Below are 72089 nucleotides of genomic sequence, written 5' to 3' on the forward strand. Positions count from 1 at the left end.
ACCAACCTCTCTCGGGTTTCAAATCAACCAGGAGAAGAGCATGTTAACTCCGACACAGTCTATAGACTTCATCGGTATAACACTATACCAATCTCTTTCACAGCTCGCCCGAGCCAAGAGAGAATAGAGGCAATAATACATTCCGCGGCATCATTCAAGAGGGATCGTTCGATTCCTTTTCATGCATGCCTCCGGATGGCGGGGCTTATGGCCTCAGTGGTTCACATAACCCGCCTAGCCAGGCTGAATATGAGACCTTTTCAACGTTGGATGACGCATACCTATGCACCATCGCCACCAGAGGGTAACAGTGACGTCACAATGCGTGCTGGCCCTGAAATGGTGGGCAGACAGACGGGCTCTCTCAGAGGGCGTCTCTATGGGCAGACCTCTGACCAGGAAAGTCGTCACCACAGACGCCAGCATGACTGGCTCGGTAGCCACACTGGAGGGCACTACAACCAGAGGGATGTGGACAGAACAACTACGGTCCTGCCACATCAATTATCTGGAGCTGATGGCGGTATTCCTCGCTCTGAGGGATTTCGAACCGCGCATCCGAGGTTGTCACGTCCTGGTCAGGACGGACAACACAACAACTATGTGCTACATCAACAAGCAAGGGGGACTCAGGTCCCCTCGCTTACACCAGCTGGCTCTGAGACTCACGATGTGGTGCGACGCTCGTCTACTATCCATCACAGCGTGTCACGTCCCGGGTGTTCTAAACACAGGGGCGGACCTGCTGTCCAGAGGACCCCTCCGCTACGCAGACTGGTCGTTACATCCCCAGGTAGCGAACCAGATCTGGGACAGGTTCGGGACACCCAAGGTGGACCTTTTTGCCTCAGAGCAGGACACGAAGTGCCCTCTCTTCTTCGCCATGGGAGGACCATTGACATTGGGGCTAGACGCTCTAGCACACCAATGGCCCAGGTCCCTCCTATACGCCCCACTGAGTCTCATTCTTCCCACTCTGGACAGAGTGAGGACTCGGGGTCTGACGGTACTACTAGTAGCACCAGCCTGGGGCGTCTGGAGGACGGAGATAGCCCCCCTCCTCTACAGCCAACCATGGCAGCTCCCTCTACGGGCGGATCTTCTCACGCAGGCGGGACGAGAAATCTTCCACCCCTTCCCCAAGGACCTAGACCTATGGGTCTGGCCCGTGAGAGGCTAATGCTGACTGAGGCCGGTCTCCCTCCGAATGTTGTCGCAACAATTCAGAAGGTCAGAGCCCAATCAACAATGACCCGCTTTCTCAGTTTGCGTACCGGTGGACCTCTACAGGCTTTCCACCCCCCTCCATTCGCTACTGAAGAGGACAGGAGGCTGAACTGCCTTTGCCCAGTGAGAGTGCTCCGCACATACATGGACAGAACAGGCCCCTCAAGGATAGGTCATCAACTGTTCATAATCCTGGGGTGACAGAACCATGGGAAAACCTGTCACAAAGGTTACTATCTCAAACTGGATAGTGCAGGCCATTCGCCTGGCCTACACCACTCAGGGAGTGGAGCCCCCGCTAACGCTAAAGGCTCATTCCACAAGAGGCATGGCAGCATCCTGGGCACTCCACAAGGGTGTCTCAATCCAGGATGTCTGCACAGCGACAAGCTGGTCCTCCCCCTCGACCTTCGCCACATACTATAACCTAGATGTGGCAGTGCCCTCTTTAGCGCACGCGGTCTTGGGAGCTGCCGCACCATAAATGGACTCCGATCAAGTCCATCCCACAAGAGCTCTAGTGGAAATGAGGCAACGCCCCTCCTCCCTCTATAAAACCCAGGCTGCCTGGGGCAGTCGCCGCCCTACCCCAGTTAGCCGCTCCGGGAAGACACTGACAGTCTAAGACTGTCACCTTTCCACCCTGTGGGACCGGGCTACAAACCTAAGGTTTATCCCCAGCCCTTATTTATCCTCAAGTCCTAGGACTCACTGGCTAGTTCAGGATACGGGAGTTCATAAGGTCCCATAGAGCGAAATATTTCGCGAACACAACTTAAAAGAACATGAAGGTTACTTTAGTAACCATGGTTATTTAAGTAAGTGAGCGAAATATTTCGCTGAACACCCTTTTGTTTTGCTCTTGGCAGAAGGAAAAGTGTTCGAGTGAGGCGGTGACGCAGACACAGGCCTTATAAACCCTGAGGCTTTGGGCGTCTGACGTCACCACTCTTAAACCCACAGGACATTAATGATGCCCTGTGCTGAGTTCATAAATGAAATTCTGTACCTCGGTTTCGGAACGAACACCTCCCGCCACTGGCAGGGAGGAGTCTGAGAAGGTCTTAAATAACACTTAAAGACGCCACAACCTTATGTGTCTTTAAGTGTGACGCCAGTCAGGGTTTGCCCTGACTGGCTCTCACATGAGAGCCAGTCCTGTGACAGGTTACAGGTGCTCATGTAAAAGGCACACTGGAATTGCACAGCTCTTTGCAGTTGTAAATGTAACAGATAATTTGAATGTTGTTATCATTCACTTCATGCTCCATTTCTCAATGTATCTGACTGCTAAAAGAGTTGAAGATGATGTAAATATGTTGCTAGAATTACCTATTTATTTGATATTGGCACAAATAAACATCTAGTGATATTCTCAATGACCTTATTGCATTCCTTGACCCAAATAATGTATATTTTGACACCAAGATTGACCTTCTAAGTGGCTTAGAAGCTGAGATAGTGGCACTTATAGATATTCCATGGCGGCCATCTTTGAACGCCAAGATGGCCGCCTTCTGACATCTTGATGACGTGGCTCCCCTTCCAAAATGAAACGTATGGTTATGGAGAACATGTGGAAAAAATTTGGCGCTTTTGTCAGCCGTGTCCACATTTTTTTGCTAAGCTACCGTACTAAATAGCTAATTTAAAAATATATAGGCCTGCCCTACACCTCCCTCCCCTGAGCCATTTATCGAGTTTCTGATCCGGTCTGGAGCGGAAAATATCTTCACGTCATCAGGTGGCCGGAACACTTGATCGGGAACTTCCAATGGAACTTCCCCTGCCGTGCACCTCCAAAGTTATTCCCCTAGTTAGTTTGCATTTTGTTTACAGTTCGGTATAATCGGTTGTTTGTTTTTGGCACAATCATCGTCTTGGTATACCAATCTTTTATTCTAACTCGTAGCGCGACGTGAAAACTAATCGATTCGCATTACGATGAATGTGGGGAACAAAAACAACGCGACGCCAACCGGAACCGGAACACAACACCGGAACACAATGACGTACGGCCTCCCCAGAATGCATTGCGGTAAACAGACATGGCCGCTCCTGGTGGTGAAGACCTCCACAGCAGTCACCAGCAGCCAGCAGCAGCAGCAGCACTGAACTGAACCCACCAGTCAGTGCATCCGACCCTCCTCGCTCTCCTGTCGGCCGCCACACATCCAGCGACCACCGGTCCTGTCACCACACCATCCTCCACGTCGTCCACCATTAGGTAAGAAAGAAGAGAACTTGTGCTTCATTTATTTCTAAGATGACGACTCTTCATGACGTGTTGTGTTTTTTTTAGCCATCCCAGGCTAGCATTCCCATCGCTAACCCGTCTAAACAAGACATGGCCGAGAAATAGCAGATCTACAAGCTCTCAATGCATCGCGGACACGACGCCCTGTGAGCTTGTGGATCTGCAATTTGCGTCGCGCGACACTGTCCCACGCCTGAAGTATAACTCGGTCTTTAGCCCAAGCTAATTTAGCCACTCCTCTCATTCCAAGTACAAGTGACAGTCAACATTTTTTTTTACCACATTCTTGCAAGAACTTATTTTATATATCTTTTTAAAATAATACTCTATTATTTCACATCTGTTGAACATTTGTTTGTATTGGTAGCTTTGTGTTTTACGATTGTCACGTGTTTTATTTGTTGTTTTGCTTCATGTTAAGGGGCGTTGGGAAAGGGTTTGCTGCTGCATTGCTAGTCTCCACAAGACTGCTCTGCTCTGGCTGCCTGTCTGGCTTGGGCTGTGTTGCTGCTTGCTTTGGTTGCTAATGTTAGCCATCTGGCTAGCTACCTAGCCTAGCTGACCTGGCTTCAAGTTAGTGCATTTTGGTGACAAACTCTTAACTCTATGGTGCAGGTGTCAAAACACTCATCACTCTTGGTGATTGCTTTTGTTCCCCTCTCGACTTTCATGGTACATCAGTGCATTGCACATTGGAATATAGTGCAGTCCATGTAATAAGTATTTGAATAAACTTATCCAGTTTGACACAGGTCTATGGTTGTTGCACACACAGATGTGCTGTGGTGTAAACAAACACTACACTTTTGACTTGTATATTCTGGCTATGTATGTGTGGTGTTTTAACTTTGAACCGATTTGTATGAAGCCTTCAATAAGGCCTATGTAGATATTATATTATAATGAATGATAGTAAAAGTGAAATGTTGCTCTATCCTTTTGTTATGATTGAAAATTGAAATTTGTATTCACCTTATGTAGACTGGCTACATTTAAAACAAAAGCACAAGTCAATACAAAAACTGCTACGAGGATAAAACCATGCAGACCACTAAGACTTGTTTACGTCAGGGTCCTCCCATTTTCAATTCATCAGATGATATATTGTTCAACTAGACAAACTGTCTAATTGCATTTTTTAGTTTCCCTTTTCAACAGCGTCTTGTAAAAGCAGTTATTTATATATATATATATATAGCTGCATCATTTAAGACCTTAAATAAATGTCAATAACCTCAACAGTACTGTTCATTCATTGCTTAAAAAATGAAAGGTGCATGTGATGTGACGTGCATTTGATAACCAGTGACCACACAGGTTTAGTACTGGTTGACTCCAGCACCTTCCAAGGCAGAATTAGCAAGTTCACAAGGGTTCTCTGATAGTTTTCAAATATGCCCGTGTGTATTTTAAGGGTGTATATGTAGCTGTTTTATGCTATGCAGCAATGCTGTATATGAACCTGAATCAACCTGTGTTTTCTGTGAATATGCCCTTTCTAATATGCTAATCTGCTAATTATTAAGATAACGAATGCATAATTTATGTTAATTTCATTTAACGATAACATGTACACATGATGTGTGCGGCATGTCTTTTTCATACATAATGTAACTTGTTGTTATAAGTTTGAGGTCATGGGATGACATAATTTTATGCAGTTCATTCTCTACAATAATTCATGTGGGGATAAAAAAATTGGTAGAAAATGGCAATTAAGGGGAAAAAAACGTTGTCAAATTTGGAGACAGCCAGTCCGAGCCACACGAAAACTTGGCATTTGACAAATTGTTTAAGATTTGAACAAGCATTCAAATTAAATTGTCATGTTGTCATTGTTAATATGCACACTGATTAACTATGCAAATTCAAAGGTTGCTAATGTGCTGCTGTGCTTGATGATATGATTTCCTTCTCAGAATACATAAAGAATAATGATGAAAAGGCTAAATGATTTCACTGGTGTTGTTGCTGTCCCCCAGCTCCCAATCTGTGGAAGGGATTACTGAGCTGCGGGAGTGAGTGGTTAACCAAGGATAGTGCTTATTGGATTGGATTAATGTGCAGCGGCGAGGAGCTCCATAAGTAGTGAGCCGAGGTCCAAATCCTCCACGAGCGGACCCAGGGAAAGTCTAGCCCTAGACAGGCAGCCTAAACACTTATGGACTCTTGTAGAAGAACTACAAAAACAATAAAACTGATACTGACTCATCTCCCCTGTGTTTGTGTGTGTGTGTGTGTGTGTGTGTGTGTCTGTCGTCCAGATTTCTCTCACCAGCTTGTGTGGCAGCCAGCAATCACCCAAACTGATGAGGATCGGCTGATTGAGTTGAGACTGAGTTCCCTTTTTCACGTTTGTTTGACAAGGTATGGGCTTACAATATACTGGGCTACTATTCCCTGCCAGGCTTAATGCCACTCAGACTACAGTGTATTCTGTAGTAGTCATGTACGAATTAAGAGCAATTTGTATATATTTACACAAGTTTGCAATCTGGCAAAAAGTGATTACATTTAAATAGAAAGCTATGTGAATTTGTTACGGGATACGGCCGGCATAATTCAATTAGTCATCTTAGCCTCTACGAAAAGACTCAACCAAAATATTGCTTTTATGAGATATAGCTCATATTCATAAGTCATAGAACTGTATTTAAAAAAAAAAGTTATTTTGTCAGCATAATTCCTCAATAAAACAACTTGTTTGGGAGACCCTTTGTCTCTTGTATCATGTGCAGTATATGTGTAGTTCCATCACAACCTATAGCCCGGGAAGCATTCCTTTTCTGATTTATGATCCGGTCGGGAGTGGATGATATCTCACGTCGTGTCATCATGACACGCTGTGAGATGACTACAGTACAAACCAGTGACTACAACATGACACTGTCCTGTTGTAGTAGTCACTGGTTTGTAGTGTTCATGTTCATTTGCTTTTGGTTCCTTGGGATGCGAATGATTTCCAGGTCAAGCTGGAAGACGAAGGAGGCAGAAATTTGAGTATTGGGATTTAGCTATAGACCAGTGGTAATCAACCTTTGGAAACCGCCCAAAAAGACTAGCGACTCCCTTCCTTTATGATTCGCCAATCTAAAATCCTACATGCATTGAACAAATGTGTGTGTGTTTTACACACTGAACAAACACGTGTGTGCACAAATACAGACTGAGACTGCTATACTAAATAAAATGCCTAATTGGCTATATTAGTTTTTGATAATGGGAGAAATAATGCACTCGAGTCGAACTGTGCATCAGCTTTTGTGTGTCAGAAGTTGAACCTCAAACACATTGGTGCAGATCAATTAATTTTTCCCCCTGCTTTGTAAATGGCTGTGCCTCAACTTTTTGCCCACTTTGAGTTTCTCAAAGCCGACAATACTTATGTTGTAGAGAGTGTAGGTGTGTGATATCTTTATGGATCTTAGTTTATAGCTTATCTTACTAACAACAAAATGCTTCCACTGTCACCACACCGTTCCATCCACTGTACACAGGCTGTTGAGAGCCATGTTCCTTACATAGATTATTATGTCATATAAAAGTTTCATGGAGAAAGTTAAATTTATGTGGCAAATGGTGGAGTAAATCTCCCCTGTGGGGAGAACAGAGCCAGTGTTAACAGTCTGTTTCAGTGTGGCCAGTGCCACACACAGACGTGTATTGTACACGCACGCTCACTCACTCTTTCTTCCGCTGCAAAATGTTAGGCCTACCTACTAATTAAATATTCTGTATTGTGACTGTGATTTTACTGAATTATTAACCAAGAAAAACCCTTAGGTTGAGAACCACTGCTATAGACAGTCACCATGCTACAGTACTTGACATGCTCACAAGCAGCCAGTTGGTCAATGCGAAGGCGATGCTATGCTCACCTTTTCTGTAGTTCAGCTTCACTACCGAGCACCGCAGTGTGATTTGTAGGGCACATACTGTACTAGTGATTGTCTTTGTTGGTCAACCATGGAGTTCTATGAGATATAGGCCTATCTGGGGTTGGGCAGATGGGTCAAAATTATAAGTAGGACTTTGAGAAATACATTGTAGGTGACATTGTGAAAAACGGAAATATTGTGCCGTTCTTATCCTTTAACCACTTAAGCCCCATGTATGTACTTTGTTGTACAACAAATGTATATATAAAAATACAAATAAATTATATATATATAAATAATTGGCCATCCACAGTGATGTATGTTATTTACTTTCTTATCTTCACAAATGTTAATATCATCCTTGTAACATTTGGCCAAATGGTCAAGGATCTAAGAATCGACAAAGTCCATGAATGTAGATGTTTCGTATTTATTTACCTCCAAAATTAATGAACAGCCCAGAGAGGATTGTCAGTCAAGGTCTCAGGCGAAAATACACTTTAAAAAACCAAAAGCAAGAAATAAACACGTAAAAACGTAAAAACAAGAGCAATTGAGGTTCTCCCTCATTTTCAATGCTGACGAGATTACATACATTATATAAAACAATTGAAAGACATACAGGTTATAAACACAAACAAATCGTCATGTAAGGCAAAGACATATTACAGGGCTGGGCAACTTTGACGATGGAGAGGGCCATTATATTTCCATACTCACTCCAGAGGGGCCACATTGCATGCATGTCGTAGCAAAAATAGCCGATCTACAAGTTCAAAACGCATCGCGATGCGTTTTGTACTTGTAGATCGGCTATTTTTGCTATTCGGCATTTTGTTTTTACTAAATACAAATATATTGGACATAAAAAAAGACAATAACATTATTTATAATACTACTCAGCAAGCTACTAATTTAGACTAAGTAATTAAAGAGGCTCATGTTTGCATGTTTGGAATTCTAACAGCTGAAATCAATAACATATTAGTATTCCGAAATTTATCTGAGGGCCACATTAAGTGAAGGTGGGGGCCGCATGTGGCCCCCGGGCCGCCAGTTGCCCATGTATGACATATTATATAGACAATGAGACAAACATAAACAGTTACATATTGAGGTAGGGAGGTTCAGAAGCAGGTTGTTAAATTGACCATAGGATATTGGAGTATTAATTTCCAATGTTTGCTGTAAAGTGTTCCATGTGGTTGGGGCATCGAAGCAAAAAGCTGACTTGCCTAGTTCGGATTGTATGGATGGGACCTCTAGTTTAAGCCATTCACTTGAACGAGTAAGATTAACTATACAATTACACATTTCGTTAATAGACTGAATGTTTTTCAAGGCATCAAATAAATCACAAAACAATTACAATAGAATTAGGCAACAGATATAAGCGTATAGGCCACAACACTGGCTGCTACACATACACACCTCCAGTCCAAGACGGCTTGATGACAGTCAATTAATGGAAGCAGCTGTGCAGTGTGTTTGTCATGTTCAGCTTTACACTGTGGAGTCCTTTAGTGCAGGGGTTCCCAAACTTTTTTGGACCAGGTACCCCTTTTGGGGTAGCTATTTTTCCAGGTACCCCCTCATCCTCGCAACACAGATAACAATATATTTACAACCACAAGCAGTGTTTCCTGCAGGAAAAAGCTTTGGCATGGTGCTGGGCGCAGGCCGCACTGGGGCCTTCTTGCGTCGAACATTTTGATTAATTAATTAATTTGATTCAATAATTAATGAATAAGATTAATACATTAAAATTTGATTTGTATTATTGCTCTTGTATTGCTATTGGAGACACTGGGGGGACACTGGGCAGGCACTGGGGAGGCACTGGGGAGGCACTGGGGAGGCACTGGGGAGACACTGGGGAGGCACTCGGGAGGCACTCAGGGAGGCACTGGGGAGGCACTCGGGGGGGACACTGGGGAGGCACTCAGGGGGACACTGGGGAGGCACTGAGTGGACACTGGGGAGGCACTGGGAAGGCACTGAGGGGACACTGGGGAGGCACTGGGGAGGCACTGGGGAGACACTGGGGAGCATGGGGAGGCACTCAGGGGGACGCTGGGTAGGCACTGGGGAGGCACTCGGCTGGTCACTGGGGAGGCACTCAGGGGGACACTGGGGAGGCACTGGGAAGGCACTGGGGAGACACTGGGGAGACACTGGGGAGGCACTGGGGAGACCCTGGGGAGACACTGGGGAGCATGGGGAGGCACTCAGGGGGACACTGGGGAGACACTGGGGAGCATGGGGAGGCACTCAGGGGGACACTGGGGAGGCACTGGGGAGGCACTGAGGGGACACTGGGGAGACACTGGGGAGGCACTGGGGAGACACTGGGGAGGCACTGGGGAGGCACTGGGGAGACACTGGGGAGACACTGGGGAGGCACTCAGGGGGACACTGGGGAGGCACTGGGGGGACACTGGGGAGGCACTCAGGGGGACACTGGGGAGGCACTGGGGAAGCACTGAGGGGACACTGCAGGAGGCACTGGGGAGGCACTGGGGAGAAACTGCAGCCACTGGGGAGACATTGGGGAGGTACTGGGCAGACACTGCAGGGAAGACACTGGGGTGGCACTTGGGGAGGCACTGGACATTTCATATCACACACACACCATGATTCACAAGCCCCCTCAAAAAAAAAAAAAACGCTGCTTTAGTGTATATAGGGCACGGGTTGCCCCGTGACAAATAATTTCTCATTTCTAAGGAGATGTTTTCCTATGTATTATAAAATAATATTCACATCCAGCAATCGGTCAATATCAGACATTCACTAATATAGGTGAGTGTGCAACATGTATAAAATAATTGTTATAAAAGCTGTCACACTGGAGATTAGTTTTGGTTATGATATTACATGACTGTGGATACATCTTATCTGTGGGAGTTTTAGAATGTGTCATTTAGCTCTTCATTCAATCAAATGTATACCTGTTGGCCTGCTTTTAGATGTTTTATTTGAATTATATGCTATTAAATATCTGCATTAGTAGCCATATCTCAAAGGGTAAATGACAGAAAGAATGGCTACACGGAAAATGTAAAAGAGAAAACAATGATAGAAATGGAACAGGCAGTGTAAAGATGCTCAAATTAAGGCTGACGTGTTCAAATTAAGGCTGACAGGTTCAAATTAAGGCTGACATGTTCATGTTGTGTGATTAAAGTTAAAAGCCTTTCTGCTGTAGTTTGAACTAGTTGGCAATATGGATGGATCCATTTCGGACCAAGATGTGTTTAAAAGTGCTGCAGTAACCAAGATGAGAGCAAAAAAAAGGCATATTGCATATGTCACCAGAATAAAGTAGTTTGTTTTATTCATGATGACACTTATTCTGGAAAAGAGAACATGAAACAGAAATAGACCTAGCTTGTATTAAGTTCAGGGTCAAAGTCAATGCCAAGGTTCCCACACAATTGCACTCCTGCATGTCCTTTTGAACACTTCAGAGTTAAAGCAAAGTCATGCACACCTGATCAACTCCGGGACGGATGTGTAGGTAGGGATCAGATTGATAAAATGAAACCACCTGCACACTGTCCTGTCTTCACTTGCACAATAAGGACAACTTGTGGACCTTCCTCGGGCATGAGTTACCAGAATAGGTGGGGGTGACCCAAGTCACAGAAGATTTATTGTATTTTCTGTTTCCTTTTCTTTCTTTTCTTTGCAATTCAGAGTTTGTTTAAGGCCAGGCCAGTGTAAAGGCCTGACAACTCAAAGATTTGAGTTAGAAACGTGTGCTGTGAAAGAATATATATTCAAAGTTTTGCGACACATTTAAAAAAAATAGCAGAGCTTGTAGATCTGCTATTTTAAAATAGCTACAGTAGAATATAATGCTTAAAACACCAAAAGGGGTTCCCGTCCAGACTAGGTTAATAAAAGTTGTCCTTATTGTGCAAGTATAGGCGATGTGCGGGAATTCAATTTACATACACTTTCAGTTAAAATAATACTCAGGATGTTACTGTCAACTGTACATTTTACCAGTGGTCTCTTCAATTTGGACTCACACAGGATGTCAGACGATGGAAAATCACATCACATTTATAGTCCCTGAAGTAGAAAGATATCCTCGTTGGCCGTTTCTGACACTGCATCAAGTGACTTTCTTGTTTTGTTAGACACATTGCTCTACGTTTTTAAGGAAATTCTAGGTGATAAGAAAAGTGAATGAATGTATGACAGATTGTAAGTTACTAAAGGATTAAAGAACAGTACAAGGTTAAGATCAAGTGTGCTGAGCATTTCTCTGATTGTGTTATGGATTTGGTAGTTGTTTTGAGCAAAACGATATGCCTTAATTTATCTCACTGGAAATTTCCCATGTTTCTTGATATCCATGTTTTGTCTTTGACAAGACAATTTAGGGGTGAGAGTTGGGATTCTTACATATTCTTAATATAGTGCTGTTTTTTTTCTCTTAAGATTAGTTATTGTCAATTTCAATACACAAACAAACTGAAAGTGGACCCTGCAATGTTAAGACGGCGGTTAATTTCTATTTATGATCTTCCTTGTGGGAGTAGATCTGGTTAAATCATATTACTTTATTGTTCCAACCCATTTCATTCAACCCTAACATGAGGGAAACAATACATGTCGGTGTGTTTTTTGTTTGGATTATAATGGCAATGACTGACTAATATTTTCATAAATATTGTTCTTGGCATATGCAGCCAGGAATATAAAAAAAAAAGTCTCTAGACACCACATAATGTATTTATTAGACTAAATAAGAAACACCGCCCACTGTCTAAAATCTCGCCTAGATGCCTTCCAAAGCCTCAAGACAATGCCAAACATGAATTTTCAGTTTGAATTGTAAAATTATGATCCAAATCTGCCACTGTAATAGGATTTTATAATGTGCATATTCGTGGCTACTTTCACATGTTGGGTAATGACCTATATTTAGCGTCATTATAGTTCACCGGAATGTAAATTGAAAGGTAAGCAAAGTGCCGAACGCTTGCCTTCCCCCTCTCAACGTTTTATCTCTATCTGTGATTGTTCACAATGTACAGAATGCAACCGGGTGGGGTGGGTGTGTGTCGTGGTGGGGGGGTAGAAAGACCCCAACACAGACACAAACACTCCCTGCTTGTGTCAACAGCTCGGCACCATAAGCAGTGTTGCCAGGTCAGCTTGTTATAAGCTACTTTAGGCTTTTTCTATAAAGTAACATGCAAATATTGTCTTTTGGGCTTGTTTTGTAATGTTGTTTAAACCAGTGGTTCTCAAACTTTTTCATGTCAAAGACCCCCAAATTAATATGCATTTTCTGCAGACTGCCACATCTGAAAGGATGTTGTGCCAGGCATAATATTAGTGTTAAAGATTGTGAAATGTCGTTATTTTAATTATTTTTGGAAATAGCAGATCTACAACACGTTATGAGCTTGTGGATAGGATATTTTCAAATAGCTACATGTATTAGGGCTCAAGTGGTAAAACTCGTTGCTTCTTTTCAGCATAGACCTGGTCGCTTGTTTCTCCCACGAAATCTGGCAACACTTGACCATAAGCTGCCTTGTAATCTACAGTGACAGAGCAGAGCCCCTTTTGCCCGGACACACGCTGAGTGTTTTTGTTGTTGGGGTGGTCGTGGATGGATACAGGAAGAGTGGGCACATAATCATTGTGGGCACATCGGTGTTAAATTGGCTATTTTGTCCTAAATGTACAAAAAACTTTGCATGATTTGAACATGCACAGTACACCTACATCATTATAATAAATCGTAAATGGTGCATTTATATAGCGCCTTTATCCAAGGTGCTTTACATAGATTGTGCATTACATTCACCCATTCACACAAATTCATACACCCATTGCGGCGGAAGCCATGCAAGGTACCAACCAGCACATTGGGAGCAATCTGGGGTTATGTCTTGCCCAAGGACACTTCGACATGTAGACGGGAGGAGTCGGGATTCGAACTGCCGACCCATGGATCATAGGACGACTTGCTCTACCTCCTGAGCCACAGTCGCCCCTCAGACCTAGCTGCAGTTTGCAAAACTAGATCTTTTATAATGGGTTGAATCTATTAGAGTATTCATCCAAATAGAAAAGTCAAGATCTGCTTGTATTAAATGACGTTAAACTCACCAACATTGCATCTGTAAGGCCAGCTTGAATTATCCTCTTTCAATCTGCAAAGTGTTTAATAAAAATCCACCGTAGACATGTTATGACTATGAGCTACTTTCTTTTTTTTTTTTTTTTAAGATATTTTTTTGCGGCTTACGCCTTTATTGATTTTTTAAGGGATAGAAAGTAGGCTGACAGGAAACGGGAGAGAGATGGGGGGATGACATGCGGTAAAGGCCGTGTCGGGTCCGGGAGTCGAACCCGCGGCACACCGCGACTGGATCACCAGTCCGGTGCCCAGACCGTTACGCTACGGCCTGGGCCTATGAGCTACTTTCTGCTAAGAAATTCTGTGTGTGCTGCAGTTTGGAAGCGTTCGTCGGAAGTCAAGCCACTGAACGGCCCTGCATACCAACTGTTTTGAATTTGCACATAATGCAGGAAGCGGCACGATGCGTTAATGAAAACGAGTGCTCCCAAACTCCAACACTTAAAAAGCATAACCTGCACAGAATTTCTTGACAGGAAGTAGCTCATAATAACATGTCTACGGTGGATTTTTATGAAACGAACGCTTTGCAGATTGAAAGAGGATAATTCAAGCTGGCCTTACAGCTTCAATGTTGGTGAGTTTAACGTTGTTTAATGCAAGAAGATCAGACTTTTCTATTTGGATGAATTGGCTGTCAATGGAGGGTGTTGCAACTCTAGATTCAACCCATTATAAAGTGATGCAAATTGTGGCTATATAAGACCTAAATTTACCCTTCAACTTCTTGTTTATGCCTTGTCATGACTGGCCAGCTGCAGGATTTGTATTCTTTGTAGACATTTTAGGCATTAAATGTCAAATGTTAAAAATGTTGATACTTTACATGACTTAAGACAATTTCCCAAAAATGTTCTTTTTTGGAAAATAAATAGACAATTTAACATTGAGTTGCCCACAATGTTTTGGTGCCCACTCTACCGGTACCTTTTCAAGCCGGGGACTGCCCCTAAGTCTGACATCCCATTAGTCTGACCTACGTGGCCGGTAAAGACTGAGGTTAGGGTTGGCAACCTACGTGGCCGGTTAAGACAGGTTAGGGTTGGCGACCTATGTGGCCGGTTAAGGTTAGGGTTTGTGATTGGTGTTTGTTAGTAATCGGTTGAACTAACGGGAGGTCGTAACAATGACGTCACAACATGATACATTACCATATAGCCTACTGTTACACACAGATTGAGATGCTGCCTTACTAGCCTCGCGTCACCAGGCTTTCCACCTCATCTGGAGCTTCCTTTCCCTCAAACCGGAAGAATAACAATAAAAGCTCTCGTAGCCTGTGGCTTTTGAGAAAAATCGGTTTGAGGAAAAAGTGAAGTTCCAGATAGATGGTTCCTGCCTGATGACTACAAACATTGACTGCAACATGACGTAGCGATATCATCCACTCCCGACCGGATCATGAACCCGAAAAGGAATGCTGCCCAGGCTACTGCCTTGCAAACTACACTGGTGGTTCTCAAAGTGGGGTCCGGGGACCCCCAGGGTTCCCCAAGGGCGTTCCAGGGTGTCCCCAGCTAAACTAGTTAATATCATCAGTCGGACTTGAACCACTTTAACCCAATATACATTGGCTATTTGAAAAGAGCAGCTGCTAGTATTTTCAAGATATCTTTAACGTATATGAACGATTTGGAATATTACAGTATGGGGGTCTGTTGCAGAAAATCTTGTCAGATGAGATGGGGCCAATTATACTGTATTTGAATTTGGGTGTCCTTTACTTGACATGAAAAAGCTTGAGAACCACTGTTTTACAGTGACTGACACAGTTTAGAGGACGGTCCCCAGTGGAAACATGCGTGTGTCCTGGGCCGGGGGTCAATCAATGGATGAAGGAATCCATGTCCCAAGGCGGTGCCGTGTGTGTAGTGTACCGGTATGTGTGACGAGGGGGCTTGTAGATCGGCGACATTTTTTACGTGTCGGCGGCTAGCTTGCTTCTATCATGCTTCACAAGTGTGGTGGGGGGGGGGGGGGGGGGAGAGCCCCGCGCCTGCTGACAGACTCCTGTTGTGTTACATTGTAGCGGAAAGAATGTCGGAAAGGGCCGATGATGACGTCAGGGGGGAGCCCGCGCCGCCGCAGCAGCGCAGCAGCAGCAGAGTGTCGTCGGCCTTGGCCACCAGCAGGCAGCAGCAGCAGCTCAAGCAGCAGCAGCTCCAGCTACAGCTACAGCACATCCAGCGGGGAGGAGGAGGCGGCGGCGGCGGCGAAGGAGGAGGAGCAGCAGGCAGCAGCTCCACAGCAATGGCGACTGTTGCGGAGCGGAGTAGTAGGTCCCTGCCTAGTCCAGAAATAATGCTGGGACAGCCTTGGAGCAACTGGGTCGACGCCGCCAAACTCCACGGCAACGACGGTGAGTTGCAAACCCCCCGACCGCTTGTTTACCGCACGCGCGCAAAGCGAGCCGATCCGATCCGCCGTCCCGAATTACATTACCCGGCGAGACGGCGTGACATTTATAATATGAACGCGGATGGTTTGTTCTGTTGGCACTGGGGCTTTTTGTGTGTGTTTTGGTTTAATAACCCCCGATTTCATTGCATGCCGTTTTTGAGGGGAGGATATGAAGAAACGCTACTGGTAGCAACAGCACGAGCAGGCAAGGCAAAGCAAGTGCAACTATTTATTTGAAGTGTTGACTTGACTGACGGATTGCCTCGTTTTTTTTATTGTAGGTGCTGATTCGGAGGAAAGTTTCAAAGACTTGGGGAAAAATCGAGAAGCCATGCGTCTGTACAGAGAAGGTGAGTGTTTTATTTTTATCTGGCCCATCAAGGTGTATTTGAATGTGATGGTTCTCACATAATTAGGCTACATATATAACGCACACATACGGATTCATAATTGAGACGCCAATCAGTGAATTGACTCCAGCAAGAAGCCACATCACTTAAATGGTTGTTGGTACTGTTATTTTCTTTTGTACCAAAACAAGTTTATTGGCAACAACTTAAACTCTCCCCAGTCCAGACTAGGCCTAAATTTAACAATGACCTACTGTTGTTATTATATTTGGGGTGTTGTTGCTGTATGTGTGGTTGGCCAGCGATAGATACATTATTCCAGTTTTCACAACATTGCTAATATTGGGCTATTCAAGAGCACTGCTGCCACTATATTGCATCTGTCCTACTCCTAACCTTAAATAAAATGCAGTAGCAATTCTGATTCTAACTAGGTGAAAAGGAGCACTCGGTTAGGAATATGACTTTGGAGAAATGGTTGTATGTCTTAACAATGACATGTACTTATGTTCTTACATCTGGGGCTCACGCACACGATTTCCTCAACGCTCATTTTGCTTAGATTTACACTGGGTGCATATTTCAAGAAATGTATAGCATATATAGTATAACAGAAGAACTAGAAAATAGATACACCAATTTGAGTAGGTAATTTTTTTTATGCATGGTAGTTATTAGTATTCAATGAAATTGTATGAAAGTATATTACCTGTTGACTAACCAAAATGCCTCTGTTGCACTTCTTTGTTTTGTTTTCCGCTGAGCTGATTTACAAACAAACATGTTGCATCGATAGGGAGACAAGCGTGCATTAATTAAACTCCAAATTGTAACATTAATGAGGATTTTCACCATTTTCACTGTGGCAGGATATTTTCTTGATATAACCTCAAATTAATAGTATATTATACTATTGCAATTGTTACGGGACTTAGCATCTCAATGTGATTGGTTATCAGCTTGTGTCACAGAGCATTCTAGGCCGAAGCCTGAACCTGAGAACAAGCGTGTCTGCCATTCTTGATATTATGCATTCTATACTTCCAAACAACAATGCCCCAGACGCGTCTCCCTCTTAGCTCCCAAACTGTGGGACAAACCAACTCCCGTTGCAGTTAGAAGAAGTTATAGATTCACTCCCAATTTTCGGCCATAATTTGAACACTCAAGACTCACCCATTCAGACACCACTGTAGCCCGTAGCACTTGACCTAGTCTTGATGACCATGCAGACATATGCAAAGGTTAAAATGTTATTTAGACGGATGCTAGGTTCATTATTGTCCTGTTTATTTAACTAGAGATGATATAGCTTGTTGGTTTTGTATATTGTGTACTGTAGACTGATGCTAGGGTCTTGGTTTGCCTGTGATCCTAGTTTACTGAGGCACTACAGTGTAGAAAGTGTAGTGACTACATATATATATGTATATATTTGATGTATGTGTTTTGCTTTGGTTGTAAGTCACTGTATAAAGAGCATCTGCTAAATGCCCACATTGTATATGTGAAATTTTCATTTTGCTAATTTTCATTTTGCAAATATTTTCTTTATTCCTGCCTTATTAGGCAATGGAATGGAAAACACTGCTAGTGATGTAACAAAACAAGAGGGTCCGGTGTCGCGTAACATACATCATAATATGCTGAAACCAACCTACAGCAACATCACACACGGCACTCTGACTTTAAGCCACAGAAGGGGCTGAGAGAGATTAATGCTGAAGTTCTCTTTATATACACTATATATATTATATATTATATATATATTATATATTATATATACTATATATTATTATATACACTCTAGCCTTGTTTTCCATCCCTGAAAGAGGCAGGTTAAACCTTCATTTACTCCATTGCACGAGAGTGTCACTTACTGACGGAACTGATTGTCGAGCTAACATCACGTCACATACTAGACAGTATCGGCAATATCTTGCCCCAAATTTCTAAGCTTGGTGTAAGACTGAACTGTGGTTCACATCAGTTGACTAGTAATAAGTACATGAATGATAATTGTTCAGTTACTACACTGAGATGTAACCTCATGTTTGGATAAAGTATATAAAATAAACAAATATGTATGTTAGTATTCGTTACCGGGAAGAATTTAGAAAGGGTTATTGAAAATTATTGGATAATTTTCTTTTCATCAAACTTGCATTAAATTATTTGGTTCATTTGAACCCTTCTTGGAAAAGTAGGGTTGGCAAAATGTCACGTAGAACTGGCAAAATAGCACATACTGTAGATCAGCCATGAAAGGACCAACACCTGTGATGTCATCTATGTGCGACGCACAATGTGCGTCCAGCCTTTAGTTTTTTTCTTTAAGGGAAAATGTTGCACTGTAGTCTGCCTGTCAGGGCATGCATGTAACGGTGCATTTGCATTGGCTAACAATGGGGCTTGTGTGTGTGTGTGTGTGTGTGTACACACAGTGAGGCTATTGCGCAATTTTCATACAGTAGCAAATAATTGGTGTCTCAACGGTTTCTCATAACCACAAGAATGTAAACTCGTCGTATTCACACGTGTTTATTGGCAAACAATAGATGTACAGTTGTGGTTCAATACAGAATGTCAGAAGGATTACAGTGAAATGCCATTTTCTTGTTGAAGCAATGATGATTTTGGAAAATGGACAGAATGTTTGTTTCCGGGTCAAGGGAGGCTTCAGCATACGGCAGAGAGACTGATGGTTCACTTTAGATTCAAGGCTGTAATGTAATGTCTATTGCAGTCCCAGGCAGCGACTCACAACTCCCCTTCCAGTTACCTGACTGGCTGCTTTTCCATAGTACTGTCATCCGTGTCGCTGAGTTCATTCTCTCCCCGTTTGCTCCTTGTGGCCTCAGCATGTTCTCCCTCGCAACATTATTCATCACTCTGTCTGGCTGTTTAAGAATTGGTATGGAGCGCGGGTATTACGAGTGGATGACTACATGTCTTTGCTGTGACTCACCACCAGATATCTCCCCTGGTTATAGCAACCATTCCAGCACACACACACACACACACACACACGCCACATACTCGCACAGCTCATCGCGTGAACGTGGCCAGTGGCTAATTAATTCCCTCCTCGAGAGCAGGCTCACTTTAACATTTTACAGTGGCAGGCGTCAAAGTCACGTTAGCTGGGCAAGCGTGGTGCCAATGTCAGCCGCAGGTCAGATTCTGCTGGCCTGTGTGTGTGTGTGTGTGTGTGAGTGTGTGTGTGTGTGTGTGTGTGTGTGTGTGTGTGTGTGCGCGCACGTGTAGCCAGCCTGTGTGCTGCTGAGAAGCAGCCAGAGCTGCTACTGCTGCACCTAGATCATTCATCAATGCCACGGATGAGGACGCAGAAATTAACTGGACTCTCGTTCTGTCTCATACTGGCTTTCTGCTCTCTCCTTGTGCACAGGTCCTCCACTCTGCGCTCCCTTTGTCTGGGCCCGGGCCTGTATCTTTGCTCCGTTTCACCCATTCATTCTTTGGGGGTTTTCCTTCATGTTCTCAAGCTTTCTTGCTCTGCCTTTTTGCTTATGTACCCCCCCCCCCCCCCCCTCCCCCAACACATTTCTCATTCTCTATCTCTCCCGTGTGCCTCGACATCCTCTCTCTTCTCTTTTCATCTCTTCTCCGCACAAGACGAAAACGGAGAGAGTGAGAATAACCCCCCCCCCCGCGTCACAATGGCATTCTACCACTTTTCAAGTCGGGCCATTTCAGCGGTACAGTGGGTGCCAGTGCACTGAATGCAGAGTGCCTTTTTTCTGTTTTTTTTTTTTTTTTCTTTTCCAGAGAGCCCTGTTAGAAGAACAGCCCACAGTGAACAACAGTAGCAGCTAGGAGTGAGGTTTCGTTTTGACCCTATCCTGCTGATTTCTTTTGCCAGGAAACCATGTCAGCTCATTGGGATCCCAGTACGTTTCAGAGAGGGAACTGGGAAGAAGCATTGAGTTAATAGAGGACACACTTCCAAAGAAGGAAAAAAATTACGTTTGCAGCATCTCAGCATAATTAAGGTTTACTTGTTGTGGTTAGGATGTGGGCTGGCCCCAAAGCCATTTATAAGGTTTGATTATTTGGTGGACCTTTCAGATTAACCTTAAAACGTAGTTTAAAAAAAATAGGGCAGGTGACGTCGTGCCATTATGATGGCGGCGTACGGTTGCGGCAGCCACTCTGTGAATTAAGCGTATCCGTATCCGTTAAGGTCCCAGAGTAGCCTGGGGGTAGACTAGGTAGACTAAACTTACATTCATGTGACGCGGGTGTCTCTGCGGACTACTGGGTCTGTCACGGAGAATTCCACGTTCTTTGATGATGGAAATAGTACAGATAGTACTGTACAGAGAAATGTTTCGATTGTCATAATCGTCATTTGTTAACGTTCACCCATTTGTCGTTTTTTTTTTAATGCAGCTGCCCTGTTGTTGCCAACACTAATACGAATTAGATTGTATGTATTTCAGAGTTGAGTGTGGGGGGAGGGGCACATGGGGGTTCAGGCACTCCTCGACACATTGCCAGTGCTGGGAATCGAACCTGGGAAGCTCCTGCTTCCTAGGCGGGCTCTCGCTCTACCCATTCAGCAATGGCCGCCTCAACACTGCTAGTGATGCTAAGTGTAACTTGCGGTCTGTGCTAAATCCCCCTTTATAGTATGACGTTCAGTCGATCCACGTTATTCCACCTCTATACTCTTTTGATTGAATCTGCCAACCACTCCAGGATATATATATATATATATATATATATATATATATATATAACCTGAACTTGTTTGATCATCGCACAGTATTTGTGGAAAGCCTTTCTATTTTTTAGCTTCTATTTTCTGTTCTCAGATCTGGCCTAGAGCCTGCCTACTGTGTGGTAATTTGCACAACATACATATGCACGCACACAGACTGTTTCACTATCCTCTCTAACCTGACGGCTGGAAAAGTGCAGAATGAGTAGCCATGCACGCCACGAGACAGAACATTTTATAAAATGACTTACTTGTGGGATATGGAGGTGAAGGGGATCATGTTTAGTAAAAAATGAAAACAGACGAGTACAAAGCAAAATCCTGAGTGTTAACTCTTCAAGTGGTAAAAATGGGATGCACTTTATACTTCAGTCTTGCTGTGTAGTGCCAAAAGTTGGACAGAACTTTGGGAAGCAGATTCTAGCCTCTGCTTAAATGGTATAAGCCCAAACCACGGAAAGCGGGCATTGTTTCCCCCGTTCACCGAACCTCCACACCACGTCTCTTTACGGAACGGGCAGAGACTGGGGCTAGTGTAGGTGAATCAAGCTGTGTGCATCCACATTCAACCCATCATATTTGTCTCCACCAGGCCGAAGGCATGTGGGGAGAGTATGTTTTGCACTCCGTCCGTCCGTGTGTCCGTCCGTCCGTCCGTGAGCAGCTAATCTCGGCCACCGTTAACCCCATTGATGCCAAATTTTGCACACACACTCCCTGGATGCCAACGATGAACCTCTGCCCCAAACTTTCCACAACGGCCTGTTATAGCGCCACCAGGAGGCCGCTTTGTGCAAAACAAGTTTTTGCACAGTACACCTACAGATTTTGTCCAAACATCACGCAAATTGGTACACAGTCTCTAGAGCCATTCAACGAAACCGGTCTTTCACATTTCTCACACTCCATCCTGATTGGTTAAGATTGGCTTCCAAAATTCACAGGAGTGCTCAGTTTCAAACAAAATGCTGCAAATCATGAGCACATCGCGTGATTTCCGTGAAATTGTGCACCCACATTCCCACTAGGCCGAGGACGAAATGCCACATGAACAATTTCAACTCAGACTCAAGGTGGCGCTATAACTGGCCGAAAAGTGTTTTTACCTCTAACTGCACGGATCTGTGGATAACTTTGTATGCCAACTCCCTAGAGGCCAAGGAAAAACCTTTGCCTGGAATTTTTCACATCTGCTCTTTATAGCGCCACCAGGAGGCCGACATATGTAAAACACATTTTCTATTATTACTCCTTCAGATTTTATCCAAATTTCACGCAAATCGGTATACACTATCTCCATAGTCATGTGATCAACACGGAGCGGCACCATTTCCCATCTTCCATCCTGATTGGCTAAGATTGGCTTCCAAAGCTCACACGATTCGTCCATTTCGAAAAAAGGCCACAAATCACAAACACAGTGTGCAATTTCCGTTAAATTATACACGCACATTTTCACTAGGCTGAGGACGACATGCCACAATTTTTTCCTCAAAATCAGCCTCACGGTGGCGCTATAACAGGCCAATTCCTGTTTTTAGCTATAACTGCATCGATCTGTATACAACTTATGTATGCACACATGGAAAAACATTGTACCTGCATCCCTCCAACACGAACCTCCGGCCCAAATCTTCCTCAACAGCCTGTTATAGCGCCACCATGAGGCCACAACCTGACCTGCCCTGGTGGAGACCTGTGCCGATTGGCACTTTGTCTAGTTTATTGTCCATTAACCAAAGTCATTTGCCTTTCACAATGTATTTTATTAACCACTTTAAACCTGTCATCTCTATTTTGGGCTTGCCATTATGCAAAAATGTTATGAAATGGCAGATCTACTGTTTCATATATACAGATCGGCCATTTTCGCACATCACCATTGTACTGCCATGTATAAAATGGGTCTTAACCCATTCTGACCGGGCACCCATTTTGGTGTTGGCATCATGTTATGCTTTAGCTATTGAAAAATAGCAGATCTACAAGCTCATATCGCGCCACCGAGTGGCGCGATACGAGCTTGTAGGTCTGCTATTTTTTGAAAAATCGAAGAACGACTGACATTTTTAGAATCTGATCTCAGGTCAGAATGGGTTAATCAGACCAGTGTGTGTCCAGTGGAAAACTCGTATGAATCTGATCTCGGGTCAGAATGGGTTAAGTGGGGTTTTTTTGTTTACTCTTTAGTCTGATACACTTGACACATGTCAAGTAGCAGTGGGGCTCCAGTCGTCACTCCTTCCACGCAAGACTGTAAAAGATCCCCCAGAAAGAGAACCCACTAGTTGTGCCCTTTTTGTAAGGGCCTCCTACGCTAATAGTCTCTCATCCCTCCCAGATTCCGCCCATGATGTTTGAAGGACCCTTGACTGCTCCAGTGGAGTGTGTGTGTGTGCTTGGAGAGGGACTCGCTCCTCTCCATGTGTTTAATCACACAGCTCCAGGCAATCTCTTAATTGGCCTCCTTAATTAGGTGGTTTGCGAGTTCTGTTCTCAGGATCAATTTTGATGACATTCTGGTGAAAGGCGGCATTATCCTTGGATTGTTTGGTTTGGTTTTCGCCCAGTGAAAACTGGAAAGAAATGTGTTGACACTAGTTGGCATGAATATGACTATGATTATACCAGAAGTGTACTGGCTTAATGAGTGAAATGTTAAATGGGAGATGATGTGTTTTTATAGTGAGCATTTATCCAAAGCGTTTAATAATGTGCATAATATTCATCTCTTCAAATGGACATTGAAACACTGAAATCGTGCGCAAGGCAGAAGGCACTAACCTGCAGTTAGGACTCGGGAGTTCAGTATATTGCACAAGGACACTCGGGCACAAAGCCTTTTTTAAATGGCTTTTTGAACACATGATGTGCATTTGCTGACTAGAGAAAGCTTGGAATAAGAAAATGAAAAGGACATCCGTGACATTTATTTTGTCTCCTTGTTAAATGCAGTTTAAATGTTTTCCTATCTTTGTCTAAACTTTTTTTTTTTTTTTTAAACCATTATCGAGATGTGAACGTAACGTGTAATCTTCTTTTGTCGTAAGACTACACCATAAATAAAAGCATATTCATTTTAATAAGTACTAGGTCACGCTCTCTCTGAAAATGGACATGGTGGTGCTGCATCCGTGCTTGTAGATCCCTTATCAGAAAAGGTCACACTGATGGCAGTCGGTACGCACGCAGGCTGGCTGCAAAAAAACCCGGCCGCTCGTACGACGCAGCACTCGTAAGATGGCACTCATAAAACAGCACTCATAAGACAGCACTCAGACACAGAATGCATTGCATTCCATCCAGAAGTTTTGAAGGAAGAAGGTTTAGGATGTTAACTGTTATAGTTTCTGTTGTGCGAAAAACAAACTAATAAGTCTTCCTCAAAACGCTGCCTCGAGTCCAGTCACTGAGTAGTCGTGAGACACATGGAGCTGCACAACCGCTCCACGACGCTCACCAAGTGTCTTGCTCGGGAGAGCCTCACCAGCCTCACCCTCACGCACAGGACATTGTACAGTATGTACCAAAACCTGCAAACCTCAACAGTTTGGGGATCTGTTGGGAACTGATTACATGCAACGGGCCTGGCGGAACTGCGTTGTGCAGTCACAATGTTGTCAAGAATCTGTATAACGTGTGCCCTTGGTTCAAAATCGGTTGGTATTAAATCCTGCATTTATTTACCTTGAAATGGTCTTGAATTGAGTCACGCTTACATTGCTTTATTTGTTAAACCCCCACATGACTATTCTGTATTACTACTGGCCTGGGCATGGCCAAAGACGAGTGCTTCACCTTACAGTATCGCACACACACACACACACACACACACACACCTTATAAATACAGTATCATGCATGGAAGAGAACATGCTTATCATTGGAAAAGGAGTGATCCGTTTTGTGCAGGGTAGCTTGAGATCACGCATTCTATTGTGTCAGTGAATGAGAGCATTTCAAAGCCCCAAGACGTGAAAACGAGCACCATGTTTTGTTTTATTTGCCTCTCCCTTTGACTACTTCTGCCTTCTCTGTTCTTCTCCTGTGTACAGATATGCCCATATTTGGCCAGTGCCCCGCGCAAGATGACTTCTACCTGGTGATGTGCAACCACTGCAATCAGGTAGTCAAGCCCCAAGCCTTCCAGGCACACTACGGTAAGTCTCTCTCTGAGTTATACTTATTCCAGGATGACTCTGATCTACAAGCTCTTGCGAGCTTGCAGATCTAGCTCCCCCCCACACACACACACGGATTGACCACAACTGATTTCAGTCATTTGGATTCCACAGAGGTCATCAAGTCTTCTATGGAAGCATGTCATGAACCAAAAAGAGGCTACCTACAGGCTTACAATACGTCGGGCTGCAACTGCTGTAAGCTTGTAGATAGCCTATTTGTGGTTAAGTAGCAATAGAACGCATGATCAACCTTCAAGAAAATCCCAATGTTCTCAGATAGTTCATAAAAGCAAAGGTTAACCCTCTGGCGTCTAGCATTTTGATCTAACAAGCAAAACGACTATTCCTTTTTTTTTGTCAGGACTGGTATGGCCGACTTTAGCATCAATTTCTTCATCTGGTTGGTTGTATGGCCGCCTTAATTGTTTATGAAACACTGCACAGCTCCTTGCCATCTGTTTCACGAATCACATATTAGGACTTGGCCATACCATTTTTCTTTAACCCATTCTGACCGGGCACCCATTTTGGTGTCAGCATCATGTTATGGTTTAGCTATTTAAAAATAGCAGATCTACAAGCTCATATCGCGCCACCGAGTGGCGCGATACGAGCTTGTAGGTCTGCTATTTTTTGAAAAATCGAAGAACGACTGACATTTTTAGAATCTGATCTCAGGTCAGAATGGGTTCATCAGACCAGTGTGTGTCCGGCGGAAACCTCGTATGAATCTGATCTCAGGTCAGAATGGGTTAATCCATGCATACACAAACACATGTACACCATTCCCTCTCCTACACACACACACACACACACACAGTTATCTGCAGTTATCTTTCCATCAGTCATGCAAACGCTGTCTGTGAGAGCTGACACAGTTTGGTTTAATAGTTTTACATTTTATTGCTGACTGGAGGGGAGGAGAGCCGAGCCTCAGGACAGACGTTAGATCAATGAATGGAAGAGGTGAAGGGTGTGTGTGTGTGCTCAACTGTGTGTGTGTGTGTGTGTGTGTGGTAAAATTGAACACATTAGCACACCCAGGGGTGTGTGTTTGACCTCCACTCCATTATCCCAACACTTGTCCGTCTCCAATAATAACCCAGGGCGAGGTGGGCGACGTAGACTTTGCCTACAGCTACCCACCTGCCCCCAGTTGCCTTGCGTGTGTTTACAGTTCTCCTGTTAATATTTGATTTAAGTCTTGGCGTGCGTCTGTGCATGCGCCTGCCGCCTGCTAATGCACTGGTTTATCGTGCAACGCTTTCCCTAAGTAGTCGGAGCTCTAGTGATGTAAAACTTACTTTGGGGGGGGGGGGGGAGTGCATGCGTGCGTGTTCGTTCTCGGGCTGTGAATGCAGTTAAACAGACAGCTTTGACCAGAGAGCATTTGATGAATTATGTATCTTGTTAGTCAAGGGATCCGTTTGCTGTGGATCTCGTTAAAAACGTTGACGTTTGATTTGATCATCCCCCCCCCCGTCGCCCGTCCTGATTCAGCTCGGTCAAACTTTCGTGAAGATGCCACCACGGAGCAATTAGCCATCTGTTCCCACTCCCCAGCTTGTTTGAGGCAGGTTAAACGGGGTGATGGTTTCATGTAGGCATGTTTCTATGCAGTGGTAATTGTCAAGGACTCTTCATGGATCCGTTTGGTTTTGTTCCTGTTGAATTGTTGCAAGTTCATTCATGTACTGCAGTGAGTGCAATCTTGACAAGGCCCCGAGTGTGAAAGTATTTTTAGCACTCGTTCAGCTATATCCCACAATCTGTTTTGTTTTAGTTCTTCACCCCTAGACGCAGCTTCAAGTGTTTATTTACTTTGATTAATTGTAGATGAAGTGTGGGGTGTGGAGTCATTTCCTGCGGCGTAAACGGTAGTAACGGGGTGGGCCACTAGAGGGAAGCACAGCAACGCATGGCTCCCAGCAGGGCTGTCATCACCACCACTGTGTCAACAACAAACGCCACTCCAAATAGCATTAGCATACCTCTGGCCCTGATCAAGGATACCTCTGGCCCTGATGAATCCAAATCACTAACATCTGGACAAGACCTGCATTCATTCATCAGATTGAACTTCGATATTTGGTAGTAGACGCACATGTTTGCTACTCTCACTTAACCCATTTTGGGTGGGAACCCCTTTTGGTGTATTAAACATTATGTTATAATTTAGCTATTGAAAAATAGCATATATACAAGCTCATAGCACGCCACTTGGTGGCGCGCTATGAGCTTGTATATCTGCTAGTTTTTTTAATCGTGAAAATGAGGCAAATATCTTTGAATATATATTTCAGAGTGAACGTTTTTAACTCAAATCGTTGCTTCTGGGGTGGTCTCTGGAACAATATTTTCAGATGGGGGTCGGCGGGCAATTACATATTTTTGGGGGTCCTTGACATGAAACTTTTTGAACACAACTGACATAGAAACATAGGTTTTTCACAGAACTGTCAGGATTTAGAAGACAGTTGTAGAATCGATGGTAGGTCTAAACGGGTTAAAAATCTGAGGGAGAGGTTGAAGTTCAATGGTCATTATCTTTTATTCGTTTCCTTCCACAGAACGCAGCAGAGTGCGTGCCATGCAGTGTGCCCTTGATGCACCCATGCAAAACACATACTGTTGTAGGCCTGATGTAGACAGCCAGCTACAACCTTATCAAAACAAGATGTCCTCCAAAGCTAGACAAATACCATTGGTCTCCTATGTACACTACAGACGAGTGTGCAGTAGTCAAGCGTTGTTTTAACAATGTTTCACTTATGATGTTCAATCAGTGAATATATCCTCGCTAATTGAAAAAGGCCAAATTAATGTTTTTTTCTTTTGTTTTATTTGTTTTGCATCTCTCTCCAAAGTCCAAACGTCTCTCAGGAGAAGAGGCTTTTCTATCAACAATATAAGTATCATCCACACGCCCACTTGCTCCATGTAAATTCACTGGGCCTTCAGCGGCCTTTTCCATTCGGACATTACACGTACTTAACTCGAGGAAGCTTCCATTGTACGTCAGGTTCTACTGACTCAGACATTTGTGCTCCCGTCTAGATTAATTCCAGGTTACAGTGCATGTGTGAAAGCCACTGACTCTGCAGTCCAGTCCACTTCTAAATGGTGCATTTCTATAGTGCCATCCAAAGTGCTTTTATAACGCAAATCATGCTAGACACCAAGCTGCTCATAGGGAGCAGTTAGGGGTTCAGTGTCTTGATCAAGGACTAAACCCAGGGGGGATTGAACCGGGAACCCCTCTGATTCCCAAAGCAGCCGCTCCACCTCCTGAGCCACTGCCGCCCCATGTCAACTAGACATGACTGTGATTACTAGTGTGCCACTGAGTGGCATGCTATGAGCTTGTAGATCTGCTATTTTTCAATAGCTAAAGCATAACATGATGCTAACACCAAAAGGGGTTCCCGCCCAGAATAGGTTAAAACATGTCCCCCAATTTGGCATAGCACAGCCCTGCTTAATTGATATTAATTAAGTTGGTGTCGCCAGATTAACAGCAAAGATAAAGCGTCAATATCGTGTACGCCGTTGGGTATCGTGCAGATCGCCAGAGTTGACTTGTTCCCCTGGCAGGTGCACTACACACTATGCAGCTAAGCGCAGTAGGAGCCCTCTGTCTACTGTTGCTTTTTTGCTGTCTTTATTTATTTATTTTACCGCAACCTCCTCCTGCTCCTTCTCTCAGATGTCACTATGAGGTGTTGTGTGTGCCGTGCGGCCCGTGCCGCACTATGATGGAGATTTCAGTGCCTCTCGCCATATGATTCCACCGTGTTTGCCTGCGTGAAAACAATCCCGTCCGATGTCGACCCGCTCGAGGTCTTTGTGCTTGAAGCTTCTCTGCCCGGGTAGCTCCCAGCAGGGTTGACACCCACTGGAGTCTGGGAAGCTGCGAGCTCTGCCTGCCGTTGTTTTATGCATTCATTTCTGAAGCCGTTGGAACAAAGACTTGTCTCCTCTCCTCGCGGCTCACACAGGCACGCTGCCTGGACGGCACACACGAGCACACATTTTTTGAATTACGTGTTCCTTGAGTTGGATCTGCCGCAGGCAAAGTTTGCAGAGCAATTGTAAACAACCCCAACCAGTAAATTAATAAGTCATGAAAACACTAATAAGCGTAACATTCATGACCTTGACGATGGAGATAAATAACACATGGACCGCTAGTGCTATGTTTTCAGTATGCTGTATATCAGATGGTCTTCGCAGATGAGCGCACAGCAGGTTTACCGCCGCGTTTGTTCAGGCGCAGCCGTGAGATAGGATGGGTGTTCAAAGTTTCCTTTGTTACTGGGTGCTCTTGATGTGATTGCGGTTCTGTGTGATCAATTGTACTGTGAAATCATATTTACACAAATGAGATTAGCATTGCGCTTGCATCACAAGCCTTGCTTGGACACAGCGACTGTATTTTTATATGTAGCGTAGCTGATGCCAGTACTTGGAACGCGGCAAATGAAGCCAACCATCTTATTACAGACAGTCGACAAGATGGACAGCATTCAAATGCAGTTAAAACAGTCAGTCATCTGTCTTTTCCACTGCCTTGTGGTTTCCCAATCCCTATCTCTCTTTTTCTACTTTTTTTCTTTAGCTAACATTTTAACTGAAATCTTCGCTTCTGGGGGTCCCTGGAACAAAATATTTTTATATGAGGGACGCCGGCCGCTGCCAAATACATTCATTCATGTCATTTTGGGGGTCCTTGATGGGTCTGATGGGTTAAAAATAGTGTTTTCCCTAGTTGTCTCTTTCCCAGCCACGGTTTAAGAACAAAGCCTTTAATTTGGCCGTTTAAGAATACCCCTTAATATGCCGTTTGTTGCTGCAACATTGGATATTTGATAGATGCGTTGTCTAAAATACAAAGGTGTGAAATTAATAAGAATGTACAGTAAGCTCTGGACCAAGTTGGATCATCCTCATGCGTAACGTTGTCGCATCCTGGGAGGTTCAGCTGTCAGGAAAATGACGCGTGTATCCTGTATTAGAATGAAGCAGTAATGTCTAGTCTGAGAGCTGCAGATGGTCACTTTAGGAAAGAAAAAAAATCAGACCCATCTGAAGTGAGTGGTGCTGTACTGTACTATTTGTGTTAGGCTGCGCAACAGCGACACTTGGTGGTGAGAAACCGCTACTACCGTGCTCAGACCCAGGGCCCGCATGTGAGCTTGTAGATCTGCTACTTTTGCAACTTTTGAATCCTGAAAAGTAACTGTCTGTCAGGTTTCCACCCGTCTGACAACATATAATTACATCTCTGTTTGGCTTTTAGGCTTCGTAAACAAAAGCTTGTAGATCTGATATTTCTGCTATTCTATTCTGGGGGGAAATGTTTGAAAATCTTTTCATCATGCAAACGATTCTGACGATTAGATAATTGCGGTCATCTCACATAGTTGTGATTAGGCGATAATGTGATAATTGTGACTGGCCTAGTAAGGTCCACATTCAAGCTACAGTTGCAATACTGTATCATTTTGTCCCTCCCATTGCCAGGGTTTCCCCATGTAGTGTCGAGCCAACTTGACTGAATGAATTGGAACAATAAGACTCCGCCTATTCCATCTATACCTCCAGCTTATCTCTCTCCTTCGTCTTTTAATACCACTTCAGGACCACTGGAATTGGGCTCTCTGCCCCTCTTGTGTCTCGGCAGAGAGCATTGTGGGAGATTGCATCACGCTGGGCTTTCCTGGTGTGAGCTTGCAATGCAGGCGCGCTGTTGACTGCTGTGGCTATGGGGGGAGTGAGCAAGCGACGGGAGGGAGAGAGAGAGAAGCCTGGGGCTGTTCTGCTGCTAAGGAGGGAGTGAGGAATGAGAGGGGACGAGAGTGTTGCGCCATGAATCGGATAGGTTGTAAAATGTAAAAGAGTTGGGGGACCGGCGGCCTCGAAAGCACACCAGTTTGGAGGAACGAGGTGTGTGTGTGTGTGTGTGTGTGTGTGTGTGTGTGTGTGTGTGTCACAACTGTGTGTGTGTTTGTGTGTGTGTGTGTGTGTGTGTGTGTAAAACTAGCCCCATAGTGGCCCATACCTCACCTCACTTTCCTTGACCTCCGTGATGCATTGCTTCTTCACCATGGTAATACACATTCCATGCACCCCATGGCGTCCCAGCCTTACCACTAGCTGTCTCCCACCAGAATAGATGCTACCCAACAAAATAAATAAAGAACACGCTTTTTGGACCATGATCAACGCGTGCTCCTGAGGCGTATTATCCTCACATTTTCACTATTTGCATTCATCCCTTTGATGTTTTACACACTGAAGTCTGGTTCATTTGTTGCCATAGAGAAAAGCTGAGTCTATAAAATGACTCCTCTTTACACGTGGCCGTGTCATGGGCTTAACCACCGTGATGCGTTGCTTTTTCACCGTGGTAATAAACATTCCATACTACCGCCCCAGCCCTACACTTGCTGACTCCCACCAGATGCTAGCCCACAAAAATAAATAATTACACTCTTTTTCTACTATGCTCCTGATGCGCATGCTCACAAATTCACTATTCGCATTCATCCCTTTGATATTTTACACTTTAAAGTCGGCTTAATTTGTGACATAGTGTAAAGAGTCTTTAACCCATTTTGGGCAGGCACCCCTTCTGGTGTTTTAAACATTATGTTATAATTTAGCTATTGAAAAATAGCAGATCTACATATCGTAGCGCGCCACCAAGTGGCGCGCTACAGCTTGTAGGTCTGCTACTTTTGAAAACTGGAGGATTTAGAACATTTTTTTACATTTCGAGGTCAGGCCAAAATCGGTTAAAGTCGGCTTAATTTGTGACAGTGTAAAGACTAGTCTTTAAAACGACTGACCGCCCCTTCCCCAGCTGTTTCTGTTCCAACGGACCTGTCTCCGCGCATATAGCCAGAGCAACATGGCTGATGTCTGTGTGTGTCGGCGTGACCCTCGTCTAATGACACGAGGTCCATCTTGTTATTGTAATGTTCAAGGTTCACATGGAAGCTGCAGCGGTTTTGAATTAAGAACAAGACAAACTTTGGCACAATGTCTTTCTTAAATGGCCATTCCGGATTTATTTTTCCTGTTCTGTTGTCTCATGCATGGCTGGTATCGGATCAGGCAACATTGTTACCCAAACATTTTTATATCTCGACAAAAATGTTGTGAAATGACCCCTTGTCATGTTTTTCTGTTAAATCTGTTAATTCTGCATACCTTTAGTATTTGAGCCCTATCATGCCTCTTCTGGAGGGGGGGGGGGGTAGTTCTGCAAAAAATACGACATCTACAAGCTCCGATCTGCTGTTCTTGGTAAAGAGATGTGGTGTAGTGTAGAGCAAGTGTACCAAGTACTGTTGCATTTCGGGTCTGTTTTACTTACTGAATACTTTTAACCCGATTAATCTATAGTCCCTCCTGTCGACGCACAAGAATGGCCCATGTCTGGTGAGGTGACGCTGCCAACCATTATTTTTCTAAGGGCAGGTAAAAGATATCACGTTTTGAATGAGAGCAGTTGGCCCCGTATCACCTTTGAGGCTATTTCTGTCTGTCCTTTCTCAATTCAGTGTTGTCCTAAGCTTCCTAAGTGTTGAATTGCGTCACTTTCTACAGTGGCTGCTCTACTCAAATGGCTGAGAATCAAGCTCTCTTTCAACGCCAAGGGCTACTAGTTCTTTTTTAGTTGGATTGTATTGCAAATCCTTTGTACTACTTTGTTGTTGAGGCAAGCTGCTTTTTCCTGTTAAGGATTGTCTTGGTGTTTGACTGACTGACTATATTTAGTGGAATGCTCTGAAAACAGCCATGACCGTTCTAAACTCCCCATTAAAGTTTAAAGCTGACCTAAATCATGGCTCCCCCGAAATCCTAATTGGTCTTAGCTAAATTTGTCCCCTGGGTGCCTTTCCCCAAGGGTTGCAATTTTCTCTCTCCTTAGCTCTGTTATGTCTCTCTCGTGAGTGGCATGCTTAAAATTGTTGGACTTTTGCAAATCGTCAATACAATATTAAATCCATCGATCAATCAATAAGCCGTGTGTTTTCATTCTTCTCCCCTGTCTCCGCAGAGAGAAGACACAGCTCGGCTGTAAAGCCAACCCCCGCCTCAGCCTTCCCTCTGTCGGCCCGGAACCGGAGCGGTGGCCTCGTGGCCGCGCCCGGGCTGAGCACGGGGCCCGGGGTCCAAGCCGGAGGGGTCCAGGGACGACCCTCCACAGCCGGCGCCAGCGTTTCCGCCGCAACCCTCCCCAACTCGAAACTCCTCAAACCAGCCAAAGAGAAGCCAGGCATCCCGCGAAGGACCCACTTCCCCCCCTTCAGGGTGCTGCAGCCAGACAAGATGTACGTATCTCCATGCAAACCAAAGCACCTAGACTAGAGCAGCATTACTCTGTGGCTAGTGCTGAAGTTCAGCATAGTGTTGTTTCGATACCTAGAGAGAGATACCAAAACTGGTGTCGGAAAAGCTGCCGATACTGCCTCAACTGCTGGTATTGGCGAGTATGCCAGTCTATGTCATTCCGATACCACTTAATTTATCACATATGTATAGTAATCAATTATTTTGTCCTCTGAATGCTTCAGTTGATTTATACTGTTATTGTATGATTTACATAATCTTTCTAACTTGTAGCTTTACTTAAACATTTATTAATGTAAATGTTACTTATTCCTAGATCAGTCGTTCTCAAACCCCCCCCCCCTGCCTCCCAAATCCCTCGATCACTGCACTTTGCGTTATCAAGTTCCCTGTGTTAGATCTCCTCGGCCGCTTCATCTTGACCGCTTCCCTCATCTGGCCTTCCAGATGTAGACTTAAAAATTTGAATCTCCCGTCAAGGGAACTGTAAAATACCTTGATTTTTGGTTCTACCTGGCATTCAGCATCTGCCCACACAAAAAATGTTTCAATCCCGATCAGCTACAAACATCACCTTGTTTTAAGCATTAGCTATTGAGAAATAGCAGATCTACAAGCCCATACCGCAGCACAGAGTGCCGCGCTACGAGCTTGTAGGTCTGATATTTTTTTTTTAATCGTGAATGCGGCACAAATCTTTGAATTTATATTCTTTCAGAGCGAACGTTTTTAACTCAAATCTTTGCTTCTGAGGGGTTCCTGGAATAAGATATTTTCAGATGGGGGTCGGTGGCCGATTACATATACTTTTTGCTGTCCTTGACATGAAATATTGAGCACCACTGATACAGAAACATAGGAATTTCAGAAAATGTTTAGGATTTAGAAGACATTTTTTAAGAATCGTCCTCAGGTCTAAATGGGTTAATCCCGATCAGCTACAAACATCACCTTAACATCAATGTTGTTCTCCCGTCTCTCTCTGTCCCCCTCAGTCCCACCCCAGCCGTCAAGGTGGAGAGGATGCACCTGAAGTCGGACGCGACGGCGAAGCTGACGCAGGCTCCCTCGGCCCCCGCCACCGGCTCCACCACCACCACCACCTCCTCCACGCCCTCCTCCAGCACCACTGTGAGCTCCAACACTACCGCCCCCAACTCCTCCTCCACCTCGTCGTCGTCGTCGTCATCAGCCCTCAAGCCAGGCCTTAACTGTCCCTCCATACCAAAGCCTCCTGTGCTGGCCCCGGGCCAGATGCCCAACGGCAAGGGCCACTCTCTCTCGGTCCTGTCGGACAAGAAGCAGGACAGCAGCGCCAGTAGCAGACGTCACCTCTGCAAGAGACTGTCAGGTCAGGACTGAGAGGATTTGATTGAATACTTTAAATAGTCAACTGGCACGAGGTACAGTCAAGACATTAAAGGGACACTTCACCCTTTTTGCAAAGAAATATATGTTAATGACGTTTAGAAGCTTTAGAACACTTTCCTGGGGGGCTTTATGTATGTAATATGAGGTTTTAGATATTTTAGATTGTAGCAGTGAGCCTGTTGTCTCTGATGTCATGGACACTGGGCTCACTTCCTTCCTGGACTACATGTTGTCTCAGTAAGACAGCTCTCCCCCTATCCGCAAGGAGGAGCAGTGCACCAAAGAATTATGGGAATTGTAGTCCAGGAAGGTAGTGAGACCAGTGTCCATGACATCAGAGACAACAGGCTCACTGCTACAATCTAAAATAACTAAAACCACATATCACACACATAAATACCCCCAGGAAAGTGATCTAAAGCTTCTAAACGTCATTAACATATATTTTTTTGCAAAAAGGGTGAAGTGTCCCTTTAAGGCTAAAAGGATAACGCAAAAATGCCCTGAGACCACTGAGAAAAAGGGAAAACGAATGTGAATAACACCTCCTTTCTATAGGAATTTGCATTGGCGTCTTCCCCTTGTGGTCTTCTGTAGAAAGTTTTTTTTCTCTAGTTTTGAAAGAATCCAGTTATTTCCTTAGAAAGAATCCAGCTACCAGTATTTTACACTGGATCTCACTCTTGTTTTGTTATCTGCCTTTTTTTCCCCCCGTCATTCAATATTTTAGAATGTTTTTTTTTTTTTACCCTGCACAATGTTTTTCCTTTCTTTTTTCCTTACATATCACATTCCGAAATGTCATATTTTCTGATTTTGGATCTCAGAGCTTTTAACCACATAAACCATCTAGACTTGATAAACTGCACGCAATTTGCAACATTCACACCAAATCTCTTATAGTAGCCGCTTGTCTGCTATTTTTGGCCAATTCCTACTGAGGGTTGAAGTGGTTAAAAGCTGATATTATCCAAAGTCCTTCCTGAGCATCGTGTGTGTGTGTGTGTGTGTGTGTGTGTGTGTGTGTGTGTGTGTGTGTGTCTGTGTGGCAGCAGATATGTTGCAATGCCTGTTCATTACGTTGTCCCTCCCATGTTGCTCAATCTCTTGCTCACCCTTTCGCCATCAGAACGAGAGTTCCAGCCAGATGTCCACTGTGGCGTTGTGGATATGACAGCTCGGAAACCATGCACAAGATCCCTCACATGCAAGGTAATAATGGGCCCGTTCCTTTTCTCTGTATGAGGCCTCGTTGTTTAAAAGAGCAACATAACATACGGTAGCTTTTTGCAAGCCTTCAACAATGCACTCGATGAAGTAGCAGACTTTTCCCCTCGCCACATGTCGTACCTTTTTGAATTACGCAAGGTACCCAATGTGAGGCATCCCTGGGGTACCTCTGTTTTAACCATTTGATCTGTTGTCTGCCATGTTGGGTTTGAAGAGGATGCTTCTCTCCACTGATTTTGAACCTTTGCTGCTGGCAAGGCCGGTTTTAAATCAAGTGAGCACGGTAATTAATTACTTAACACATTAAGGCACTCGGGTGGTGCAGTGGTAAAGTATATGCCCCACCACCGCAGAGGCTGTGTGTTAGAATTCACCGTGGTGCATTCCGGCTTTGTCGGCGTCTGCATGTATTTGTACGGGGTGGGGCGGCACCTGTCGGCAGGGAGTGTTGGTTGGGAGGATTAGAATGAAGGCTCTACGTCTTCCCGGTGGGGGCTCCTCTCTGGCAGGTGAGTCAGTAAGATACAACACAGAAACGTGAGTGGGGAGGAATTAATTGGCATAACGTCTGCCGTAAAATATTGATGATCCAGAATCGGTCCTAATATATTCTTTTAGTAAATGAGGGGCTAAAACCATAGACATAGAAAGGCAGACGCCTCCTTCGGCTCTGGGGCAAGCTTCCGCGTTGGTGTTAAGGAAAGTAATGAAATGAAGGGTCGTGAGTCACATGACTGGACGCCGGCGATGCGCCATTTAACACCGCACACCGCCCTCAGTGTCACTCCAATGAATTGCAGCGGCCAATGAGGCGTCTACCTTTCTATGTCTATGGTGGAAAACGCACTACAGCTACGCGTGCACCTTATCTTGACCTCTTGTCCTCTACTAACCCCTCACAGACACATTCCTTAAGCCAGCGGAGGGCGGTGCCTGGGCGGAGGAAGCGCTTTGACACGCTGCTGGCTGAGCACAAGAACAGAGCCCGGGAACGGGAGATCCACCACCCGCCCCATTCCCAGCCCACCCCCGCTCTCAGGGAACCCCACCCCTCGCCCCGCCTCTCCTCTGCCCACGATCCCCACCAGGTGGCCCACGGCAACGGCCCTGCACCAGACGCCACTAAGCCTTTGCCACTCGGAAAGCCCAAACCTCACAACTCTGGTCTTCCACGGTAAGAACTTAACGCTAGAGATGCACGATATTGAAATTATATTGACCGATATCCGATTATTTGCCGGTGCATATACTGATATATTACATGTGCCAGAAGTTTACCTCTGGCACATGGGTCGCCTGAGTGAGGGGTATGATGTTGAGAGACCTGAAACCCCGTTGACCTCAGGAAACATCACTGAGGATACGTCCCAGGTGCATCCATGCAATGTTTTTTGTCATTATTATTATATTAATTGTATTGAACTCTCAGAAAAAACATTTTCATTTTGCTGGTGAAAATAGATGGTTACGCTCCACTTCTATGCAAGATCACCATGGATCATCAAGTGTTTCACAACAGTCTCCGATGGCTTTTGCCTTTTTATTTTCTTGTAGACTATAGTTAGTAGTCTCCACTTGAGTCTAAACATATGGCCTACTACCAACTATCCTCTCGCTCAATCATGTGCCATACAGTCTTTATTTTTTTATTATAAAAGATGGCATTTCTCACCTTCTTTCCTCTAAACTGCAGCACTGATGGTGGTTTATCTGGTAGCATTTTGTAGTGTGTGTGTGTGTGTGTGTGACTGACTGGTTTCACTAAATGTGGGAGAGCACAGAGCAGTGGTGCACTACGAAGTCGTCATTCTTAACCACCCACTGTGCGTGACTCGTCAACCCCACAGCCTCGACAAGCCGCTGCTTAAGGTTAATGTTAACATGCAAAACCTTTTACTGAATAAGACGACAACATTCGGTGCCTTTCAAATTTTTAATTAGGCTGCGAGAGATATGCAACTGAAATAGCCCAGCTCTATTGTCCTCTGCAGTCTGTGCGCGCGTGTGACGTGTACTGTGTATGCGTCGCTCATGGGCATAATTACCACATGGACAGGCTTTACGTAGGATAGAACATCACAGTTGAACATTGAGTTTCAGAATGGTTTCCAGGTTGCATTGCATGTGACGAGTGAACCGTACAGGAGCAATGCATATTCACGCAATGGCACTGGTGGAAAAAGACAAATGCTAGAAATCTCTGTCAGTCTTGTCCCCGAGGTTCGATCTGAACGACTTGCAGTAAGATCAGGTGACTAATCCTCACCATACCTCTCTTTCCCTCTACCCTGTCAGACTAAACAGCTGTCACGGAGGTGGGGGTCCGCCCGGAGACCCCTCGTTAGTCCACGAGTCGACGCACCATCCCCCAACTGCCCCCGACGGCGTCTCCCGTCCCTCGAGCGACGAGGGGGAGAACGACGAGCGGGAGGAGGGCTCGGACAAACTGGACTGCCACTATTCAGGTTATCACCCACGGCCGGCAGCTGTAAGTACACAGTCAGACGCCTGTGATTAAGCCATTATGATGTTTTATGATTATTACAGAATTGTGACATGCTTTAAGTCACAAGTATTTGAGAAACAGTTATTTTGCATAAAAGTCAATTGTTTTCATGCTACAAGCTGACAACACATCACTTTGTGACGTGTTGTAAGCTGGTAGATCAGCTATTAAAAAAATGAAAGAATACACTAATACACTAATTTATTTGTATTTACGTTTTTTACGTTATTTACATTTTGTTTGTAATTATAAAAAAAAGAAACTCATTGTATTCACATATTCCTATCTTTATTGCCAAAAACGGTTATTATTATCGCAATTATTTCTGACAATCGTCAACTTAAATTTGTAATCGTGACAGCCATAACATCCAGGGAAAGAAAGCATGGTGTCATTTTAGATTTTGGTATAGGGTGTATATATATCGTTGCTGTCAGGCGGAAACCTCCTATCCAACTTTTTGTAAATGAATGGTACTTGATCAAACTACAGTGAAGTGTCACTCAAAAGTTAGCAGATCTGAAAGCTCTTGAAGATATGCTACTTTTGCTAATTTGATTCTTGAAACGGTTTTGGACATGAGGTTTCCAATTCCACCTGACAAAGATGGTATAAGTTTAACTTTCAATGGGAGGCGTCAGAAAACTGTCAGGACGTTTTTTTAGGATAGGCCTCGGGTCTAAATGGGTTAAATGCCTTGTTTGTTCTGAGTTCTGGTTCCCGAATAGTTTTATTTAATTTGACAAACACAAATGTAACGTAGCTATTGATGTTGTTGTGCCGTTTAAAGCTCAGACGTTTAAACGTCAGACTAAACCCCTTGTCTCTGTTCCTCCAGTACTGTACCTTCGGACTAAACACCTTGTCTCTGTTCCTCCAGTACTGTACCTTCGGAAGTCGACTGTTTGGCAGAAGCTGCTACTCGTTTGACCGTCGCTGGGACCGGATGCGATGTGCACTGACCGCCATGATGGACAAACACGTCAACTCACAAATGTGGAAGTATGTCTTTTCTGGCTTAACTCATTCGGAGCCACAGCGCCATCTGGTGGAGGGCTCTCGCCGCCACATGTGCATTTTCAATTGCAAGCACCTTTAGATTGAAAGCCCTGTTTGGCCGAAAATTGGGAAGTAAAAATCTGCTGTTTAACATATCCCGCAATTGTTATTTAGTCCACCCAAAACATACTTTTTGTAAGCTGGGATCATATCGTTTTGAGAAATGAATGAAAATCTAGCTTGTTTTGACCCAAAAATAATAATAGTCTAGCCTGGAATGACTCAAGATTCTGGGGTGGCTTCTTTGATCTTGACGGCTATAAATGCCATGTGCCACCGCTAAAGGTGATTGGTTTATTTCTTAATTGGGTGGAAACCTCATATTTCCAAAACAGTTACTTTTCTAGATTAAAAAATGGAGATTAAAAAAAGCAGACTTAACCTCAAAACGTGTTGTGCCGCACTTCGAGCTTGTAGATCTGCTACTTGTGATGCTTCTGTGTGACGCTGTAGTATGATCCAGTAGGGCATTCATTTACGAAAAAACTAAAAGTTAAAATATGAAGATACAAGGTTTCTGCCGACATCGTTTTTTAGCTTATATCAGTGATGGGTTATCGTGGTTAAATTGCTAATTTATTTATTCATTAAACTTTGTAGGAAAATCCCTTTGGCCTTGGAGAACTCCTCTTCCTCCTCCGTTGCACCGGCCCACAGGACAAGCACAAACTCCCATGGTAGCACTCCCTCCTCTGGCTTCCTGGGGCCCCCTGCCACGCCACCCCAGCCCCCCTACAGCCAATCCTACGAGGGCAAGTCTGCACTCTCCTACGGGACCACCTTAAACACCCGCAGCTCCCCACAGGGCGGGGCCGAGCAGCTGGCCTACGGCACCGCGCAGGCCCGGCAAGTGTCTTCGTCGCCGCAGATGCCTTCAGCCCACTCCACCTCTTCCTCGTCCGCTCCCTCCCTTGCCTCAGGCCGGGCGCTCAAGTCCCGCTCCTCCACCTCTAGCAGCAGCACTACCAAGTCGTCCTCCTTCAGGCCCAGGGAGAGCTCCTCTGCTCCCGTCACCCCCACCTCGACCGGAGGGGGTGGCAGCAGTGGGCCCAACAACAACAATAACAGTAGCAGCACCACTAGTTTCAGTTCGGGAAAGAAGAGGAAGAACAGCTCGCTCCTCTCCTCGTCCCACGGCTCCACCGAGTCGTCGTCGTCGTCGTCGAACGCCAACTACTCTTCCTCCTCCTCCAAGAAAAACTGCGTGGCCGTCAGCAGCTCAGGGAGCAACTACCACCACGGCCCGCTCGCCTCCTCCGCCCCCGCCTCCTCGCTGTCGTCCTCTCACAGCGGGGTCCACAGCGTGGGGCTGAACTGCGGCCCCACCGTGCGGACCAACTCCCTCAGCCTGAAGGCGGAGGCGTCGGCCGGGGCCGCAGGCGGCTCCTCGGGCCCGCCTGCCCGCGGACCCCCCTCCGCCAGCCCGGCCGAGTCCATCAAGCGCATGAGCGTGGTGATGAACAGCAGCGACTCCACCCTCTCCCTGGGGCCTTTCGTCCACCACCAGTCCATGTCGGACCACCACGCCGGCTTCGGCCACCACGCCTCCTCCGACGGCCGCTTGGAGGGCAAGAAGCGCAAAAGCTCGCCGGCCTCCAGCGGCGTCGGCGTTGGGGGTGGAGGCGGGGGGCCGGGGGCAGCAGGTGGAGGAGCAGGGCCGGGCCCAGGCAGGCCCAAGGTGACCAAGTCACCCGCCATCAACAACATCCACGGGAAGCATGGCCGGAGCGTCCCGGGGACGCCGGGGCTGCCCAACAACTCTCACATACATCAGGTGGGTTTTTGGCCTTATTGTTATACTTTAGCTATTGAAAAATAGCAGATCTACAAGCTAATAGCGCAGCACTCAGTGGCAGCGCTATGAGCTTGTGGATCTGCTATTTTTCAATAGCTAAAGTATGAGTGCTGTGCTATTTAGCTTGTAGATCTGCTATTTTTTTAAAGTACTGAAAAGGTGGTGCATTCTTTGAATATATATTCTTTCAGAGCGAACATTTTTAACAAAAATCTTTGTTCTGGGGCGTCCCTGGAACAACTTTCAGATGGGGTTCGGCAGCCAATTACATATCATTTTGGGGTCCTTGACATGAAAATGTTTGAGAACCATTGACTTAGAGGTTTAGAAGACATTTGTAGAATCGTCCTCAGGTCTAAATGGGTTGACTGAAAGTGGATTGCTTTAATATCAACTTGCTTTCACCTCTCCCCTCCCCCAGCCAAAGGCCCGTCCCTGACAGCGGTGTTGGGGTTCTGTGTGTGGAACCGGTGGGCAGACGAAGAGGAGGAGGAGGAGGGCGGCGGCAGCCAGCGTGCTGCTCCAGACTGCACGAGGCCTTCTAGAAGCAAATCTGCGTTACTCTCAGCTTCCCACGATCCTCAGGGTGGAGATGATCTGGACAGCCCAGTTACGTCAACTTTGTCGTGGTCATTGAACTTATTTTCTCCCAAAGCCATGTGAGTGTAGGGGGAGGGGGGGGGGGACTTCAGGGGCACCTTCCGTGTGAGGAAACCGGTAGGCGTACAGTGCCCCGGGGAGGGGGGGTGGGGGGGTTTGGGGTTCTGATGGAGTAAGCCAGCACCCTGCCCATCTCAGTGTTGTCCTGATGCTCTGAAAGGTCTTCCCGTCCGGTTTTGGAAGGAGCAACGACGGCAGCAGCAGCCATGGGGTTTGTAACCTGTGGCTGGGTCAGAGTTGATGGGGTTCAGGTAAAGGGCCAGTGCAAAGCCCCACCGAAAAAGGAAGCCACCGCGACACTGAGCAACAAGGGGGAGCCAACAAGCCGATCTCTTCCGCGTGTTAGTGTGTGTGTGTGCGCGCGCGTGTGTACGTTTTTTTTAATTTTTATTTCTCATGTCAGATTCTGCTGGACTACTGGAAACTCTAAAACTTATTGACGCCCCCAACGCCTGATTTCCTAAGCCTTGGAAGGAGCAGGCAATGGTCGGAGCCGACGGTCATGTTTGAACCCACACACTATTGCCCCGTCGTTCCCCGTCTCCATTAGTCCCCAACTCCTCTTCTTAGTGACATTTCCTAACCTCAGGTTACGTACGGTAGCCAGAGACTATCCGCTAGGCGCGGATCCAGTCGATTCTTTATGACCCCAAATGATTATGCAAGTGTTAACCTTTTTATGTTTTTTCTTATGAGCTTTTTACACTGAACTACAAAGACTCTTTGTAGTAAATTTGGCGAAGACAGTCAGCCGTGCATGCAAATGTGAAACAGGACACCTGACGTGCCCATTCATTCAATTGAATCTTTTGTCCGAGAGATCGTTTGGTTATCGAGTACACCTGTGTATTTCCTGAATGTTTTGTTTTTCCCTGTGCAAAAAGGACAGCCACAGTAGACTTATCCCCACGACTGTGAACGGCACTAAATAAATACTTGCTCCACACAGGCAGTGCTTAGTTTCCCCACAACGCTAGCCAAAGGCCGCTACTAGCTTCCTTCCCAAACCCTACTCGCAGGTGTAACCACTACCCCAGCTTTGGCTGTAAAGGTTTTCTATGTCCCATCGGAATACGACGCCGCCGTTGTGCGATGGAGATTTTGGTCACAAGGAGGCAAGGAAAGGCCGACATTTACTCTTCGTATTCCTTGTGGAGTCTTAGAATCTGGCAATACTTCCGAGTTTTCCCTCTCACTGACGTGTGTTCAGGTGGTGTTGGGTTTTTGGTGCGAGATTAATGGTGATAACTTAACAGGGAATGTTTATACTTTTAGGTGACACCTGTTGTTTCGCTGAACCTCCACTGATGTCAGATGTCAAGTGTTGGGAGCGGAGGAGACTATTTTCTTTTTGTAACTTCCTTTATTTCCCCTGCCCTCCTCCTCCTCGTAGCTTATTTATCAAACAAGTATTGAAGTATCCCTATTTCAGAATACATATTTTGTTAACAAATTGTACATATTGAAATATGTATTTTTGCACAGGCATTTTCGTACACATACGGATGATTTTTTGGTACAATTGAAAAGTAATTATTATTTATTTAGTATAAACAAGATGAGTCAAAAGACTTGATTATTTGAAGTGGTTCACTGCCAAGTCTATATAATGCAATACGCCTATCAGTAAAACGTTGAAAGCATCTCATGAATCGTGTACTGGGGTCCTTAAAGGAGAAAATAAAATGAAAACGACAAAGGTGAAGTGTTGCCACTGTAGCAAGTGTCTGACAGAGGATACCTTCATTCACTTCAAGTCAAGGTCTCACTCGTGTGCTTTCTCAATAGAGCACAGAAGTCACGGTCTCACTCGTGTGCTTTCTCAATAGAGCACAGAAGTCTTGACCTAATGGACACATCCTACGTGGGTCACGCCCCCAAATTATGTTGCGTCATCCAAGAACTGTTCCAAAAGAAATAATACAAACGAGCACGCTGGTTTGACTCATGGTGGATATGAAGCATCAACTGAGGGAGGAGGGGGACACGATTCTTATGAGACGAGGATGGCCCAATGTTGTTCTCCATAGAGAAATTACTTCCGAGGCCCATGGGGATGAACGAGTGACGTCAGGACTTCCGTACTCTATACATTTTACGTTGCCTATGAATCGACACAAAAAGAAAATCTTTATGTCCCAATTTGCCTGTGATTCTAAAATATGTTATGCAGGCTTAAAAGCTGTGCCCGTTAAACAAATTTCCATTAACTCTTCAATCATATAATCTTCCTAGATGGAAGACCTTAAACCCCATTTCGTGATTGAAGCACTTATTTCTTTTATTTTATTATATTTTTTTGTAAGGCTGAAGGGACTTGAAGCAATCATCATTGCAAGGAAGAGGAACACTTGGAAAACAGTGAAAACTGCTTTGCATCATCGTTGCCAAACGTTAGTCATTTGAATCACAGCTTATATAAGGAAATAGTTTGCAGCTTTTTAAAGAAATGATTAAATAAGAAAGTGCCTGAATTTGTTTCACCCTGACTGTTTTTGAGGACAGTATGTTTGGGGTTAAGTTTCACCTTACTTGAATGTTTAGGAAGCTTGCTTTTCAAATCTGCCTATGATGAACCCTATATGTGGTAAAAAGAAAAACCCGAGAGCTTTGTCGGCTGCCCGGTATGACTAGTTTAACTTTTTTTTTATATATATAGTTTGGATTATCAATGTTTTCCAGACATTACTACATCAAAAGGTTTTCTGTAGGCCTAGGTGTGCAGCTTAAGCCCCCTTGGTTTACTATGATCTGTATGTAAAATGTTCAATCAAAGTGTTTTGTTTACCCTCAGATTCCACTGACATCTTTGCATCTCGTTTCCATGCACATGGAAACATGTTGTGAAGTTTAAGCACCATAGACTTGGAATGTTAAAAGTGAAAGAACAGAGCTCGCTTCTGGGAGGAAAAAAAATAATCCATTCATATAATGTAAAAGCGTGTATAGATTTCTTTTCCTTTTTTTTTTTTTTATACATTCAAAAATAATTTTGATCAGCTGGACTTTTATGTATTGGCTGCTATGTAATTCATGAACAAAAAGTTAGGTTAGAATTACTTAATATTTAAAGAAAGATTGTATAGTCTATTTGTTTTGTAACAAGTTTCTGTAAATAAAAAAAATAATTTATACTGCTATTTATATGAAATTATGTCTCTGCCTCTTTTCTCCAATTTAGTTTTTTCTCGGATTTAACCATGCGAGTCCCTTTTGAGGTGCGAGCCCTGGCCAAACGAGCAACAAGCAGGGGTTTAACCCATTCAGTGCGCCACTCGGTGGCACTATGAGCTTGTAGATCTGCTATTTTTCAATAGCTATTTAGCTATTTTTCAATAGCTAAATTATAACATGTTTAAAACACCAAAAGGGGTTCCCGCCCAAAATGGGTTAAACACGATTCTAAACTAAGTCTAATTCCACTTGAGTAAAACTGCAGCACAGACTTCCACTTTAGATGTCTGATCCCAGAGCCACGGAGCATCAAAACTACAGTAAAGCTGACCCCAGGGCCACGGAGCATCAAAACTACAGTAAAGCTGACCCCAGGGCCACGGAGCATCAAAACTACAGTAAAGCTGACCCCAGGGCCATGGAGCATCAAAACTACAGTAAAGCTGACCCCAGGCCAAGCTGACCCCAGGGCCACGGCGCATCAAAACTACAGTAAAGCTGACCCCAGGGCCATGGAGCATCAAAACTACAGTAAAGCTGACCCCAGGGCCACGGCGCATCAAAACTACAGTAAAGCTGACCCCAGGGCCATGGAGCATCAAAACTACAGTAAAGCTGACCCCAGGGCCATGGAGCATCAAAACTACAGTAAAGCTGACCCCAGGGCCATGGAGCATCAAAACTACAGTAAAACTAACCCCAGGGTCATGGAGCATCAAAACTACAGTAAAGCTGACCCCAGGGCCATGGAGCATCAAAACTACAGTAAAGCTGACCCCAGGGCCACGGAGCATCAAAACTACAGTAAAGCTGACCCCAGGGCCACGGAGCATCAAAACTACAGTAAAGCTGACCCCAGGGCCACGGAGCATCAAAACTACAGTAAAGCTGACCCCAGGCCAATGGAGCATCAAAACTACAGTAAAGGCAAGTGGTCTTGCACATTAACTCATAAATGCAAGACTGGCTCAGAAGCAAATTTCTCATTTTATTGAGAACACGTTTCGTCAAACCGCCTTATTCAGAGCTGATTAAAAAGGGACTTGTATTTCATTTCTAACCGTGGTTAAAAGTATAGCTTTTTGTCTAACCAGACTCCTTGGTTTTATAGGGGCACCTGTTAACCACTTAATACACTGTCACTGGAAGTTTTGCTCTGAACAGACTAGTGATTGAAGTACTTATTGTAGAATACTAAACTCAACTTGTCACACCATCACTAAACCCGGGTATATTTTACCTGATATAATACATTCCATAAATATTTCTCATCAAAATATTTAAAGTACAATACATGGTAATTTGAGTTACTCTTAATTTTTCAACATGAATTTTCATGCAAAAGAATAATTAAAAATGTGGTCAGGGAAATGCCTACCTTCTATGATGCCACTGAGCATCCTGAAGGTGGCAAGGACCTACACACCTCAGACATCAGCAATATTATGAAAATCACCTGGGTTTTAGTGTTCTAGGCGGGCTAAGTAAAATGAAAAGTAGCAATACCCCATTGTAGAAATACTGTTGCGTAAATACTTAAAATTACTTAAAATACTGTTAAGTACAAAAGCATTGGCATCAAAATATACTTTGTGTCAAAAGTAAAGGTACTCCTGCAGAATGTCCCATTTCACAAGCATGAAAATCCTTTGAAAATAGCAGATCTACAAGCTCACAATGAAGGTACTCCTTCTGAATGTCCCATTTCACAAGCATGAAAATCCTTTGAAAATAGCAGATCTACAAGCTCACAATGTGTTGTGATGATTGAGCTGTGAGCTCAAATAGCCAAAGTAAATGGGGCTCTATAGGTCGTCAGACAAGCCCTCCATCGTCGCTTCCAGTCATCCCGGTTCTCCATACAGCTTGTTTGCGCTCCTGTGTCGTTCTTGAGTACATCCACATATGTTAATGTGGGACATCCTCGTGATCGGTGCCCATGTGTTGGTTCCCACAGCACTACTTTGCTGGCTGGCAGCTCTTGGTGTCTTTGGCAGTGTCCTGCTAGTCTACTCTAGATTCTTTCTCCTGGCTGCTATTTTCTGGTTCACCCTTGGCATTCCATCATGCAGATTCTTGTTGGTAACGTGTACTCTTGCTGATGTTAAGTACTGCTCGCAGCATGGTGTAGCACCCATCTAGAGACTTCTGCCGGGTTGGCTTCAGGGTCCAGCATTCACTGCCGTATAGAACAGTCTCTACCTTTGCATAGAAGAAGCTAAGTTTGGTTTGACAGGGGAGGTTGAAGTTCCATACACTGGCCATGCAAGATCTTGCTCCGTTGAGTTAATGTGTTTTGTAAAATTGATACTTATAGTAAGGGCAATTTATCAGGTATTTGACCAATCTGGGAACTAAATGGTCACATATTATGCTAATAACTCAATTTCCCACAGGAGTTGAATTTCTAACTTTTAGTACATGTTATTAGACACCTTTAGAAACACATTGGTGAAGAAATTTCTTGGTAACGATTTAGTTCCCAGATTTCTCTTACTATTATACTGCAGTAAAGTAAAAAAATTAATAAAGGAACTCACGTTGGTACAGTACTTGAGTAAATGTACTTGTAAAGGTTACTATCCACCACTGAATACACATCCCATCAGGTGTAGACGTTTTAACCCATTTAGACCTGAGAACAGATTCTACAAAGGTCTTCTAAATCAGAGGTTCCCAACATAGACTACCACTGGTACTAGTACCACTGGTGGTACTTGAGCCCCTCTGGTGGTACTCAGGAGTAACCCAAAAAAGACAAAAGTGGAATGAAATATTTATATTACTACAGGTAGTTCTTCTGAGCTTGTTGAAATAGGCTATCCAGCCATGCTGAAATGGGCATCACAGCACACCTAGCCATTAATGGAAGATTTGAGAACGGATTAATCACATTAGAAATATCTGTGTTCTGATTAGTGATTATAGACAGTTTTATCAGAGCAGCAGCATTATTAGCTTAGGAATGGAACAAAAAGGGCAGGTATACGCTCCTGTATTTTAACATCAGTTATGGTGGTACTTCAGTATAAAATGTTCTAAATCATGACTGTTTCAAAAATAAAACCTGTTTGCCAGTGGTTCTAAAACTATTTAATGTTAAGGACTCCCAAAATTAGATGTAATTGGCCCAGGGCCCCAATCTCAAAATATGTTGCTCCAGGGACCCCTCTGAAGCAAAGATTTGAGTTAAAAACGTTCACTCCAAAATAATATATATTCAAAGATTTGCACCACATTTAAGATTTTTCAAAAATAGCATATCTACAAGCTTGTAGCTTGCAATTTTTAACACAAATAGGTTCCCGTCCTAAATGGGTTAACAGGTTGCGAGCCCTTCTATATACCAGTGGTTCTAAAACACCTTTATGTAGAATCGGCCGACCACACCAAACACTATCGTTACAGTATGTTAGTTTTGCACTTTGCTATTAACTTGAGCTAGAATTTATTTTACTACTGTACTGAATATCTATAGGGCAGCGGTGGCTCAGGGGTAGAGTGGCTGGATGGTAACCGCAAGGTTGCCAGTGTTGAAGTGTCCTTGAGCAAGACGCTGAACCCCCAATTGCTCCTAATGTGCTGGTTGGTGCCTTGCATGGTTTCCACGGCCACTGTGTATGAAGGAAGGCGTCTGAATGGGTGAATGTAATGCACAATCTATGTAAAGGCACTATATAAATGCACCATTTATCTTTCTAGATTTAGTGTTGGCATGGCAGTCGGGCAGAAACATTAATCTCTATATTTCAACCGTTTAGTGAATTACCACCCTACTTGGATCATACTGCAGCGTCACACAAAAGCATAAAAAGTAGCGGATAGATCTGCTACTTTTGCCATTTTTGAATTTGCATCCTGAAAAGTAAGTTTCTGACATGAGGTTTCCACCCGACTATAATAGACAGCTTGCAGAGATTAATAGACTTGAATGAAAACATGTCCAGAGAAAACTTTATTATATACACAACATAAGGGTCACTTTGTCAGACAAACTTAGAAAAAAAAGAGGCCACGCCTGCACAGGGGTTTACATGTTGATGACTCGTGACAGCTTCTGGACTCTGTTGAGGAGCAGATCTCCCTTCTTAATGGTCTCCTGGTACTGCCAATTCTTACTGTCAGGTCTAGGGAGGAAAACAGCAACAGTTCAGAGAAATCTGCTTCCCCCTGTTTGAGTTGAGCATCTAAAAATAAATACTGAGGTTTGGTTGTTAAAAACAAGTCTTAATTTACCTGTTGGTTTCCACGATCTCATTGACTTTGTCAATTTTGCAATGGAGACGCCCAGCGGCGATGAATCGGGACAGTTCCCTGGGGACAGGAGTGAGAACTTCACTTAGTGCCAAACGGAATAGCCAGATTCTATCAGAGAACCTCTGAATTGTTCGAGCCCGAAGATGCCAGAATTAAAACTTTTTTTTGTTTTAATGAAATTCATTGTCGATTAGAAACGAATGGAATTAAACAATGCAATATTTTGTATGGCAAAGTCCTAAAGTGTAATTTGCAAAACAGTGTGAAAGGAGCCCCCCACACACTAGCGCCGTTTAACACAATTTGTAAAATTAACGTTTAAAAAATGTTGTTCCTGCCGTTCTTCACTGCTAAGCTGGTGAAGAAATCACAGATTGAGGCTTTAACCTCTGCTCTTATGAAATATTAGAGACCATTACAAAATTACAATAATCTAATAAGGACCGATATATGGGCCTGAGTCTAGTGTGTGTGTGTGTGTGTGTGTGTGTGTGTAGAAGACGTACTGGTCTATGAACTCTGTGCTGACCCCGAAGGCCTCGGCCATGTAGCCCAGGGTCAGAGAGCGGTAGGACTCCAGCAGCTGACCATAGGCCTGGATCCTCATCTCCCTCACATAGTAGCGGTAATGAGGGGCAAACAGCCAGTCCTTCTTCATCTCCTGCTCCACCGTGGCTACAGCACGACCACATATATGACACACACAAATGGTCAAAAAGAGTGCAAAGAAAAACAATTTAAGTGTTACAACGTAACACGGACACAGCTGTATCAAACCTAGAGTCTGCTTAAATGACATATTATCTACATGCATAGCATACGCAAACAAGTAAATAACGTTGCTGTCAGGCAGAAACCCCTCATGTCCATACTTTAACTTTGTGTTGTTTTGTAAATTCACATCCTACTTGATCATACCACATCGTCATCGGCAAGCTCGAAGCGCGGCATGTAGTGACACGTTTTGAGGTTGTAGATCTGCTACTTTAGGCATTTTACTTATTTGAATCCTGAAAAGTAACAGTTTGGTACATATGAAGTTTCTACCCGACAGAGATGATAACATATCTGTATAACATGACTAGCGTCATATCTAAACGTATTTGTCAAGGAGCCATGTACAAAGGAATAATGGAGTTGAGAAGCTTCATGCCAGTGAAAGGAAACCCCGTGTTGCTCACCCAGAGACTGGAAGAACACAGAGTAACGGCACTCGTACAGAGAGAAGAGGTACTGCCGAATGGAAGGGAGGCTGTGAAGCACCTCCAGGATCTCTGCTCCCTTTATGACCTGCGTGAGACGAGAGAGAACTTCATGTTAGACCTTGGGATGAGACATAAAGAAATATTAAAAGAAACACTCGTATCGCAGAGATTTAAATTTATCGTGAAACTGTCATGATGATTTACGATTTGTTCAGCTCCAAATTCAGTACCACTTAAACCTGTGTCTTTACTTGTAAAGATCACACTTGGTACACTCATATTTCACTCTAGACAAATCTACAAGCTGGATAATGTCTCAAGTGAAGATATAGGAAATCTTTCAACATGGAAACGATTAAAAAAATAACTGCAATTAGGGCGATTGCGTAATAATCGTGACAGGCCTAACAAGCCAATCTGACACTACGTCAAAACATGTCAAACTGCAGGCTTCTTCATGCCTAGCCTAACCTTTTCCCGGAGGTCGGGCCTCTTGAGGGCGATCATGCAGACGTAGACTGTGTAGGTGACAAAGGTCTTGTAGTCCATTAGCTCGTAGGAGGTGAAGGTGGAGACGGTGTCCAGGAAGAGCTCGGCCGCCTGCTTGAAGTCCCTGATGGCCACGCAGTACAGGCCCTGGTAGACCTTCAGACGGTTCCTCCTGTCCCAGTCGCCACCCTCCTCAATCAGACTGGAGGGGAAAAACAAGACCATGTTTTCAACAACGCTCTGGTGGACACATTTGCAGACACTGGTTCTATACATGTACACACACACTCGCATTAAAGCGCGATGCGAGAGGGCGGTCTAGCCAACACCAACTCGGCCCTGAATCGCTGCCCTCCACACTCTCCTATCTAGCTTCAGGGTCTTGAGCTCTACATCATCATCATCCTTGGAGTGCCCTCGAGATCTGCGACACAAGCTGCTTCCACTGGTCTCTGTTGTTCATTGCCAGTTCACAGTCAGTCCTGTGTCCCTACTCAGAACATCTGGAAATGTGAGAGGTCTTGTTCCTCTTGATGGGCAGAAGAATATCCGAAATGACCTGGTCTTTTGCTCTGTGGCAGTGTGGGGGGGGGGGGGGGGGGGTGCCTCCATAAATCTGAGCTTTAGTGAGATGGTCCTTCCATGAGAGGTTCTGGACACGCATGTTCCGTCAAGCTCTACAGTAGTGTTAGTTAGGCTGTCGCGAAAGAGTGCATCTACGGAATTCAAATCATGCTGTAGTCAGCAGGTGACCACAAGGGTGAGAAGTGGATGGAAGAAGTTCAGAGAACTCAGACCCTTGTCTAACATCCCCATAGCAGTGAGGATCCAGTCCAACCCAGCGGTGCCTGGAAAAGCGGACTTTAAACCAATGATAATGATGATGGCCGTCTGCTCTGATAACCAAGTACATCTTGGGCAAAAGAATAAATGGCAGGTTCAGACAACTTTTTTACCTTTTTGCTTTTTCAGAGTTGCGTGTGATGAGGTCACTGTCCATGTAGAACAGGCCGATCCTCAGCAGGTAGAAGACGATGTCTAGCCTGTGCCCCAGGGCCACTGTCTTGTCATAGGTCTTCCTGAAGGCTGTCAGAGCGCCCTCCTGTGGAAGCACACAGCAAGGACAAGAACATCTCCGTCAACAGGGCTACAGCAGCAGGAAGCCAGTCTAAACATGATCATAATTGCAGCATTTATTTTTCCATAATTGTACGTCTGCTACTTTTGAACAAAGTGTTTGAAAAGTGTCCTATAATTTTACTTTAAAGGGGAATTCCATACTAGAAGGCTTTCTTACCTTTATTTGTAGTCGTTACGTTCCCACCAAAGAGGTCCAGGTGTTTTGTGCAAAAGCGCATTATTGGCTATTTCCTCTACCATAAGCCCTCAATGAATTGCATTGGGCTGGGCTATGGGGTTGGGGTGTTATGCTAATTCGCTTATTTCCCCTCGCTCAAAAATCTATTTTTTTGTATATATCCTCTCTTCACAATGTAAATAGTATCCCAAGCGGCACACTTTACTACTTATTTAGATGGAAATAATCGAATTAGCACAAAAACCCAACCCCCATTGAGGGCTTATGGTAGGGGAAATAGCCAATAATGCACTTTTGCACAAAATAACACCTGGACCTCTTTGGTGGGGACATAACAACTACAAATAAAGGTAAGAACGCCTTCTAGTATGGAATTCTCAACACAAATTTTCTCTTCTGGGGGTCCCTGGCACAAAACATTTTCAGATTGGGGCGGGGGCAAATGCATATAATTTTGGAGGGTCCCAAACAAAAATGTTTAAGAAATACAGATTTTGAAGGCCTTTGCAGAATCGGCTTCATCTCTCAATGGGATGAAATAAAGATAAAATGACACCTCGGTCTGTCTGGAACCACATTTTCTCCTCAGTGGGTTGACCAATAATAAACCACTGTGAGCACACATTAAGATCTGAACTTGCATGCAGACATTGAGACCATAACTAACCATCTTCTACCCCAGTGGTTCCCACTTCACGTCAAGGACCCCCAAATTGACACCAATTATCCCACGGCCCCCATTTGAAAAGATATGCCAGGGACCCCCATATTAACAGTTTCCGTGCTTTGAATGGATTACTCCAGGTTAATGTCGCTGCCATATCGGACATACGCGAGTTTTGTTTTATGTGTTTAATCCGCCGTAATGTAAACAAAAAAAATAAAATTCTTCTTCGCCGCGGAGAAAGAGAGTAGGCGCATCTGTTGTGATAAATAAACCGGAAATCGTCACATGCTGTGGGCTGCTAGGGCTTCTGGGAAATTGAGGCCAATGTAAACGAATGGGGTGCAACGCCTCATTGAGACCAGTCTTGTGTGCGTCTTCCGGGTGCACCAAGATGGTGGATGCTACACTCGGATCATAACAAACCAGGGGAGCTTTTTTTGCTGGATTTTCGCGGATTAAAAGCCCAAATAATTCAGCGTATGCTCTAAAGGTAATACAACAATCTCGGCAGTGAAGGGGGGTTGATTAAAAGTCCGGTAAATCGTTTTCCGCAGTCAAACTGTTAAAGAGAAGATTCTTGGCTCTAGCAGTGATTCTCAACCCGTTTAAATTTCAAGGATCCCCAGTTTGACATGCATCAGTCTATGGACCCCCATTGAATGGCATTTCTATCTCCGGGACCCCAATTTATATTGTAAAATCAATGTCAATTTAACTCTCAAGAGTTACAGACCCATGTAAGGGTCCATTTGGTTCCAAACTATCATTTAGCTGGGGACCCCCTGGAACTCCGTCAAAGACCCCTAGGGGTCCCCGGAACCCCACTTCGGGAACCACTATTCTACCTTATCTCCAATGCGGATGAGATACTCTGCTTTGGCCATCATGGCGTCTCGGATCTCGCTCTCTCCCAGGTTCTTCTCGGCGTCGTCCAGGACCTCGTCGAGCCTCTTGAGCTCCTCCTCGTTGGCCTTCTTCATCTTGCTGAGCAGGTCGCCGTCCAGTGTCCACTTCAGGTCCTTGCACAGCACCTCGTAGTAGGGAGCCATGTCTAAAAACACCACGTGAGAGAAAGACCATGTTGTTGCCGTCGCTGTCTGGTACATTTAAATCAGTAGGAATAACACAAGGCTTGATGCGACTAAATATTAGTCATTAATATTTCCTGAAATGCAAGTTTCACTCTTCATGTTTATTAATACATAAACAAGACAATGAATACTAGAGAGTAACAAGAATGGATATTTTGACCAGAGTTGCACTGTCCATATCACATACAGACATAGTACTGTACAGTAATCAGTAGCCTACAGTAAATTAATTGTAGACCCTATCATACAGTAGTGGGGTACCACTGTACCAGAGATAACCCCAATCAACACCTTTTAGGCACTATTATTGAAGAGACCTGATGAACAAATTCACGCGTATGATTCAGAATTATTATTCTATTATAAAGTACTGTCTAACCGTATGATGTCTCTTGTAATCGCCGATGCGTGTTTATTACGGTATAAGGGTGTTCTTTCTCTATGTATGATGTTATTCGTCTTTAATTGACGCCTGAGTCGAGACACAAAGTTGATTGACATCAATCGTGACGTTTTGCAATGGGCTAACATGTACGCTCCCATCGCGACAACGGGGAGGAGGAGGCCACGTTCCAAGTAACCACTCCGACGACCACCACCACCAACTACGCACACAATAACTACATTCTATCAGGTAGACGTTTGTGTTATTATTCATCATTAAATCAAATTACTGTTGACTTTGATGGAGTCCATGAGCTCGCTCTTCACCGCGGCGTCCTGTCGGTGTCCGTCCATGGTCAACAGAAACTTTAGCTGAGCTATCCTCAGGTCTGGGTTCTTGGGCAGACCCTCCTCCTCTAGGTTCTCCTGAGGCATGGCTGACGACTTAGTATAGCAGTGTGTGATGATATATAAAAGACGAAAATACAAAAATATCTCTAGAAGGGGTTTCTTTGTGCTGGAGAAGCTTCTGTTCTTCTCTCCTGTCTGTCTGCTGATAGCGGCTAGCCTCAACGATGACTACAGAAAATTGAGAAAAACACTGCACTGCCGCTTCCGCCGGAAAACGAGGATTCTTCAATGGTCGCCAGATTTTGTGAGGGAGAAAAGCAACCAGGGTTAAAATGTTAAAGAATTTAAAATATGACGTGAACACGCACGGTACAGACTTGATTTTATCCATCAACTTCTTGTTTATGCCACAAAATGACTGGATACAATACGTTGCGTTATAAGCATGTTTGTAGATCATTAGATCTGGAAAAAAAGGAAATATTTTAAATATTTTGAATCATTTTTTCTTTTTTTTCTTTTTTTAACTACACAAATCTTGGGTCCCTGCTGACAAAATATTTTCAGATGGGGTTCTACTTCTGCCTTAGAGTATGGGTTCTGCAGACAAATCATAGACTAAAAAAATAGGGAGAAAAAAAACTGCAACTGCCAAGTGACAAGTGAAAATGAAACCGCCACAAAGTCGCTTAAAATAAGCAGACATGGCAACGCTGCCCCTACCGCCTTGGTTTATTTTTTACTTCCAAAGCACATAGCGCAACCTAATGGATGCAACCTGTAGTCCTCCAAGTCAAGGCAGTGAGTAATTATTCTTGATTGATTGATTGATTGATTGATTGATTGATTGATTGATCTGGTTGCAGAAGTTTCTTGATCCTACTATGGATGTAATATGCACAATATATGTCTGTCGTGCAGGCATGGGCATGACCAGTATCATGGCAGTATAATATTCGGTAAGTATCATGGTCAGTATTGTCAGTATCACGGCAGCCGACAGGCTTCTTTTTTAAAGTGGGAAATTTAGTATAGGCTAGTCTTTTATTTTTTTGCCTATTGGCCTAAAATATAGTCTATGTAGCCTACATACATTCATGTATGTTTCTTGTGACCCTACCATTAACATCCTATGTAAGGCAAAAATGTCAAACTACTATGCTTTAAGTAGCATGTGCCATGAAAAATTTTATCAATACAGAGAAGTGGATTCAATATTTTAGGCTGCCGGACTATGAACAGAATTATTGGTGGCACGGTGGCGCAGTCGGTATAGCGCTGTCGCCTCACAGCTAGAAGGTTTGATTGATTGAAATATTTATTAACAGTTTGTAGAATTTACAGTACATTTTAAGCACAAACTCAATACAAAGACTGTTAACTGTGAGTGGACGACCCAATTAAGCATTACACTTGTTTACAACAGGGTCCACAGGGTCCAGGGGTCGATTCCCACCGGGGACGCTGTGGGTGTGTCCTGATCATAGTCTGTAAAAAATATGGACAAAGCGTTCCCCGGGTCTAACATGAACGTAAAATGAAGCCTGACAGTCCTTGAATTGTAAATCGCCATCTTTCTAGATCCGTTTGGGCCCAGCTGGCCCATTGGCTGGCCCAGACAACGAGGCGGGACTTCCCCCCTTCTTCTTAGTTGGTTTTTATTTTGACTCGAGTGGGTGGGGAATCCCGATCATAGACTGTAACGGTAGCCACGCCCCTCAGAACATACGCGACTTTATGGTAATTATTTTAATAAATGGGACCATCATTTTCCAAAAAGAATATTATGACATTAGAAATGAGACTTTAAACTAGTGACTGGAAGCAGAAAGTATTCACGACCATGTTTATTAAGTTAATACAGTCTAGGTGAAGTTGGACCCAAATACATGGACTTCTATGGGGCTATGGGGTTTTTTGGGCCCAATGACAGCGCCACAACAGGCCATTATATGAACTTTCAGGAAATCCCGATTTCCTTAGTGGCTTCACAAAATATCTGTCTGACTGCCCCCCTGGTCCTGAGTCATTGATTGATTGAAGTATTGATTAACAGTCTGCAGAATGGGTACATTTCACATGAAAGCACAACTCAATACAAAGACTATGATGTTTTGTTTATTCTCGAAATTACACTGAGCAATATAATACAATAATACAATATTATATAGAAAGAAATATTACAATACATCAGAAGATGAAAAAGAGAAAAACAAAAGATATACATGTGAATTACATAGGTTTACAAATAAAAATAAAAAGCTAAGACAAATTTCAAAATGATCTAAAACAGTTACATATTGTGGGGGTCTGTAGACCTATGCTCACCAAGGTTTTAATTTTAAAACAGCTCAAGGGTATGTGATCTGTTTCAATGACGTTTGCAGGTTATTCCATGTATTAGGGCCACAGAAGCCAAAAGCAGATCTACCAAGTTCAGAGCTAACTTTTGGTACCTTGAATTTGTCACCGGTTGAAACAATGAGTTACAAAATCGTGGGATTACAAAAATCACACCCGTGTGAAGTGAGGGGCGCTCTTATCATCGTACATCATCATGACGTAGTGTGATGACCCATCCTGTGGGGTTGGTTTGGACGAGTGGGGTTATAACTGGACGAGCCCCCAGTTATAAATAAAATAATGTTAAGTTTACTCCTGTGTGTCGTCTCCCTTTTTGTCATGATGTGAGCCAGTTCATGACAAGATGGGGGGCTCGCCACTCTAGTCTAGTTTATTGGTAGATTTGGTTGTTACCTCCTATTGGAGTTTTTTCTATCAAGTGTTTTGATGAACTTAGGCTTTGTGTGTTTGTTTGTTCTTAAGTGGAACAAACTGTTTGGGGGACACACATGGGAATTGGTATTTTGTTTGGGGGGAGGGGGAGAGCATTAGGAAGTTTTAGTTTTTTGTGTTCTCTCTGTGCAGGTTTTTGAGTTTTTAAAGTGCTTTAGTCCTTGGGGTTCCAACTCCCATATAGCTTTTTAACAGTGGGCCTCCCTATGGGACTCACTGTTTTTTGTTTCTGGGTTAGACTGTGTTCCACAAAAGCTGGAATGCGGTGGTACCACTGAGCGGCCCTTGTTGGAGGGGGGGACTCGGGAGGGCCACTGAAGTCTAGGGTTGAGACAGTCAGTTTTTGGTAGGTAGGGGAGTTGGGCTCTGGGGTCTTTTTCTACTTTTGGTTAAAGCCTTTGCACAGTTGTCTTTGTTTAAAAAAAAAAAGAAAAAAAAAAAGAGTTCTGTAGTTGAAGAATTTGTTCAGGCTCCATCTATGGAGCTCCTGGATAGATGCAAAAAAGAGCAGCTGTTAAAACTAGCAGAACACTACAGCATTGTTGTTTGTGCCAAACAGTCAAAGGTTAGGGTAAAGATAGTTCTGATCAACGGTTTGGTGGCAAAGCAAGTGTTACCATCGGAGGATGAGAACCCAACTGAATTGAGGTCTGGTAAAACTTTTTCTTCAGGGCAATTAACCTTTGAGTAACAAAAGGAATTGCTTCAAATTAAACTTGAACATGAGAAAGAGATTGAAGAGATGAAGCAAAGAACTATTGCAACTATTGAATTGAAAAAGTTGGAACTGGAGAAAGACAAGTTTAAATTGAGGGTTCATGAAGCCAATCAGTTTAATGTTGGTGCTAACCTGAAATTACTTCCCAAGTTTTCAGAAAAAGATCTGGATTTGTTCTTTCCCTGTTTGAACGTGTGGCAGACGCCAGGGATTGGTCTGATGCTGAGCGCGCTCTACTGCTCCAATGTGTCCTCACAGGTATGGCCCAGGAGGCCTATGCTTCTTTATCAGTGATGGATAGTCAAATATATGAGGTTGTTAAAGGAGCAGTATTACGGGCATACGAGTTAGTAGCCGAAGCCTACAGACAACGTTTTAGGGATTGGAGGAAAGAGGAAAATGTGGAATTTGGGAGAGATAGGTTAGTCAGATGGTGCGTAGCATCAGAGGTTAAAACCTTTAATGGGATTCGTGAGTTGGTTACTCTGGAACAATTCAAAAACTGTGTGCCAGTTAATATTGCTACGTATATAACGGAGAGAAAAGTTAAAACACCTCAGGAAGCAGCCGTGTTGATGAGTATTGTTTAACTCATAAATCAATTGGAGAGGACTTGGGTATGCACCAGACCAGTGGTCCAGGATGTACGCCTACTGAAAAACCTGTTGTGGCTCAGAGAGCTTCAGATTGTGCTCAGGTTGAGCCTGGTTCATGGAAACAGGATGACCTTGACACTTGTCATTATTGCCACAGTAAAGGGCATTGGAAAAAGCATTGCCCTGCTATTAAAACTAAAGAGAAGTGGTCAGGTGGTGCACAAATAAAACCTGTCGCCTTGGCTGCCCCTGTCATTCCTTTAAATGAAGCTGTTTATTCAGCATTTATTTCAGATGGTTATGTGTCTCTGCCTGGTGGAAAGGCAGTTGCAGTGAAGATCTTGAGAGATACAGGTGCACTACGAACATACATCCGTCAAGCCGTAATTCCATTCTCCTCAGTTTCAGACACGGGTGATTTCATGTTAATGTGAGGTATGGAGATGAAAATCAGCCCCGTCCCCTTACATAGACTGAGGTTAGTCTGTGGTTTTGTTTCTGGGGAGGTGGTGGTAGGAGTGCGTCATGAGTTGCCTGTGGAGGGGGTTGATATAATCCTTGGCAATGACCTTGCAGGTGATAAAGTGTGGGCTGAGGCTAAATCACCTGTGGGCACACAGGGGCCTGACTCGCAGCCTTTACGTTCAGAAATGTTGAAAATAGGGGTGTCTGAGCCTTTAAAGTGCATGATGAGTCCTAGGAAAGCGTGTGGTCAACAGGTAGAAGCTGATGCCAAAACCTTTTCAATACCTGTGCCGCTTAAGTCCATTTCCATGACTGACTTAGTTCAAGAACAAAGGTCAGATCCCTCTTTGAAGCCTCTGTTTGAATCTGTGTCTCCTGCAGAAGACATGGAAATTGCTACAAAGGGCTATTTTGTGAAAAATGAAGTTCTTGTCCGTAAGTGGGGTGTACAGGGCGAGAATGGGCTGGAGAAACCCATTTTGCAGATTGTGGTGCCAGCTAAGTTCAGGGAGATGGTGTTGAAGGACTGATATGATGAGGTAGCTGGGCATCTGGGATGTAGGAACGTGTACAAGCACATCCGGCACAATTACTTTTGGAATACTAATTGTTATTCTCTGTCCCTGTGTAGGAGGAGAGTGCCAGCCTGCTGAGGTGTGTCTTGGGGATTGACACACCTGGTCCCAATTATCCCCTTGGGTATAAAAGCAGGCTGGCTGAGGCCATTCTCTCTCTCTCTCCCTTGCACAGGTCACCCTGCTTGTTTGTTTTGCTTGTTTGAAGTAGTTTCAGTTCGGTTGTTTTCTGCACTTGCCCATACAGTCCATGTTCACACAGCCATACACACTTTACACTTTCAGTTCGGTTGTTTTCTGCACTTGCCCATACAGTCCATGTTCACACAGCCATACACACTTTACACTACTGATGTCACTGACCATTCACACCTCATACATGTTGCACCTTTTAAGCCTTATTTAGTTATAAATAAAATAATGTCAAGTTTACTCCTGTGTGTCGTCTCCCTTTTTGTCATGATGTGAGCCAGTTAATGACACATAGCATGTCGATTTGCTCTTCCACATATGAGTCATGACTAGGGTGGCCAGACGCCCGGTTTCACGCCGGACAGTCCGGTTTTAGACCCACCTGTCCTCCTCCCACCTCAACCTCTGGCCGGACACATAATTGTCAGTTTTTTTGTGATATACAGTGCTTGTGTCATTTACTGTCATACGTCGTCTGCCTGGGTATTAAAATCTCTGCAGCGCTGCTCAGCTCCGCCTCCGCAGCGAGCCGGCCACACTGTCTTAAAAAGAGAGAGGCGAGTGGTCCATGTCTGCTTAATTATAAGCGACTTTGGGCTTGTTTTATATAATAGGCTACTAAGCCTAGTCAGGCTTCTTTTGGGCTTGTTTTCATAGACATGGTTGCTTGGTTCTCTTCCAAAACCTGGCAACACTGCCAGTGGGATGGTTGGTTTGTTTGTTGTGCACTCACAATCACTTTAGTATAGTTAATGCAGAGATAAACAAACCAAATATGCCGAAATGAAAAACTACATTTAATGAGCAATGGAGCAAGGAACTCGACATCATAAAGAAAGGGAGGCTGTGTGAACATATAGGCTACTGGCATCATTCTATGTCCCACACCGATGACCATAAAACTGTATAAAAAAACCCACAAGAAAGAGATTAAACATAAAACATATCTAAACATGAAATAAAATAAATTGATTATAAAATGAATGGCCTTTGTGGTACCCTATAATTTAAAAAGGTTAATTTAATTAGCAAATATATGTTCTCTGTGGACATAATGCTGGAGATGATGGTGGTGAAAATCAGGTGCAATAGTAGTAGTAATAATAATAATATATGGGGGGCGGAATCTGGGAGGGGGGGGGGGGGGGGGGGTCGGGGGAGCGAGCCCCGCAAAAGTGTCTCCTTTCTGAGGTCTTGCAGGTGGCCACCCTAGTCATGACTTACATTCTCCATTCATTGTCAATGGGAATTTAATGTTTGTGTAAGACGAAAATCTACACTAATAGCTGAATATAATAGGATGGGCTAGCGCCCCTAAAATATCACACCCATGTGATCATCGTACATCATCATACGTCATCTCATTCCGGCCAATCAGAATTTGCGTCCTCACCTTCGTCTTCAATGTTTGAGGCTTGGGCTCAAAATGGCCATAGCCGTCATGACAAATGTGTTTTGTGTTTACACAAACACTCAAAATTGTCCATTCATTGTCAATGGCATTTAATGTTTGTGTTAGGGCATAGGAGCGTCAAAAATAAAAGAGAGAGAGAATTATGGCCAGAATCATGGTCCATGTTAAGTATCATGACAGTATCATGTCAGTGTCATGTTGGGCCGGCACCCCCACACGGAGTTGCACCACTCACTTCACACAGGTGTGATTTTCTGTACATTTATGGAATTCCTTTTGTTTATGTTTTACATTTATTTTCTATTTTTGAAGATTGGTTGATTTTCTTTATCGTAAAAAACGTGCAAAAAAAAACATTAATATATAGTATCAGTAGTATTTAGCTGTCATTCATTTTGTGTACAGTATTTGTTTAATTTGGCTTGACATTTTGATTTGCTTTTAGTTTACAATGTTAATTTGTCTTATTGCATTTGATTTTTTTGTATTGTTATTTGTAGTTTTTACTTGTAAGTCTGTATTGTATTTGCTTTGTTAATGACACCATGCAAGAAGATTAGAGCCTCATTCCTGTCTCTTACATTAATGGTGATCCTTTTTAATAAACATTATCAGAAACATTGCAGCACCCTGTAGCACCTTGCAGCACCATTCACAAATAACGCCTGATCTCCCTTGTCTGATTGTCCCTTTGTACACATAGTGTTTTATATTTGTTGACAATATTGTATTTGTGTTATTTTTATGCTATGTTGATGAATTGAATACACATGGCCACAATGGAAACAAGTCCCCAGGACTTTTTTGTGTCATCCTTTTAGCCCACGTACATTGAATCTTTTGATTCCATTTTTCACTCTCTCTGATTTACAGACTTTTAAGGGACATAACTAACTATCCAGCTAAATGATTGGTAGTTACTAGTTGGGATCTCATGGGGATCCCAAGACCCTATGTTGAGAACCACTGTACTTGAGTGGATCTCTGGGGATCCCAAGACCCTATGTTGAGAACCACTGTACTAGAGTGACCCTATGTTGAGAACCACTGTACTAGAGTGCGCTGATTAGAAAACAACATTGTGAAACTCCTCCCTCACTCCTGTGAGGTCCCCTTTATTTCCAGCAATCCACTGTTTTCCAGATACTGTTCTTTTTGTTCGCTGATGGCATCGTGTCAGACAAATTAAGTTTGGTTCGACAAAGCTGTTTCAAAGGCTCAGGATCGATAGCCTGATCGTGCATGATTGCGATACATTTCTCTTCCAGCACCTGTATGTTTACCGTGAGAGATCTCTTCTTCTCCAGGATCTCAGCCCCTACTGTTCGAATTTGTTTCTCCAGATCTTTAATCCAATGCTCCGTGAAGCTGGACTTTAGAGCCAAAGTCCGGTTCTTTTTAAGCAGCTTATGTCTCTTCGTCTTCCATCTCATCTCCTTCATGGCCATCTCTTTCCCGAACGTGATCTCCTTAGCTTTACGATCCTCTGCCCAGAGCTTCTCTTTGCTCCTAATTTCAGTCCTCTGTTGGAACTGCTGGCGCTGGATTTGATCCCTCTCCACCTTCGATGTTTCCTCGTCCCCCTTCAAATCCGACTTGAGGTTGGACATTTGGGCGCTGTGCTCGGCACGCATGTTTTGTAATTCGTCATTTAACTTCATCATCTCCTTGATCTCACTCTCAGCCTTGATGAGTTTCTCGCTGTTTGTCTCGCACTCTATTCTCATCTTCCATCGCTCCCGTTCCCTATTCTTCTCCTCTTTCTCAATCTCGATCCTGAAGAGCTGCGACATACTTTCCCGCTGACTCGTGATCCGAGTGTCTTTGAACTGCATCTCTTGAGAGAGGAGTTTCTCTGTCTCCTTCCTGAAGGCCTCCTCCCTCTCCATGGAGGTCTTGGCCTTCTCCACTCTGAACGAGAGCTCGTCGTTCGACTGACGGATGGGCAAGAGTATGCTCTGGGCTTCTCTGAGCTTCATCAGGAGCTCTTGGCCAATCAAACTATACTCCTTGTATTCCATTTCAAGGGCCTCGACCGCCTGGTCATATTCGTCGTCGTCCCTCTCCAGCTGGTGGAACTCGCGTAGCGACGCTCGCCATGATATTCTCTCCTTTGAAATCATGTAATCGCCCATTGTGCCGTCTATTCTCTCCTTTGGACTATTCTCTTCTTTGCCAGCGACATCGCCCATTGTGCCGTCTCCTGCTTATTCAAGGCTGCACGGCTCACAATGGTTCAAAACTCGGTGATTGTCGCTGAAGATGTGCTCGGCGAAACTCAGAGATCGGTCACTGAAGATGTGCTCAGCGAAACCCAGTGAATGCCGCTGAAAAGGTGTCCAGCGAAAGTCAAAAGATTGTCACTGAACTGCCATATGTATACCATATGTATATAAATGAATATAAATGAGGGCAAGTCATACGTCACATCGCTGTTGTCAGAACAGCCGTGACAGAAGTGACGTAAGCCTGCTCTCATATATAGGCAATGGTCGAAAGCAAGTGCATGTAATCATGTGCTAGTCTGTGCTACATTTATGTTTCTGTTAATAACCTAAGCTTCATACAAAAGTAACTTGTAACTAAAGTTTTCAAACAATCCTAGTGGAGTAAAAGTGCAGTACCTATATTCGCCTCCAAGATGTAGTGGAGTAGATATATAAAGTATTGAAACTGTATACTGTGTACTGTATGTTGGTTTGTTCACTGTAAACCGAAAACAATGTTGCACATTAAGCTAATCATCTGGGACCCCCCCCCCCCCCCCAAAAAAACAAAACAAAAAAACAAACAAACAAAATCAAAATCCTTTAGGGACTCCAGAGGGTCCTGACTAGGGATTGAGCTTACTAATGTTTATTTATAACGAGAACCTTATCGATCGATATCCCACCATCAAACATTTTCTATTATTTTGTGGAAAGATGGGAGACAATACATTCTGAACAAAACCAGTATCTTTTACTAGGGCCGGGCTTGACATTAACTTTTTGAGGCACTTTGAGGTACATTTCCCATTCACTTGTTCGGGCACAAAAGTCACTTGTCCGGAGCACGAGCACACAAATATATTTTAATTCAACTAACTGTAAGTTGGTTTTACTTGGTGGATACTGTACATGTTTGAATATTAGATTAGTAGCCCTAGATTAGAATGTCTAATGTATTCCAAATACACAGCCATAGATCGGTCCTATCTGTGCACGGTTAGCAGACTGACCTCGTCGGCATTTAAACTTGTAGCACTGCGTGTGCACCCACCCAATAATACATTCCTATAAGACTTGGAGTCGTTTTGGGGACTAGTTTCATATTCATTTGAAAGTTCTGGCAGAAAATGTGTATTGGGGGCATGGTGGTCTGTAGTGCTGTCGCCTCACAGCTAGAAGGTCCTGGGTTCGATTCCCGCTGGGGACGCTGTGGACGCGTTCTCTCCTCCGCGTCATCAGTGCCCATACCCGAGGAGGGGTTGGCGAAAGGGCCTTTCTGTGTGCCAGGGAAACTCTCCCGTCAGGTAAAAAGAAGCAGCTTGGACTCCTCATGCATAGAAGGAAGCATGAGGTCAGTCCACTGCCCCCCCAGGTTGGCAGAGGAAGTGTAGCACCCAGGATTAGATAATTGACACTGGGTGAACAAATGCGTTGCAAAAATCGTGGGATAGTAAAGTAAAAAAAGAAAATGTGTAACTATTTAGTAAAATATCTCCACTTTTCCACACTGCACACGGACAACATTCTCTCCGGCGCGGGGCCCGGAATGAGTGCAGGACTGAGCATATCAAAACCTCCCTTTAGAAAGCACTTAAGTGTATGGTGCACACAAAATAGGTAGTGTGATCAATTACACCACACCAATGGCAACACACCTGTCAATTGTGTGCAACTGTGCACATAGGCGGAGCTTGAACTTGACGCCTGGGGGTGCGACTGCTTGGCCAACGACACCCGATTTTTTTGACCTTTCTTTTATTATTTTAGCGTTTTTACAATGCCCTAACCCCTAAAAATGAGTTATTTAGGTAGTACAGCAGCTCACACACATGCACTACAGCCATATAGCGAGTCATCATATCATGATAAGAGAGATGATTACAAACTACAGTCAGAAGTTAAGTTTAAAAAAATATATATATATATATTTTTTGCCAGGGGGTGCAGTGCACCCCCTGAACCCCCTCAAGCTCCGCCCATGACTGTGCACCATACAGTATGTTTGCTCCTTTGGGAACATCGACTGTTCCCAAAGGAAGTTTTCATATTTCCAGTCTAGCTTTTCCTTGTGTAAAAGTGGCAATATTTTATAAAACATATGTTTTCTGCCAGAATTTCAATTGGATACAAAACTAGAGGACAATATCTGAATCAAAGTCTTAATCAAATAATGAAGACTTACCTGTATATAGTTAGGGGTAGACAGAACGATGTTGTCCAGCTTTTGGAGATATATGAATGCTATATAGTATACAGACTATTATCTAAGAGGAAAAGAAACAGAACTGAAAACTAAAGAATTACACAAAGGTTTAGCTACTTGTGTTTTTGTTTATGCAAGTGCAAGTGCAATATCTGTGTGTGTGTGTGTGTGTGTGTGTGTGTGTGTGTGTGTGTGTGTGTGTGAGTGTGTGTGTGTGTGTGTGTGTGTGTGTGGGGGGGGGGGGGGGGGGGGGGCGGGGGGGAATGTGAATGTATTGTATTGTATGTAATGTATGTTAAAAAAAATATGTAAATACAAAAAATATTGGAAAAGAAAATCAAAGAATAAATTACACACTGAGTACACACCCAGTGCTAAAAGTTTAAATGCTGACTACTCTGATATGACCGTTCTATGGCTGTGTTTTTGGAATACATGAAATGTATCACAGACATTCTAGGGCTACTAACAATATTGGAAAGGTGATTAGGAAAGCCACACAATAATGCCAGATAATATTTTTGGCTGGTAGGAGCGTCACAGAAAAAGGGAAACAAAGAGTGACTTGTCCAACGGACAAGTACAATTGTAATGCACTTGTCTGGGAAGATTTATTACTTGTCCCAGACAAACGGACAAGCCTGGCTTAAGGCCTATTCATAGTCTGGATTTTCGGTGGTGAAGTGAGTTCAAGTGACCACCACTCCGGTGGTGAGGTTACCACCGGAGCTGTAATAACGTGGAGCGGTGGTGAGTAAAAACTGAGAGAAGGGCTGGGGAGAGTGGTGGTTTCAGGCTCAGTGACGTCATGTTATAGTTATAGCTTTAATGTCAAGCCCTGTAGGGCCTTCAAATACAGTACTTTTCTAACAGACGGAAGGCAATTGACTTTATTACCAATAGAATAATATTAAAGAAACCAACGGAGAGCAGCGTTACGCTACTCTCTCTCTCTGTCTCTGTCTCTCTCTCTCTCCTTGATTAGATCATGCCCTGGCTGCACCTGTATATCTCTCTCTCGCACACACACACACACACACACACACAGCCAGGGCTGTTCTGACGACATCGACGTGACGTATGACCTGCCCTCATTTATATATATGAGTCGGTTCAGAGACAATCTCTTCATTCAATCAGAATTAGGCTTGAGTGAGCTTCAAACCGCCGTGAACTGAGCAGACTTGAGCAGGAGACAACAATGAGCGATTACAAAATTACAACGGAGCGAATATCATGGTTGAATTCGTTGCGCATGTTCCATCAGCTGGAGAGGGACGACGAGGAGCAGGACAGGGCGGTCAGTGCCCTCGAACGTCAACAAAACGACCACCAGTTGCATGGTGAAGACCTTCAAAAAAGGCTTGATGCCGCCATAAAGGCACAGATGCCCATCGATCAGAAGCACGAAGAACTTATGTATAAAGTGGACAGGGCCAAGATCGGCATGGAAAAGGAGAGGTCCAGCAGAAAGAGCGTGGAGAAACTCCTTTGCCAGGAGATGCAGTTAAAGGACAGTATTATAGGGATGCAGCGGGAATTGTTGGAACAGCGCTTCGGGTTTGAGATAGAGAAGAAGCAGACAGACTGGGAGCGGGAGCGCGTTCTGATGAAGAAGGACAGCATGACCTTCAGCGAGAAACTCATCATCGCGGAGGCCGAGATCAAGGAGATGGAGAAGTGCCAGGATGCACAGGAGGTCATGAAGAAAGAGCACAACGACAACATGGTCTGCCTCAAGGATGCTTTAAAGAAAGACGAGAAGAAATGGAAAGGGGGGATAGAAAAGGTTGGGTGCCAGAAGACCGTACAGAAGACTGAAGTAAGGAACAAAGATCTTCTCCGGGCAGAGGAGCGCAAAGCTAAGATGATCAAGTTCAGGAGAGAGAAGGCCATGAGGGCCATAGCCTGGAAGAAGACGAGAAGTAAGATGCTTAAAAACAACCGGGTTTTGATTCTAAAGTCCTGCTTCACGGAGCATTGGATTAACGATCTGGGGGTACAGATTCGATCGGTAGGGGCTGAGATCCTAGAGATAAAGAAGTCTCTCGAGCTAGAACTACAGGAACTGGAGGAGAAATGTCTCACATTCTTACACCAGCAGGGTATCGATCCTGAGCCATTGAAACAGCTTTGCCGAACCAAACTCGATTTGGACGACATGGTGCCATCGGGGAAAAGGAAGAACAGTATCTGGAAAGTAGTGGATGGCTGGAAATGAAGATGAAGAGTACTAATGATGGCATATGGCAGCCAAGTCTATGGACTTTTAATGTTTGTTTAGAGGACTTTGTTTAGAGTGTGATTGTTTAAAGGAGTGAGGCGCACTTGTTTTTTTTCTTTCTCCATCAGCGCCATGGACATTTTAACTCAATATGACAACCTATAGTTATCATGTCAAGCCACATTTATCTGTTCTGTGTATAGATATACATATTTTTGTTCTCAGTATTGGAACACATGCCTGTTCGGTTATGTACCCGTTTGTTAGGTTCTTCGCAGTACCCATTATCATAGTAGTTGGATGCCATGCAGTCTTCGGCGTCATATTGATGACATCAGGGATCTCTGGGGATAAATACTGTCAAATAAATAAATCGATAATATGTTGATTTCATCAATAAATTAACAGATTATTGTTCTATTGATACTGTATGTTCGGAGAACGGCCTCACGTGCTTAGTTTGAAGCTTCTCATGACACACGCACACACGCACGCACGCACGTACACATGACTATATATATTACTATTTTTGCCCATATATATTTCATTATCAGAAGAACAATATTAGTGCTTAATTTATGCCACTGATTCTCAGTATTGGAACACATGCCCGTTTAACCAAATGGACCTTTACAGATCTGTGACTCTGAGGGTGTACAAATGGAACTGAACATTTCCATTTTGCAGTGGTGGAAGACTGGAAGTAGGAATGGAAATGGAATGGAAAATACTTTATTAATCCCAGAGGGGAAATTGATTAAGGCCTATACCTGTACTCATCCTAAGTACACATGAGGATGTTTTACTTTACTGGATATTTACTTTTACTTATCCACTACATTTCAGAGGCAAACATTGTACTCCTTTCTCCACTAGGAATTATATCAAAACTTTAGTTACTACTGATTTGGGATTATTACAAATCACACTTTAACACACTTCAGCCCTTCTGACAATTTGAAAATAGCAGATCTACAAGCTCACACTGAGCTTGTAGATTGGCTATTTTCCAAATAGTATACTTTTTGAAACTGTAAAACAGTACTTTTACTTTTGGTACTTAAAGTATATTTGGATGCATTTGTACTTTTACTTAAGCCCATTTTGAATACCGGACTTGGTTTTATTTGTTTGCTTTGTTATGCTTAGGACCCGGTAGGACCCGGTAGGCCCTGAAGCCTCCTTCACCCTGCATACTAATAACTGCCCTTTGGCTCGGTCCCATTTTATAGGATCATGATTTCCCAGCTATAATAACCCCCCTTCCCTTCTGTATTTTAACTTGAATATATCTTTCTACATGTTGCATAGACATGACACTTGTTTTGTCACATCAGCCTCTGGTTCTGTTCATTCTGAACATAATTATCTGAAGTTACCTGTACTTGGGAACCTTACCTTGTTCAGTTACATTGTCCAGCTAGCTAGCATACTGTATCAATGTGTTTGTAGGATCCTTCACTCCTACTTGTGAGGTTAGCGTAATAGTCATTTCATAATATAGCCCTGCTACATTTGTAATGGAGTATTTCTACATTGCAGTGTTGTTGATACAGTATTGATATAGTACTTTACTTAAAGGATATTTCACTTAAAAAAATGTTTGGGGTAATTTTAATGTCAGTAATGTTAAGTATTCATTTTAACAAACATGCCCCCCTTCCTATACAAACCCACTGTAACGTCACAACTCCATTTCAACCATGATAGATTAATTAAAAACATTGGTTCTGGTGACTGATATTGTCCTTCCATTGCAGTGGTTCTGTGCGTGCACCCCTTGTGGTGCGCGAGCGCCTTCTAGGGGGTGCACGACATGAAAAGGCTAATGGTGGTGTTATGGTTTTATTATAAATATATTAACATAGCCTATGCTGCATATATATGCCATATTCAGGTTCATATATGTGCATATATGTATATATGTGGATGAATAGGAAATGTACATGTCTCTATATAGCTTAGGCAATTTATATTTCCATGTGTGGTGGAAGGGGGGGAGAGAGGGGAGTTGCACCCCTCAGTTCACACAGGTGTGATCTTTACTTAAACCCCAGCATCTACGTCACAACGCTGTGAGCTAGTCGATCTGCTATTTTCAGCAAAAGCTTTCCCCACAGCAGCAGAAAAAGAAAACACACTAGTATAGATCCCTGAGGGACTCCGGTCAACCATATTATAATATATAGGGTTTAAAAATAATCCCACCTCCTTTCTGCCTTATCAGTAGTCAGCAGCTGCTATAACGGTACACAGCGTAGGTCATTAGCCAGTAAACGCACACCGGCCCCTGGCTCTGCAGAGCTCCGGGGATGCACATGCAGCTATAGGATTGGCATTATCTTGGCCCGGGCTGATCACCCTGCATCAGCATCCCGCTGCTTTTCAGAGGGGATTAATTTTGGGGCGGGAGGGGATTAATGAGTGGAACCATGGTAACATCTTAACCATTCACTCTTACGGGCCTGCATGCTGTCACTGTGGGCTGCATCGTGTATTTTGTGGTTGGTTTGCTGTTCATTTATAGCCATCATTTATATAGACATTTGTTGTCTACGATGTTTTATGCACGAGTGTGTCAAATGTGTACATGCATGCTGAGGATGGGAGGAGGAGCAGGAGGAGAAGGAGGCGGAGGGGACAGGTGTTTGGGATGCGGGTTTAATCTGAGTGATGTGATGTCCAATGTCATCACCATTTATGGTGGTTGAATGGCTACCGTGTCAAGTGGTCTGATGGGTGCATGCACATGGGCCTGTCTGGGATACGTGCATTTTCAGAGCCTCTTAACCCATTCTGACCTGAGATCAGATTCTAAAAATGTCTTCTACATCCTGACAGTTTTCTGAAAAAGCTATGTTTCTAATTCTATGTCAGTGATTTTTCAAAAATAGCAGACCTACAAGCTCGTAGCGTGCCACTTGGTGGCGCGCTATGAGCTTGTAGATCTGCTATTTTTCAATAGCTAAAGCATAGCATAATGCTAACACCGAAAGGGGTTCCCGCCCAAAATGGGTTTATGAACAATTGTGGAACTAAGGGTAAGATAGTAGAATACTTTATGTTTCTATTGGTTTCACAATGAAAATAAAAAAAATGTCAAGGTTTAAGTGGCTTGGGAACCACGCCACGAAACAACGTTGTTTCAACGTCTATTATATAGACGGTCTACATTTAGACCTTGATTACCCAGGCTAATCAAGGTCTAAATGTAGACCGTCTATATATAGACATTGAAACAACGTTTTTTTGCCTAGACTGCTAAAACACTTTCATTACTTGCGCAAGCAGAGCGCGCAAGTAATATTTTCGCCCGGTCTCCTTCGTCGTGACAGCTGTTCCGCCATTCGAGGCTTACGCAGAAAAACATCAAATCTGTGCCTGTGTTGCTGGACCAATGATGACGAAATGACCATATTTCTTACGTCATCATTTAGAGCTAGTCATACGTATACTATATACTACTATATATATAATCAGTAAAAAATAAAATAGCAAATTGTGCCTGATCTGCTGGGACCAGAGTACGTGGTGTGTATGTGTATGACTAGCTCTAAATGATGACGTAAG

General features: G+C 43.9%; 2 protein-coding genes across 2 annotated transcripts; one reads left to right on the plus strand and one right to left on the minus strand.

The window, feature by feature from the left end:
- Nucleotides 1–3299: 3299 nt before the first annotated feature.
- atxn7 (ataxin 7) lies at nt 3300–42181 on the plus strand. Its single transcript, XM_083771909.1, has 13 exons — nt 3300–3454; nt 5749–5851; nt 15561–15890; nt 16213–16281; nt 25080–25184; nt 33277–33550; nt 34565–34920; nt 36070–36152; nt 37073–37344; nt 38466–38658; nt 39557–39678; nt 40336–41509; nt 41952–42181. The coding sequence occupies exons 3-13, from the start codon at nt 15569–15571 to the stop codon at nt 41967–41969; spliced, it is 2988 nt and encodes a 995-aa protein (XP_083628035.1). The 5' UTR covers nt 3300–3454; nt 5749–5851; nt 15561–15568; the 3' UTR covers nt 41970–42181.
- Nucleotides 42182–49306: 7125 nt separating this feature from the next.
- psmd6 (proteasome 26S subunit, non-ATPase 6) lies at nt 49307–55376 on the minus strand. Its single transcript, XM_083770581.1, has 8 exons — nt 55066–55376; nt 54146–54351; nt 52272–52417; nt 51298–51517; nt 50803–50911; nt 50128–50296; nt 49601–49678; nt 49307–49491 (listed from the first exon to the last, which is right to left on the minus strand). The coding sequence occupies exons 1-8, from the start codon at nt 55208–55210 to the stop codon at nt 49395–49397; spliced, it is 1170 nt and encodes a 389-aa protein (XP_083626707.1). The 5' UTR covers nt 55211–55376; the 3' UTR covers nt 49307–49394.
- Between the last annotated feature and the right edge of the window lie 16713 nt (nt 55377–72089).

Source organism: Protomyctophum parallelum (assembly GCF_964188405.1).
Source record: "Protomyctophum parallelum genome assembly, chromosome: 8".
Lineage (NCBI taxonomy): Eukaryota > Metazoa > Chordata > Actinopteri > Myctophiformes > Myctophidae > Protomyctophum > Protomyctophum parallelum.

Excerpts from the sequence above, each read along its gene's own strand:
- atxn7 (XM_083771909.1), top strand. The coding sequence starts at position 15,569 with ATGTCGGAAAGGGCCGATGATGACGTCAGGGGGGAGCCCGCGCCGCCG. Across the intron at positions 36,153-37,072 it reads CAAGATCCCTCACATGCAAG|ACACATTCCTTAAGCCAGCG; the intron begins GTAATAATGGGC and ends AACCCCTCACAG. Across the intron at positions 38,659-39,556 it reads ATCACCCACGGCCGGCAGCT|TACTGTACCTTCGGAAGTCG; the intron begins GTAAGTACACAG and ends CTGTTCCTCCAG.
- psmd6 (XM_083770581.1), bottom strand. The coding sequence starts at position 55,210 with ATGCCTCAGGAGAACCTAGAGGAGGAGGGTCTGCCCAAGAACCCAGAC. Across the intron at positions 54,352-55,065 it reads GGACTCCATCAAAGTCAACA|ACATGGCTCCCTACTACGAG; the intron begins GTAATTTGATTT and ends TGGTGTTTTTAG. Across the intron at positions 49,492-49,600 it reads GAGATCGTGGAAACCAACAG|ACCTGACAGTAAGAATTGGC; the intron begins GTAAATTAAGAC and ends TTTCCTCCCTAG.